This window comes from Lactuca virosa, chromosome 1 (assembly GCF_052849685.1).
Source record: "Lactuca virosa cultivar CGN04683 chromosome 1, Lactuca_virosa_CGN04683_v6, whole genome shotgun sequence".
Lineage (NCBI taxonomy): Eukaryota > Viridiplantae > Streptophyta > Magnoliopsida > Asterales > Asteraceae > Lactuca > Lactuca virosa.
In genome coordinates this window covers 78,899,837-78,971,333 of record NC_136426.1, presented here as the reverse complement: position 1 = coordinate 78,971,333, position 71,497 = coordinate 78,899,837, and the positions used below count along the sequence as shown (strand labels likewise).

Below are 71,497 nucleotides of genomic sequence, written 5' to 3'. Positions count from 1 at the left end.
AGCAAGCATTTGAGTCGAAGTTTATCCATTCCTTTTACCCAAAGTGGGATAAAAACGATATTTGTGGGCCCCTCGATGATTTAGTGATGACACCTAAGCGCTTGGCCAAGCCGGGACTAAGTTGATGTGTTCAATTGTAGTCTGTTGTCAGTCGTCATAAATCGGAAGTCGGGAAACAGTATAGAGAGAATGATCGAAATTCATGTCTTGTGTCTATACGATATCTTGAGAATGGAGAAATATATGATCCCTTATCTAAAGGACACGCGTATCTGATAAGATCAGAGTTGACAACGGTTTTTGAAAGCTACGATTGCTGATCAAGTTCTGAAGTTATGCAAAATAGTTATTAGACTTATCCAAGTGGGAGACTGTTGGATTGGTGTCTAAGTCCATAACTATTTTGGTATGCACTTGACCTGATTATAAGCATGGTCCTTTTGGGTTGCCTTCACCATAGCAATATGTAGGATAAATTAAGGAGAGAAAGGTTTAATTATGATTTATTAATATATTATGAGAATAATATATTAAAGGAGAAATCATATTGTTTAATTAATATTAGTCAAGAATTAATAAAGAATTAATTTTGTGACTAAAAGAGATTAATTAAACTTAAGGGACTTATTGTGTAATTATAAGATAATTACATAATTGGGCTATGGATCACCTTGGAATAATAGGTTGGACGAATTCTATGGGGAAGCCCATTAGAAATCGTCCAAGGCATGTTCCAGAAGGGGTCCATGGGCTGATTAGAGCATAAGCAGTCAAATTAGGGTTTCCTTGTTAGATAACCCTAACTGCCTACCTATTTAAGGAGCCCCTAAGCCCCAAAAACGTGAACAACTAATCCTTTAGGGTTTCCAGCCGTTTTTGGTGCCTCCTCTCTCCTCCCTCTTCGTCCAAGTTGCTTAGTGGTGTTTGTGACTACATTAGAGGTGCAACACTTGAGGCACTAAGCTTCCTGAAGCCAAGGATTGATTGTTATTGCTATATAACAATCAAAGGTAAGATCTAAACCCTAATTTCAGTTTATGTATGGTAGGAAGACCTGGGGGTTATCCCTAGGCATTGTATGATAGTATGTTATTCCGGACCAAGGTCCGATGTCGGGCGGTGCCCGAGGAAGGTTTATAAGTATGTTATTCCGGACTAAGGTCCGATGTAGGGCGGTGCCCGAGGAATGTTTGCATGTTAGATTATACTTTATGTATGTGTGATACTTGTATGTGCCTGGTAGGGAGGTGAGTGTGGGCGAGGTCCCGTGTCTCATCACTAGCTGAGTGTGGATGGGGTTCCATATCTCATTATTAGCAGAGTAGGGGCGGGGCCCGTGATAGGAGGGAAGTGAGTGTGGGCGGGGGCCCGTATCTCACTATCATCGAGAGTGTGGACGGGGTTCCATGTCTCATCAGTAGCAGGACATGGGCGGGGCCCAAGTTAGGCGAGGCCTTAGAACAGGAAATACGTTTAGAGTATGTTTGCTTTATGTACTAGCATGTTTATGTGATTGTATGTGTATAACGGGCGAGGCCCAGAGACAGGTGGGGCCTAAAAGAAACAGATCTGTATACCGAGCGGGGCTCGATGCCAGGTAGCGCCTGATGCCGGGCGGGGACCGATGCCAAAGCAAGTCCGATGTCGGGTAAGTCCCGATGTAGGGGCGGGGGCCCAGTGTTGTGTGCTTATGTGTATGGTATGTGGTAGTAAGGGGAACTCATTAAGTTTCGTTGTAACATCCCAAAATTTCAGAAGTTCAATGAAGGGCCAAAAGTGTAAATAAAAGAAGGGACTCGACGAGTAGGTATGCTTACTCGCCGAGTCGGAGCGGGATTCTGTCGCGGTTTAAGTGGCCAACTCGCCGAGTCGGCGGCTTGGACTCGACGAGTTGGTGCTGTAGAGAGAAAACCCTAATCCCGGGGGTTGTGCCCTATATAAAGAACATTATAACCCACCCTTAGCCTCTTTACTACCCTTTTGAGATACAGAAACCCTAAAATCGAGTGAGCCTCCATTAATAGAGAGAATAGAGCTTTGGAGGAGGAAATCTTGGAAAGGGGCTTGAAGATCAAGAGGCTTGCTGCAAAGGAGTGGTGTAGATCCGGGATCTACTTTAGTTGGAGCTTACATTGGAGGTAATAATCTGTTGCTTGGGCTCTTGTGCATCTAGATCTTTTATCATTTGATATTTGGGGCATTTTTGGTATGATTGAGAGCTATTTCGAGCTAGAGGCTTAGATCTGAGGTTGCTACCTCAGATCTAGGCTTGTGATGGTCCAAAATGTCATAAAGCTCCTGTCTAAGAGTTGTTGGTGAAGTCCCATAGTCCTTAACCCTAGCCGTAGAGTGTTTTGGGCCTATATCCCCTTGGTTTCACGTAAAGTTTGCCACTTTATGTGAAGGTTAGACTGTAGAAGAGTGGATCTATGGATTGGAGCCTCTGCATGGTTCGAAAGGCCACTGTATGGATTGAGAACTGGAGAGACTCGGTGAGTCACATGGGTGTACTCGACGAGTTGTATGAACATGTGCATGGACTCGGCGAGTTGGAAGAACAACTCGGCGAGTCTATTGAAGATTGCCTTGGACTCGGCGAGTCTGTTCTTGGACTCGGCGAGTCTGGTCGCAGAACCCCAATCTCTTCTGGTTAAACCTCGAAGCAGTGAGTCGGGAGGTGACTCGGTGAGTTGAGCAGGATGGGACTCGGAGATCGTTGGACTCGATGAGTCTTGGGGTGACTCGGTGAGTTGAGTCGTGTTCTAAGAGTTTTCAGAGTATAAGGATTCGACGAGTCAACGGGTTGACTCGGCGAGTAGAGTCAGTCATGAAGTTTGACTTTGGCCTGGACTTTGACTTTGACCTTCATGGGTGTTATGGTAATTGGTTATTTATGTCAATGGTCAATTGATGGCAATAGGTGTTGGGGTTTGGAGCAGTGCTTCGGGAGAGTGTTTTCGTGGTTCAGTTCTTCGTTTCAGGTGAGTTATCCTCACTATATCAACAGGGTCTAAGGCACCAAGGCCGGCCCTTTATCGGATGGGAATCCGGGTATTTATTTGATATGTATTGATTTGCTATGTCTGCATCCTGGTAATTAGGATGGTATTATGTTAGTGACCTGGTTAAGGTCGGTATCCTGGTATATAGGGTAATGCTATGCTAGTGACCGGTTAGGTCGGTATCCAGGTTAGGATGTTGTTATGCTGTTTGATCTGATAGATCGGTTTGTCTGGGAATTATTATGTGATTGACTATTTTATGTGCACATGGTTGTTTGACTGAGGTTGGGTTGAGGCGGGACCTGCTTTGTGCTGTAGGCCAACATACCCAGGGCGGACCGGATAGACCGTAGGCCCAGCGAGCGGTCCGGATATGCTGAAGGCCCAGCGAGCGGGCGGACCAGTCACACTGTAGACTCGATATGCATGGTTGTTCTGTATTATGATATGATTTGATATGTATGGTTATGTGGTTGGTATTTTGGGGGTAACTCACTAAGCTTTCGGGCTTACAGTTTCAGTGTATTGTTTCAGGTACTTCAGGAGATCGTGGCAAGGCGAAGGCGTGATCGTACCGCTCCTCATTTTTATGCTGATGTTTCTGGGATACTCTGATAATAAACTAATGGAAAACCTTTTTGTAATAATTAATGGATTTGGGTTGTTTTTGAAAAGTTTAAATTGGTTGGAAAATTTTGGTTGTTACAAGTTGGTATCAGAGCCTTGGTTTGAGTGAATTGGAGGAACATTCGTGTGAATCCAGTCTCAAATCAAGGAGGGATTTTCAAAATGGTTTTCAAAATGTTTTTGAAATAAGTAAAGGAGGATGCAGAGGGTACGATCAGCCAGAGCCAGTAAGTAGACCCCAAAATACCATACAAGTTATTTGATATTATGTGATATGTTAGAACAGCATGCTAGTAATAAGATAGGGATCCTCATGACTCATATGATAGAATTGCCTGATCTTTGATGCCTTATCTTATGTAGAGTACCTCAATTGATTGTTTGTGACTCTTTTGCGTGTGAACTAACTATTGGGTGAATACTCTAAGTCACATGCTACATGGGTTAAATGGTCTTAGGGTAAGGGATTTGGTCCTGCTGCACAACTCTTGTCTGAGTCCAACCGTTGTGGGATTAAATCTTTTAGTCTAAGATTGTTTAAGTCATGTCGTATGTGATTGTATTCATGCAATAGTTAACTGGCACCAATGGAGGGTCGTGTGGCAGTTGGTGGATGGGTGGGTAGTGAGAGGCCGGGAGGCCAGTTATGAGATATTTAGCATTCCTCTAGGAGTGAGGATTTATCGGTCGCTATGTATATGTATATTGTAGGGTGTTGTGGTGATACTTGAGACAAATATGGGTAGGTGTGGAAGGTAGTATGGGCCCGTACTACTGAAAGCACAGAACCCATACGCGTATCAAGGAAGTCACAACCCCTAGGGTTTGGTTGGGAGTAGGTTCCCCGTCATGTATGCGAATTATCTGATATCTTTATGGTATATGTTTAGTATGGCGATTACGAGAGGTTTCGGGGCGGGATCCGGATCAGGATCGGGAGAGGGTGGTCAGGATGGATCAGCACCACCCGAGGTTATTGGTCAGATGAGGACGGATGAGTTGGATGCTAGGATTCGGGAGATCCTGCATGAGGAGGTTGCTGCTATGTTCCGGGCCGAGTTACCGGAACTGTTTGGGTCGATCAAGACCTCCATGGTTGAGTATTTTGATGAGCGATATGCAGCTCTGGCAGAGACAGCGGCTGTGGGAGCGACATGGGGAGGATCCATTCGGGGATTTCAGTATCGGGATTTCGACAATACGAAGCCCCCTACTTTTGATGGAGTTCAGGATCCGATTGTAGCTATGAGATGGTTGTCAGATGTGGAGGGATGTTTCTACACATGTTCATGCCCTGCTGATCAGAGGGTGAGGTGTGCTCTGAACCTGTTGAGGCTCGGGGCAAAGGATTGGTGGAGGTTGACCACGGGATCGTATTCTGATGCGCAGAGAGCTGGGGTTACTTGGGACCAGTTCCGAGACATGTTCAGTACTCGTTATGTTCCGCGGGTGGAGCGAGAGAGATTGGCTCAGGAGTTTTTGGAGCTGAAGCAGGATTCTGAGTCGGTGACGGAGATCACCAAGATGTTCACGGAGAGGGCGATGTTTTGCCCTGAGTTTGCTTCGGAGCAGGCTCAGATGACTCGATATCTGAGCATGCTCAAGACGAACATCAGGCAATTCGTATCCACGCAGAGGTGTAGTACCTTGTTGGAGTTGCAGGAGGCCGCTAGGCAGCGCGAGTTAGAGATTGAGATCCAGTTGAGAGAGCAGAGGCAGGCCCCGGTGCAGTCGCAGCCTGCACCGAAGCGGATGAGGCCCGCTGATTATCGACAGGGAGGTCAGAGGAGTCGCACTTGCGGGAAGTGCGGCAAGGTGCACGAGGGGAGTTGTCGTTCTTCTTCGGGGTGCCACAAGTGTGGCAAGGAGGGCCACATAGCCAGAGATTGCAGGCAGTCGACTCCAGCTGCAGGAGTCCGACTTTGTTATCATTGTGATCAGGTGGGCCATATGAAGGCCCAGTGTCCTCTGCTGGCTGCCAGGTCAGTGCAGGCCCCAGCGCCAGCCACTTTGAGACTTACTGACGGGAGTCAGGGTCGAGTGGAGCCTCCGAGGGCTCAGGGACGCGTTTTCCAGCTTATAGCAGAGGAGGCCAGGGCGGAGCCAGATGCAGCTGTGGGTATGTTTCCATCTTGTTATCTTATTATTTGTGTGGTATTGCAAATCTGTCTGTTTTTTTTCCCGCATGATTCGTAGTATAATTGAGGATCTTAGTAGTTAGGAGTTGTAGTGGTTAGCGTCCAGGATGATTTATGGTCGGAAGATAAGATATATGATCTCGCTGCAAGGAATAAGTAACTGCGATGTGAGAGGTGTTCAGTTGAGATTCGAACTTCCTTAGAGTTCAGGATGTGCGATGACGGGAGAGTTGTTCTATGGAGGGTGCTCACTCCAGAGGGAATTAGTTCATGGAGAAGGGGTCGATACCAAGTGGGGTCGATCGAGTCATGCCGATTTTGCCATTGGTAATTAGTAGTTGGTGCACTAAGTGGGGAGAATTGGCAAATTCTCAGGTGAATCAGCAAGCATCCAAGGTGGGTTAGCTGTTTGGATTCAGCAGTGTCATTAGTCGAGAGTGTGGTATTGTTAGAGCAGGTGATAGACATATGGGGCAGGGAACAGACCATGGTTTCTGGAAAGGTGGTTGATCGACGGGAGGCCTGGGATTAGGCCGGGGTGAAAATTCATAGATCGGATTTAGAGTTTGGAACCCCTAGAGGGCTAGAACAGACTGCATGGGAGAGATTCTCGTGAAGAATGGTTCAGGGTGATGAACAACAGTTTTTGAGCGGTCCGGATAGACTGAAGGCCGGTGGGCGTACCAGTCAAGCCGAAGGCTCGGAGAACGGTCCAGACAGGCTGAAGGCCCAGTAGGGCGGTCCAGACATGCTGAAGGTTCTAAGAGTGGTCCAGATAGGCTCAAGGCCTGGTGAGGCGGTCCAGTCATGCTGAAGACTCTGTGTGTTAGTAGATCTGTATGCGGAGAATGAGTGAGTATGTCGTCGTGAAATAGCAATCGATAAGGTCTGGCCCCAAGTATTGATCATGATAATGGAGTTAGCTAAAGGCCGTGTATGGGCTTCGTTAGCTGTGTGATCGGATTCTGAGTATATGGGAGTTAGGGAGTAGCAGTTGCTTTGCATGGATGGTGTAAAGTGGAGTTTTAGCACCATGGCACTTGTTGATGGGGTAAAGGTCGTTGGGTAGACTTCCTTGAAGAATGGAAGGGAAAGGTATGTGGCCCCGGGAAGGAGTGTTGGTCATCTGAAGGGAAAGCAGTAGTGTAAATGGATGATCGAAAGTATTTCAGTTATTGATAGTGAGCACTGAGATTGTACCAGTTGTATGGAAGCACATCCGGGTTGGATGTTCGTTGAGGTTGTGGAATGGTTAGCGCTCATGTCGAATCAGAGGAGTTCGGAAGTGATGCAAGGGTGGATCCTTGGGATCCAAGTATGGATGTAGTCATGAGTTATGTATGTGGGGGTGTCCCATCTGAGGGATGACTGGAACCATTATATGCGTGCCTGGTATTCCAGCCCGAGGTTGATTGGGCCAGGTACGAGTGACTACGCGATATAGTTGGTTGTTGGGTTATGGGAGTTGAAGGATGCAGTATCCTGTCAGCGCGTAAGGGATAGAATAAAAAAGGGGAACAGGGTTCGTTCCAGGTTGCTAGTACCAGGGTTATCGCTAATCTTGGGCGAAGGAAGATGGATTAGTGTCTTAGCAGAGCTCAGTGGGTGTTTGTAGAATCTAGCGTTTGCAGGGCGCGGAAGTGTGCCCCTGATATGAAGGGTTAGTATTATCGGGTGATTCGTGATTGAAAGGTGGTGCTTTTGAGTTGAAAGGCCAATGGTCGGCTTGGAGTAGTGGCAAGGATGCCACGCGAGAATAAGCCATTTTAAGAGAGATGCAGAAGTAGGGTTTGTAAGAACCTGAGTCGACTGAGAAATTGGAGTCTGCAGTGCAAGGGGTTTGTTCTGAAGTGTATGCTGCAGTAGGCTTCGAGGACGAAGCCTAATTTAAGTGGGGGAGAGTTGTAACATCCCGAAATTTCAGAAGTTCAATGAAGGGCCAAAAGTGTAAATAAAAGAAGGGACTCGACGAGTAGGTCTGCTTACTCGCCGAGTCGGAGCGGGATTCTGTCGCGGTTTAAGTGGCCAACTCGCCGAGTCGGCGGCTTGGACTCGACGAGTTGGTGCTGTAGAGAGAAAACCCTAATCCCGGGGGTTGTGCCCTATATAAAGAACATTATAACCCACCCTTAGCCTCTTTACTACCCATTTTGAGATCCAGAAGCCCTAAAATCGAGTGAGCCTCCATTAATAGAGAGAATAGAGCTTTGGAGGAGGAAATATTGGAAAGGGGCTTGAAGATCAAGAGGCTTGCTGCAAAGGAGTGGTGTAGATCCGGGATCTACTTTAGTTGGAGCTTACATTGGAGGTAATAATTTGTTGCTTGGGCTCTTGTGCATCTAGATCTTTTATCATTTGAGATTTGGGGCATTTTTGGTATGATTGAGAGCTATTTCAAGCTAGAGGCTTAGATCTGAGGTTGCTACCTCAGATCTAGGCTTGTGATGGTCCAAAATGTCATAAAGCTCATGTCTAAGAGTTGTTGGTGAAGCCCCCTAGTCCTTAACCCTAGCCCTAGAGTGTTTTGGGCCTATAGCCCCTTGGTTTCACGTAAAGTTTGCCACTTTATGTGAAGGTTAGACTGCAGAAGAGTGGATCTATGGATTGGAGCCCCTGCATGGTTCGAAAAGCCACTATATGGATTGAGAACTGGAGAGACTCGGCGAGTCACATGGGTGTACTCGACGAGTTGTATGAACATGTGCATGGACTCGGCGAGTTGGAAGAACAACTCGGCGAGTCTGTTGAAGATTGCCTTGGACTCGGCGAGTCTGTTCTTGGACTCGGCGAGTCTGTTCTTGGACTCGGCGAGTCTGGTCGTAGAACCCCAATCTCTTATGGTTAAACCTCGAAGCAGTGAGTCGGGAGGTGACTCGGTGAGTTGAGCAGGATGGGACTCAGAGATCGTTGGACTCGACGAGTCTTGGGGTGAGTCGGCGAGTTGAGTCATGTTCTAAGAGTTTTCAGGGTATAAGGACTCGACGAGTCAGTCATGAAGTTTGACTTTGGCCTGGACTTTGACTTTGACCTTCATGGGTGTTATGGTAATTGGTTATTTATGTCAATGGTCCATTGATGGCAATAGGTGTTGGGGTTTGGAGCAGTGCTTCGGGAGAGTGTTTTCGTGGTTCAATTCTTCGTTTCAGGTGAGTTATCCTCACTATATCAACAGGGTCTAAGGCACCAAGGCCGGCCCTTTATCGGATGGGAATCCGGGTATTTATTTGATATGTATTGATTTGCTATGTCTGCATCCTGGTAATTAGGATGGTATTATGTTAGTGACCTGGTTAAGGTCGGTATCCTGGTATATAGGGTAATGCTATGCTAGTGACCGGTTAGGTCGGTATCCTGGTTAGGATGTTGTTATGCTGTTTGATCTGATAGATCGGTTTGTCTGGGAATTATTATGTGATTGACTGTTTTATGTGCACATGGTTGTTTGACTGAGGTTGGGTTGAGGCGAGACCTGCTTTGTGCTGTAGGTCAACATACCCAGGGCGGACCGGATAGACCGTAGGCCCAGCGAGCGGTCCGGATAGGCTGAAGGCCCAGGAGGGCGGTCCAGACGTGCCGAGGCTCGAGGAGTGGACCAGACCGAGTGAAGGCCCAGTGCGGGCGGACCAGTCATACTGTAGACTCAGAGAGTGGACCAGGTGGACTGAAGGCCGGTGCGGGCGGACCAGTCACACTGTAGACTCGATATGCATGGTTGTTCTGTATTATGATATGATTTGATATGTATGGTTATGTGGTTGGTATTTTGGGGGTAACTCACTATGCTTTCGGGCTTATAGTTTCAGTGTATTGTTTCAGGTACTTCAGGAGATCATGGCAAGGCGAAGGCGTGATCGTACCGCTCTTCATTTTTATGCTGATGTTTCTGGGATACTCTGATAATAAACTAATGGAAAACCTTTTTGTAATAATTAATGGATTTGGGTTATTTTTGAAAAGTTTAAATTGGTTGGAAAATTTTGGTTGTTACATTCGTGCTTACGGTTTTTAGTTTTGGTTTCAGGTACTTCCGGTAGCGGAGGGAGGAGCCAGGGATGATTGCATCGCACACACCATAATGTTTTAGCCTGGGATGTTTTACTCTGATGTTTTGTTACTCTGATTATAATGTTTTTAGATATTGACTACGTTTTAATGAAAATATTTGACAACTATGGTTTTACTTAATGATTTAAAATGAAATTTTTGTTCATGATTTTTGGGATGTTTCATTGGGCCTTGTGTCTGTTGGGCCATAGTTGGACCTTAGGTTGTGAGTTGGGCCATTTGTGGGCCTTGGGCCACTATAGGGTTATTGGGCCAAGCTAGTTGGGCCCAGTAAGGAAAAGGTAAAATAGTCTTTTACCCTAGAGGTTGAGGATGATGAGTAGGGGACCCGGTTATGGTTTATAACCTAATTATTAATTAGGGTATTATTTGATGATATTTAGTGCGGAGATTTCCCATATCAATATTCTGAGCATTTATCTGGTTGTTTCAACAGTTTGAGGTGAGTCTCCTCCTAGTGTTTAGCGGGTCGAAGGCACAAATTCCGACCCATGGATTCTGTGTAACGACCCAATTTTCAAAAGAATTTTTTCATTTTTAAATAGTCAAAAACATTTTCCATAAACCATAAAATCTCAAATACATCTGTTTTCAAATTTATAACAATAACAATATTTTTCCAATCATCAAAGTGTCCCATAAAAACGTCTGAGAGAGAGTGCATGCCACGTCATTAAGCTTTGCCCTTGCCCTTAGGCTCAGATGTACCTGAAACAAATCCACAAATTGTAAGCTAATGCTTAGTGAGTTCCCCAGAGCATACCCCATACAATCCACATAATCACATAAACATATTAGCTATAAAAGCTACATAAACCACATAAGCCATGCATACAACATACAAGGATGCCCTGGAAACCCTCCAGGGTCTTACTCCAGGTGTCATGGGAACCCCCACATGGTATTAGCCCACTACCATATAAACCAGACATACAAACATATCAGGATGCTCTGGAAACCCTCTAGGGTCTTACTCCGGGAGCCATGGGAACCCCCATATGGTCTTAGCCCAGGGATGCCATGGAAACCCTCCAAGGTCTTACACCCAAGTGTCTCGGGAACCCCCTGAGGTCTTTACTAAGGAGGCCATGGAAACCCTCCATGGTCTTATACCCAAGTGCCTCGGGAACCCCCAGAGGTCTTTCGTGCAAGTACTACAATCACAACTAGCAAACCACACATCACATAACCAACTAGCATGTCACATAACAAATAATGGGCTGGCCTTGGTGCCTTAGACCCATTGTTATGGTGAGGAGACTCACCTCTCGAGAATGTTAAACCGATAAGATAAGATCGGATAAGTCCCAACGCACAACTCCAACTCATTTGCCTATAATCATCATGTGATTAACGTGTCACAATCCCAAAATACCATAAATACCCTCAAGGTCAACCCCGGTCAAAGTCAAGGTCAACAGTCCATGTTGACCTTAACTCGTCGAGTGCATCCAACAACTCGTCGAGTTCCTTCAGAGTCCATACAACCGAAATCCCGAGTCAACTCGCTAAGTCACCTGAGTAACTCGTCGAGTTCCTTCAATGTCCAGAAGACCGAATGCAGACCAAAAACTCTAATCCTTCACTGAACTCACTCAGAATCTCGAAAACAGGTAAACTCTACCCGACTCGTCGAGTTGGTAAATCAACTCGTCGAGTCCCTTCAGTCCTTTTTGTGTTCAGTCCTTTCCAGTGGAATCCAAGGCTCCAAATTACAGATCTAGCCTCATAGGGCATGGTTTCCACGTAAAGTTGCAAACTTTACGTGCAACCAAGCTCTTAAATGCCAAAACCAAGCTAAGGGAGGGGTTAAAGCCAAAGAAAAGTACCAAAGCTTGATAAATTCAACAACTTTATAACTCTAAGGACTTAGAGGAGTCCAGATCTGAATTTACAACTTTAAATCATGCCCAACACCCGAAATGCTCCACAAATATACTAAAAATGGCCTTAAACCCAAGAAAAAGGGGATCTAATGCTAGAATGACCAAGGTAACAGCTTGTTACCTTCAAATGGAAGTCCAAACGATGTAGATGTTGGATCTACAAGCTCCTTCCCATTCCAAGCTTCTCAACCTTCAACTTCATCCACAAAACGCACCAAAAACACTCTCTTAGCCTCACAAGCACAAGAAAACAGCAAAGAACGGCTATGGTTTCTTCTCTGGGTAATGAAGTAGTAAGGAAGGCCACAAGAGGCGGATTAAGTCCTTTATATAGGGTGCAAACCCTAAAAATTAGGGTTTTCCTTTACAGCGCCTACTCGTCGAGTCGGGGCCTTCCGACTCGTCGAGTAGGATCTAAATCCCGCATCCTCATGAATGAACACTACTCGATGAGTTGGAGCTCCCCAACTCGTCGAGTTCCGGCACAAAACCCTAAAACTTAAGAAAATTAATGATACCTGGAACAGGTGTTACATTATGGTTACCTGTATGCTAGTTGTCTGTGTGACCTTGCATGTATGTATGTCGGGTGGGGCCTGATGAGTGAGTTGGGCGGGGCCCATCACATGGTACAGACAGATCTGTTCCGAACGGGGCTCGAAGCCGGATTGGGCCCGATGGTTGTGGGGCATGGCCCATTGTATGTTTGATATGTATGGTGTAACATTCCGACGTTGAGGTAATTTCAAATTTAACCCATAAGTATAAAGACTTATAGTATTTAGCCTGCCCTTGTGATTAAAAAAGTTAGCAAATTGGCCCATAGTGGCATTTTTGTAAATTCTAGGCGGGTCTTAGTACATTGGGCGTACATTGTGTACGATGAGCGTATATAGGCGGGTATTAGTACGTTGGGCATACACTTAGTACGTTGGGTGTATGTGAGAGATCCTCAAACCCTATTTTTTAGGGTTTGGTCCATATATAAACATCATTAACTCTTAATTTCTCATTCCCTCACCAGCCTCTAACCCCTCGTTTCATCCTTTGCAACCATAATCCCTTGGGTGTGTTCCTTTGAGCTCAAAAGTGTGTGTTTTTGGTGCCTCTGAAACAAGGTGAAGAAAGAAGCATCATCTTGGAAGATCAAGAACTTATAGATCCAGGAACTCCTCACCTCCAAGCTCCATTTTGAGGTGTTGAGTCGAGCCGGTTGTCAGACTAGATATTTATTCAACTAGCGTTTTCCTCACTATACTCGCGGGCCGAAGGAACCAATGCTAGCCTAGTAGATTTTGTATCCTAGTTAGGATGTTGTTAGGTTGTAGTGATCTGTTAAGATTTGTATGTTTATTTGATATGTATATGTCGACATAGTATGCTTGGGTTGAGGTACTGCTGCTTCGTGCGGTAGCCAACAAACCCGGGAGCAAGCCAGACATAAGCTATGGGCCTTAAGGGCAAGTCAGACTCATGATGTGGCCTCGGGAGCATGCTATATATAGGTTGTGGGCCTGGAAGGCAAGCCAGACTCATACTGTGGACTCAAGAGTAATTCGGTCTATTACTTGTGGACCCATTATATTATATGTTGTTATATGTTATGTGTGTTGGTACTTTGAGGGAACTCACTAATCTTTGGCTTACAGATTTAGTTTATTGTTTAAGGTACTTCAGATGACTGTGGCAAAGCGAAGGTGTGACCGTACACATCCTTGGGTTTTATGTTGATTGGATCCTGGGAAACTCTGATTTTAAATAATAATTTGGAAACAATGGTTTTTGTAATCACTTTATGAGTAAATGGGATGTTTTGAAAAGTTTAAATTTGTTGTGATTTTTCGAATGTTACAAGTGTTGGATTAATGTCTAAGTCCATAACTATAATTGGTAAGACTTGACCCGACCCGGCATGGTCCATTTGGGTTGCATGGCATCATGCATTTGGATAGACTATAATGTGAGAAATAACACTTAAGGTTAGTTAATATATTATAAGTTCTAATATATTAATAAGGTTATTTAATTAGTATTGATCAAGAATTAATTTGGAATTAATTAAGTGATCAAAAGGAGACTAATTAAATATATGGGTTGATTGTGTAAATCATTCATTCTTATATATGTGGGCTTGTGATCCAAGATTTCTTATGTTGGACTAAGTCCATGGGGTGACCCATGGATACTCCATGGAGGTTAAAATCCATGGAGCATAAGGAATGGGTAAAGTTATGAGTTACATGGTGTAACCCTAATAGCCACCATATAAAAGAATCCCATGGCTCAAGAAATCGTGGACTAATGTGTGAGTGTGAGGGCTAGACGATTTCAAGGAGTGTTCAAGTTTCTCTCAAGTTATTCCAAGTGTATTTGGTGTTGTGTGAACCATTTGAGGTGTCACACTTGGGGCACTAGGCACTCAAGCTTCATGAAGACATTCTACATCAAAGAGGTATGTATTCTATCTTGTTATATTTATTATTTTGTATGCTAGATTAGGATAATACCTTGGATGTTCATAATTGTATGTATAATAGAGAAAACATAGATCCAAAGTATTTAGGGTTGCATGTACACTTAGGAGTGTTAGAATGCTCATAACCCAACAGTGGTATCAGAGACTAGACTTGTTTTCTTGTTATACTTGCAAAAGTAGCTGAAAAAATCGAGTTGGATGCATATATTCGATTGTTTTGGCTGGAATTGGACTAGGAACATTACCCTAAGATGTTTTTGGACTTATAAACTTGTTTTTGATGTGGTAATGTTCATGCTAATCCAATTTCTAAGATAATTGTCATAATTTCAAGATTTGTATTAGTTTGTATGTTCATGCTAATTTCTTGAAGATTGATGATTTGAATTATCTTGTTCTTATGAGGTTCTTAGATTAATAAAAAAGTTGTGTGAAATAGTTGTTTTCAATCCATTTTAATCTAAGAGTTGATTCCAAAGTGTGTTTTTGTAACTTGTCCTCAAGTTATATGAAAAGTCACATTTAAGAATCATAAAACTCATAAAAGTTGGCAAAGGTTACAAAATGAAGAGTCTAGTTCTAATTAAATGGTTTTATGACTCCATAACTTGTCCTCAAGTTATGGAGGTTCAAGAGTCTCTTCATTAAATTAAAAAAAAAAAGTGTAACCTTAATTAGTTCCATAAGTTACAATAAAAAAAAGTTATTTTTTTTATTAATTAGTTTAAAGTCTTCCATAACTTGTCCTCAAGTTATGGAACTTGAAGGGTTTTTTTTTAATTAAAACTACTTTAAACTCATAAGTTATGGAATTAATTAGTTTTGAATAGTTTCAAAACTTGCCCTCAAGTTTTGGAATTTGAAAAGTTTTCACTTATGAATATTTTAATTCCAAGTTAGCCCTTAGAATTTTAAAAGTTAAAATTCAACCCTTATACTTATAATATTATAAGTTAATAATATTTATATATATGTATAAGAGTAAAGTCAGTCTTACCGTTAGTAGGCCTCATTCACGAAGCCGGTCTATAAGGGGGGTATAAGGTTACTGCCTATAAAATGGTAGTTTAATGGGTGTCCACTCTCACCCACCGCTTCCTTGACTGGTGGAGGGTCGTTAGTCGAACGGGTAGGACAAGGACTATAATTCTCCTTTCATTAAAAGTATTAATGATAAATACTAAGTAACTAAACTCTTATTAATACCCAATCTTAGTTACTTAGGAAAATGTGAATTTGGTGCTAACCCATGAAATTACACTTTGCACTTTGCTTAAGTCGTTAGTGGAGCGTGTGTGGTTAACCGGCACACTAACTTGGACTTAAAAAGGTAGGCAAAGGGTAACTTAATATTTATCATAGTATCGGTGGAGCGTGTGTGGTTAACCGGCACACTGATTAAGGGGTAAATATTAAGGGTACCAAGTATATTTGCATGGTTATTCACACCTTGTTTTGTGATCCCCGACATCCCAGTCACAAAACCTGAAGGGCACACTCGAGATTGAAACATGCCATTGAAAAGTTCAATGAATCTCAAAAGATCTAGGAGTTTCAAATCCAATTAAAACCTAATTACATTATTTCGTTTTTCATGGTGGAAATTGGTAAATCGTCATTTACCTACCTTCAACTATTTTATAACTCGGATTACGGCATCCCTCTTCCAGTTATAAGTAGGTTGTTGGATCCTAGCCTTAATATTTCATATTGGGTGTTATATTAAGGACTTTAGATCAACTATCTTGAATATCTCCCAAAAGATGTCTAGTTCAGACATCTATGATCTTCCCAAATCTCTTGGAACTTTACTTCCTCCACCTCCTCCAATTATTCTCCCTAACCCACAAGTTCAAGGTCACTCAAGCCCTAATGGCAAGCAAGGTCTATGTGTGATCACATCTTAGAGATGAAGTCACATATTGACAAGCTGGGAGAGTTGGGTGTCAAAGTCTTGAGAAAGTTGGATGTTCAATCACTTTCTAAGTCACATAGTGAGTTCCTTTGGGACTACTATGACACAGACTATGACATGAACCTTAATGATCATATCTATTTGCTTGGTGCTGCTGAATCAGCAATGATTTGGAACGATAGTAAAGCAAATTTGATTAGAAGATCAACTTCCCAAAAACTTTATGGACAGTGACAATGGTGACACTGGAAATCCAGAAAAAGCATTCTCTTCCCAATGGAAAGGGATTTGCCATAGTCAACCCGGTTGACCAAATGGTAAGGAGAAAGGCTAAGTCTGAGATAGTCCCATTACCAAAGGGTCCATATGTTTATTTTGCCAAAGGAAGGGGCGTTGATTGCAAAGCTGCCAAGTTTACCTAAGGATGTTAAAGTCAATAAGTCTGACTCTACTTCAGGTAGAGCCCATTATCTAACTCTGTTAAGTTTCTATTCTAAGATCCTCATTACATGATGTGACTGGGTCACATTTTGATGTTTTAAGAATCAAAGAATAGAGAGAAAGCTTAAAGGAAGTATATGCTGATTCTGATCGCGTAGGTGGATTTCGATCGCATCAGAATTTTGAAGCTGTTACTTAGGAGTTATGATATATTGCTTAGGAATAGATAACAACAAGTTTTTCCGTATGCATTTGCACTATAAGGATAAGTTTTTTCCGCAAAGTTTTGAAATAAAATAAAAGTTTTTAATTTTATATTTATTTTAAATATCCTTACAAGTGGCATTTGTGAAAAATGGTTGTTTATATGATTCCATTGATAGCAATATTTGAAAAAAAAATGGACTTGATTCTTTCGTTTGTGGTAGTGTCATAATTTACCAAATAAGGAAAGATTCTCATTCCCAAGGCTTCAGTTGGATAGAAACTTGGAATCATGCAAGTTGAATAGTATGATGAATGAGAACATTCAAGCATTGGAAAATTAAGACTTGTTCACATGGATGTGTGAGTCAAGTTAAGGACTAAAGGGATCGAGTACACATTCTTGTGCACTGGTCAAGTCCACCACAAAGCTCGTTAAGACTATTCGTCATGACTTACTAAATTTTAGTAAATATGGTTATACTTACAAGTTTAAGTATAATTCTGAAACATTGGAAAAGTCTCAATGTATGGCAGAACGAATGGGAATAATCAAATTAGGCAGACAGATAAAAGTTTCTCAAATCTTAAAAAATGGGAGAGTACTTTAGTATCATGTTTTGTGATCATCTTAATGATTAAAGAACCACATCACAATTGGTCTTCTAAGGACATCTTAGTGCATTCTTATGACTAAGAAGATGAGTCATGAATTGTTGAAATGGTTAAATCAAGAAGATGAGTCATACTTCGTTTCAAAACAAGTCTTAAAGTCATACTCCAAGACTATAAGTTGAGTGACATATCTTAAAGAAAGGTTTATAACACTTGTCAAATGTAAGAGTAAAAGTGTCTTACTCTTGTACATTTGAAGTTGGTAAGTTGTGATGTTTTGGATTAAACAAAGACCAACTAAGGCCAATTGTGTGAAGTGTTTGTCTTGATAAAGAATCCGCACTATCTCTTGAATATTTGGCAAGATAGTCTTATATGTCAAGAGGACAGTGGGAGTCTTAAAGATCCTAAAAAGAATTTCAAGAACTAATCAAGAATAAAACCTGAGGTTCTTCACTAGCACACGACTTGAGGTTTATAACCTATCATGTTGACATATTCTGTGCCCATTCCAGTTAAAGTTGGCTTTGCATAGGAGTTCTGAAAGTTCTCAATTGGTTGCATAACAACTTGGAAGCAATGGCAGGCCCTGTACTGCCAGGTGGCAAGAAGTTAAGATTGCATAAGTTCAGTCCATATGAGTTTGGATTTGTCATTATCCTTGTCTTGTGACTATGGTTTTGACGATTCACATGGATAAGAACACATACACCATAAAATCAAAGGATCATAAGGTTTCTCTCCGATTCATGAAAATGATGGTGAGGAAACACTTCCACCAAGTAGATTTGAAGCAGATGGAAAAAGGTATAAACAATTGAGACTATGATTACGGCATCCCTTTTCATAGTTCTGAAACTGTTTAGACACACATGCATGCTATCTAAGGAAAGGTGTATGATTTTGATAAAGTTTTATCAAAGCATATCGTATCAGAAATCTGAACTTAGGTAAGGAAGTCAATAAAGTATTGATTTCTAGAAGTCCAGCTGATTTCTGAGTACATGTCAAAGCTAGTGGGAGCATAAGTGTTATGCTAATAATCATCATGTTAGTGGGAGCATGATAATTATTGTTAGTGTTGCAAGTTAGCAATGTTAATTATAGAAAACAAAAGTTTCAATTCGTGAGGCTGCAGGGATTGAAAAAGTTGTTTCGCTATAATTAAGGGATAGGATATACTTCATTTTAGTTCTAAAGGCTTAGATTGACACCTTAATCATCTTTAGTCAAGAATATATATATGAATTTCATGTTGGAGTGGTTCAACTTAAGGAAATTCTATATATTGCGTTCTCAAAATTCGATTATGATTACGACATCCCTCTTCATAGTCAAATTTTGAAAACATGGCAAATAAAAATATTGTAGCAAAAGACTGGTCTAGAATCATGTCTTTATGTGAGACATCATTAATCGTGTACCATTTGCTTTGGGTACAGGATCGATTGCATGTGCTATAATATTTGTCATTTCTAAATTTTTCCAAATACCCAGAGGCATTAAGAAGGGAAAAGGTCTAGAATTGGATATGACTAAAATGATTAAGCAATTGTCGAGGACAATCTGAGATTTACCAAATATTGGTTGCTCAGGGACAGTTGGAAGTACAGTGCTAATTTTGGAAGGACCATATTGACATATTCTGAAAAGAGGCATCTTTTGTTCAGAAGTGATAGTCAAAATGAGAATATGGAGTTGTCTCCATAGGTGGAAGTTATCTGTGTAAGATTAGAAAACTTAATGCAAGAAGCATGTCCAAAGCAATGTACTTTGAATATGAGACGTAGTTTCCATGGAGTTGAACTCCATTGGAATACCTTATAATGATTGTTGACAAGTCTTTGTGACTTTTTACATATTCATTACAGGAGGGTCAGTGCATATAAGTTTAAAATCTAAACAGATTTCGATAAATGATAGGAATTTGAAATTCTCACATTTTTCGATAAGGATTTGGGAGTGTGAAATTAGAATCATTAAAATTATGTTCAATTGGTTTATTTCACAAAGTAAGGATCATAGACAAACATAGAGTGCATACTTGGTGTATGGCAAAGCTATTGTTTAAGAAAAACATAGTGTACATGCTTGGAGCATGGGAGAACTAGTGTTTTTAATTCAAGTATAAAGTTGATAAAACCGAAACAATGAATAATGAGTAATCAGTATGGTGATAAATAGAAGTGTTTATTTATATTCATAGGGTTTGATACCATATTTGATTCATTTATTCTTGTGTTTCACTTTGCATGTTTTGACTTCCAGAATAACTAAGTCGCTCTTCCTGAATGATTAAGTTATTCAAACCATCCACAGTCGGTCATATGTTGGAAGTAGATATGAATCAAGACTGTCATGGGTTGGTTTGTAGAGGTCCAAGTTGATGGACAAAGTGGTGCTACAACACTCATGAGTGCTCATAAGTTCTGAGTATTGGATTCAACCCGCGCTCATTTGAATCACTTCATGGATTTTATCACGAGTGATCATGAGACGATAATATCTTATATTCTTCAAACCTAGAGATATGAATTGTTACTATGAGTTGGTTATACATTGATTGCACGAAAACGCATTGGTAACTCGATGTTATAAAACGTGCCTTTGTGTATGATTCAACAAGTAGTAGAACAAGCCATATGAGTCGAAGTTTATCCATTCCTTTTACCTTCGGGATAAAAGCGATATCTGTGGGCCCCTCGATGATTTAAAGATGATACATGTGAGTGCTTGGCCAAGCCAGGACTGATTTGATTTGTTCAATCAGTCAGTCATCGTGAATCAGAAATCGGGAAACAACAAATGGACAGAGAGAATGATTGATAATCCATGTCTCAGTCCATATGATATCTAGAATGAAGGAATATATGATCCCTTATCTAATGGACAAGTCATTGCCAAAGGTCAGGGTTCATCGACAAGGTCAGAGTTCGACAGAAGCTTTTGAGAGCTACGATTGCTGATCGGTTCCTGAAGTCATACGCAATAATAGTTTTAGACTTATCCAAGTGGGAGACTGTTGGATTAATGTCTAAGTCCATAACTATAATTGGTAAGACTTGACCCGACCCGGCATGGTCCATTTGGGTTGCATGGCATCATGCATTTGGATAGACTATAATGAGAGAAATAACACTTAAGGTTGGTTAATATATTATAAGTTCTAATATATTAATAAGGTTATTTAATTAGTATTGATCAAGAATTAATTTGGAATTAATTAAGTGATCAAAAGGAGACTAATTAAATATATGGGTTGATTGTGTAAATCATTCATTCTTATATATGTAGGCTTGTGATCCAAGATTCCTTATGTTGGACTAAGTCCATGGGGTGACCCATGGATACTCCATGGAGGTTAAAATCCATGGAGCATAAGGAATGGGTAAAGTTATGAGTTACATGGTGTAACCCTAATAGCCACCATATAAAAGAATCCCATGGCTCAAGAAATCGTGGACTAATGTGTGAGTGTGAGGGCTAGACGATTTCAAGGAGTGTTCAAGTTTCTCTCAAGTTATTCTAAGTGTATTTGGTGTTGTGTGAACCATTTGAGGTGTCACACTTGGGGCACTAGGCACTCAAGCTTCATGAAGACATTCTACATCAAAGAGGTATGTATTCTATCTTGTTATATTTATTATTTTGTATGCTAGATTAGGATAATACCTTGGATGTTCATAATTGTATGTATAATAGAGAAAACATAGATCCAAGGTATTTAGGGTTGCATGTACACTTAGGAGTGTTAGAATGCTCATAACCCAACAACAAGTTGGTATCAGAGCCTTGGTTTGAGAGCATTGGAGAAGTATTCGTGTGAATCCAGACTCAAACTAAGGAACTGCAAAAATTGTAAAACGATATTCAAATTGTTTTCAAAAGTGACCAAGGAAGGATGTGATGTGTACGATCAGCCGGAGTCTGAAAGTATACCCAAAGTTACCATATTGTTATTTGATATAATGTTTATGATAGAACAACATGCTAGTGATAAACTAGGGATCTTCAGGAATTGCATTGTGACATCCCCATTTTCACAATCAGAAAAGACCGATTTGTTTGTGCTTTATTTGAAAATCAGAGTATCCTTTTAAAGAAAAATGTTGCGGAATTTGTTCCCAAAAGAAAATATGATAAAGATTTTATCAAAACATTTATGAAGAAATGTGTTTCATTATATTAAAACCTCGGGATGTCATTGTCAATACAGATCAAAAGCATAAACAGAACATCATAGGCCTTACAACATTTGTTTATATCTACTGGCCTATGATCCACAATCCCACATCAGGTCATCACAAACTATGCTCTTGTGTCACTACCTGAAATACAAGAAACTGAGTAGGTCAGGCTTGGGAGCCTGATGAGCACGTAGGGTTTTCAACCCACAATAAATAAGTTTATTATTTTCATCAAATCAAACAACCCGATTACCCATTCCCGTTATCCTCACTGTACGTCCCTAAAACATCTAATATAAGGGACCTAGCCTAAAGAATTTCATCGGGGTGACAACACTGCTTAGGGTATTCCTGAGCAATTTATGTCAAATAAGGCAACCGTGAGGGGGTGGAGTACAACTGGTGAACACGTAGTTCAAATAAACACCTACAGGTTACGAGCCTGCCAGCATTCCACTGGACTGTCTAGAATAGTGTGTGGTCGTCATCTATACTCCGCTAGATGACTGGATCATCATAAACATCGAGGCCTCTCATCATTTTATCACACATCAACTATTTCATCTACGCATGTTTTACCCAACATTTTCGTAGATATAAAATACATATACAGTTTAAATCATTTAAAACATGTATAAAATCGTTCATCCAACATAGATATCAAGAACACATATAATATGCACACGTAGCACGTAATTTATATTAAATACTTCATATATATGTGTAAGATGAAAATAACTATGCACTCACTTATTAAAGTGGTGATTCCAACTTGGACAACGTTTCGCTTCTTAACAATATAATTTCCTTCGTCTAAACATAATATTATTACCACTAGATTTTAGTCTAATATTTATCGCGACTAATTACGAGCGATTTTGTTTTATAAGTGTTATACAACACTTTTCAACCACTATGTACAGACATGAGCCAGACATAAAACACCGGAGGGCAGGACCATTTTGGCATATAGCACTTTTGAAATCCAACAACCCTATGGGGCCCTTTAAACCATATTTCCCGTACTACGATTAGTTAAAAAATATTATAATAGTTATAATAACACTTTATATATTATATTTTATAATATATATATATATATATATATATATATATATATATATAGTTTATAAGTTCATAATAACGATAATAAATTTAAACATAACCTATACTTAAAGTAGGGTAAGCATAACTTACTTACAAGGAGGTTTTAGCTAGGAGTCGGGCTCTGCAGGGGCAGAACTTCGTCGCTAAATTTTTCTAAAAAAGATTCTTGCAGCGCTTCGGCGCTCACGTTACTATACTAAAACTACAGAAAGAGAAGTCGAATCACGAGGGACCGAACTTCTTGAGGGATAAGAAGAGAAAGACTCTTGAATCAAGAGAATGGTGCAAAAATATGAGAGCCTAGAGGCTATTATTTATAGTAATTGAATTTTTAAAAACTACCATATATAGTTACTTAATGACCTTATAGTTATTTAAACGACAAAACACCCCTTTATAATACTATTTTAAATAGATTTAACCATATTTGTACTAAACTAATGTCGAAAGTACTCAACACTAGTCTTATAATGACCGCATCGTCGATACATTTGTAATGATATATATATATATATATATATATATATATATATATATATATATATATATATATATATATATATGTGTGTGTGTGTGTGTGTGTGTGTGTGTGTGTGTATGTATATGTATATATGATTTATACTTTATTTTAATACGTAAATATGCTATTAAAAATTATCACTCGTTCATACGAACTCCGTTTTTGACGTTCTTTATATCCACACGTCGGTATCGACAATATCTACAACTTTCGTTTAGACTCCGTCGGCTAATTTTGACTTTATTTTTAAAGTTATATTTTAACAGGCTTAGACAGTTAAAGTCCGTTAAAAATTCATAACTTTGTCATCCGACGTCCGTTTTCGTCTGTCTTTATATCGTTGAGTTCCTATTAATGAGATCTTCAATTCTCATTTAGGCCGTGTCGCTAAAAATCGATCGATCTAAAATTCGAATTTCGGGCTGTGCACTGCTATGCTAAATTTTAGAAAAAATATAACTTCCTCATACGGAGTCAGATTTGGACGTTCTTTTTATGTACATTCTCGATTTAACGTATACTACAACTTTTGTTTATATCGCTAAGGCTAAAAAGTAACTTATCAAAAAAATCACTTTTTACGTTACGCGGTGTCGTGCCGGTTTAGCCGTAAAACTTTGACATGTCATAACTTCTTCGTTATAATTCGGTTTCGAACTTCTTTATATCTCCGGAATTCTTGTCACGACCACTACGACTTTATTCATAGATATTGATTTTATCTGACATTTTTATTTTGACGCTTATTTTTATTCTTAACTTATTATATTTTTATAAATAAGTATAATGCACATAAAATCACATAATTCACATAATATTCAAGTAATTCGTTTTTATTACTTCAAAGTAGGTTAAAATTGTCGACCCTAACTATTACATCATCATACTAATGCTTAGCCTGAAAACACGGGCGTTACATACATGATAGAATTGACTGACGTGTGATGCCCGATAGCCTAGGGTTATTTCTTGCATGGAATTGACATCATTGTTGTAGTTGCTTAGTGTATGTGTCATAATTATACATAATTGTACCATCCGATTATCAGGTATTTCTATCTTAACCATTAACCTAATTGAAGTTTGCTTATTTGGTCCCTTGTTGTTTAAACTTCCGCAATTCAGCCGTACGCTGGGCGTAAGAAGGAGGTACGCGCAACGTACTCATGAGAAGTCTGGATCGGGGCCTACATGCCAGTACGTTGGGCGTACATGTGGTACGCTGGGCGTACTAGCCCAGTCTCAAAACCTTAATTTTTAGGGTTTCACCCCTATTTAAAGTCATTAACTCACCCTTGGACCTCCCATAGTCAGTCTCCACTCCTTCCAAACCCTAATCTCGAGTGCTTTCCTTGTGAGTGAAGATCTTGAAGCTTGGTGGTGATTTTTTTGGCTTTTGTTGAAGAAGAAACTAGTGAAGAAGGTGATGTTGCTTGCAAGCTCTTGGATCCAGAAATTACTCCTCATTGTGCATCTTTTTCAGGTATAAAGTTTATACCTTGATGAGTTTCCTTTTTGATCTCCATGGATGAGTTTTACGAGCTTTTTGTCCTAAAGTTTCGACCTTTATGCATTTGGAGCACTCCAGAGAATATTAGTTGTCCTTTAATGCATTTTAGGACTTGTAGATTCATAAAAATGGTTGCTTGATCATTCCACATGGCCCATGCTGATGGGTTTAATGCAAAACAAACAAACTTAAACTCTTAAGTGTGCATGCAACCCTAATAAAGATCTATGTGTTTCACTATTGAACCTATAACCATGAACATCAAAAGGAAACCCTAAGAACACTAGGCTATTTTCGAAAATACCAAATTAGGGTATAGGAGTACATACCTTGATTGTTATTGTATCAAATAACAAAGAACACCTTCTTGTTGATCTCTTGGAAGCAAGCACCACAATTGTCGTGCCTCTAATGGAATCACACCCAAGCTAGGAAGAGGATGAATATAGAGAGAGGAGAAGGGATAACCAAATTTGTCCAAGGCTTCTATAGGGAAGGAGTGTACGAAAATTTGAAGGGCTGGGTCCTTTATATAGTTGAGGTAGCTTGGTGCCAAAGTTACGGTTTAAGGGAGAAACCCTAAATTCCCTAGCTTGGTGACCAAGCAGCCCATTCCCCTTATTCAAGGGGCTTGAACGAAAACTCTTGGGCTTGCCCAAGTGATTTTCATCCACCTCATTCCATATGATCCTTGGTCCTTCCTTCTTTAACTTTCAATAAATAACCAAATAGTCCCTGCACTTTTAATTAATCCAATTAATTCCAATTAATTTCTGATTAATTATTAATTAAACAATGTGATTTCTAATTAATATATTATTTTCATAATATATTAATAAATCAATTATTTCAATTTATTACTCAAATAGTAAATCAACCTCTCTCTCTCCAAAATCATCATGTCTAGTTGTTAGGTTTGAGGGATGGTATGTATCTGGTTGAGTCGGTTTGAAGTGTGGTTTATCTACAACGTTAGTTGGTGGTAGTTTAAACCCAAGTGGGGGAGAAATGGGCATGCTACTTGAAATCTTGTCGATCTGTTGAGTTCGCGGTTTCAAAAGAATGGGTTATAGGGATTTGCGGTTCAGATATGCGAGACTTTGGTTCAAGATGTGGTTAAGACGAGGTGCAAATCAAGTTAACATTTGTTGTATATGCTTAGGAATGCACGAGTTGTCTTCGCAACATGAAGTTGTTGGTCAGGGAGCTTGTTGTAGCCAGTGGTCCCTTTCGGGGACGCCGATGAACTGGTCAAGAGGTGGTTAAGTTGCTCGGGTCGAGTTTCGGTTGTTAAAGAATTAGTCAGCTCAAGGTATAGATGTTGGTATTGTTGTTCTGCCAGTCAACTTCAAAATTTGGTTTGGGTAGTTCTGCATGGGTTAGTTCAGTAGAAGATTGGATTGTTGGGTAGTTACCAGTGCATCCTCGATCGTTGAATGTTCCCGTTTATCGTCAATGGGTGGGGATGCTTCGAAGGTTTTAAGTTGTATAATTGGAGGTCAATGATCGTGACAACCCATCATCATGTTTTGTTTATGGTATATCATGGCTTCTGGGTACGTTGCCCTTCATTGTTGGACTGTAAAATTATGGTCTATAGCAGACTCGGGTTTGTTTCGGTAGTAGGTAGAACATTTAAGTGATTATCTATTTGTTCCAATTGTAGGTCTTTTGGGTTCCTTGGCATCAATTTAGATTGTAGAAGGATGTGGAATTGTATCAATGGAAGGTACTTTGGATATAACAAACTTTATCCAGAGTAGTAAAGTGCTTCATCTGGTTTGGGATGTGAGCACCCGATAATGTTTGGTCATGTGATCTTAGTTCATCAAGCACAGTATAGTTGTGGTTGGATAGGGAGAGGGTGGGATGGCTTGGTAATCCAATGATCACGAGTTTATCAAGAATGTAGATGAATCAAAGTGATGGATGATCACTTGGGACCGTCGGGGATAGTTCCAAGTGCGAGCTATTTTAGAATTTGTGCCCATGTTAGAGTTTTGGATCAATATATCTAGAGGGAGAACCATGGTTCCTTGAGGTTGGGAAGAATCCAAGATAGGGCAAGATTAGGAGTGTGGAGCAGACTACCGTTTGGCCGGTGGGGCCTTGAACGGCTAATCAGGTGGTGTAGATAAGATATTGTTTGATTTATGGTTAGTTGGGAAGGTCAGTCGTCATGGTATCGTCCTAAGTCAACTAGAGAGCAAATTTTGGTTGCGAGAGGGTTCAAGGTTAAGCAAGGCATAAGGTTCATTGGTCAATGGTGAGCATCGGAGCAAATGATTTGGATTTATGGCTAGGATCGAGTTGAGGGTTGTGTTAGGACCTCTATGTCTATTCTTGTCTAATTAAGGATTTGGGATCTGAAGCATGACCCAAACACATAATAGAGTCTGGTAGGCGGGGTTTTTGACTCAGTGTTTTTGGTTAGTGTGTGGTTGTGGGAGTGATGTAAGATTGCGGAGCAACCGTAGCATTCATCAGGTTAGTGTGTGGTTGTGGAAGTGATGTAAGATTTCCGATCAGCCGTAGCATTCACCATGTTGGTGTGTGGTTGTGGAAGTGATGTAAGACCGCGGAGCAGCCGTAGCATTCACTAGGATATGATGCGGTTTGGAAGTGTTATAAGATTGCGGAGCAGCCGTAGCATTCACTAGGTTGGTAGGCGGTGGTAACAGTGATGGAAGTCTATGACTTGGCTCGTGATATTCTCTAGAATGATTTAGATCATCATAGGGTTGGGTTGTTGTAACACCTATAAAAACCACGAGAAATTTAAACTTTTTAAAACCAACCCGAATTCACAATTCATTTACAAGCATAGTTTTCAAAACATTTCAACATCAGAGTCTCCCAAAATTGACCGAGTCAACTCAGGGTGCGTACGCAGGGCGTACTCCGGAGGTACACTCGACGTACACACAACCTCACAGTTGACTACCATCGGGGTGGTTGACCTCGTACACATGGCGTACTCCGAGTACGTGGGGCGTACCCTCACAAGTCCAGAACTCCATTAAGAGCTTAATGGCTTAAGCACTTACGTCCATAATTCAGATCCATGGCTAAAATCCTCCTAGGAGTCATAAAGTCTCTAACTTTATGACCTAGCATGTCCAATAAGTGCTTAATACAAGGCCTTATTCCATTAAGACCTTCTGAATGACGCATGAAACTAAACTAACCATTTGGAACCCATTTTTATGACTTAAGACCCCTCATAGGGTCTGAAATGAAAACTCAAAGGTCAAGAACATGTCATATTCAAGATCTAACATTTTGGGACCAAAAAGCTCCATAAAGACACCCAAATCTAGATCTATATGCTAGAAGGATAAAGTTGCAAGCTTTTTACCTTAAAATGGTTGCAAGTGATGTAGAAATCCCAAATCCAAGTGCTCAACTCCTTAAAGATGAGCTCGGCTTCCTTCTTTCTTCTTCTAAGGTACCAAAAACACACTTCTAAGTTTGAAAAGGCTCCTCAAGGTGAAATTAGGGTTGCACAAACATATGAGAGGGATGGAGACAGTTAAGGTGAATGAAATGAGGCCATAAGAGTGCTTAAATACGAGTCACACCCTAAAAATTAGGGTTTCCCTAACTGGAAAGTATGCCCCGCGTACACTGATGTACGCCTTGCGTACTAGGGCGCGCCCTAGTATGCTCAGTGTACACCACGTACGCATGGCATACTCCGAAGGCCAAATTACAAAAATGCCATTAGGGCTCCATTGCACACTTTCTTGAACTTAGGGACCAAAATGCAACATGATTAAATTATAGGGTTGGATTTAAAAGTACTTTAATATCAGAATGTTAAAGTTGTGAGTGGACCCCAACATTTGTAATACTTGGTAAATCGTAGGCTGGGTCGGGGCCAAATGTGATGTGAGAACTCGATTCAGTTTATAGCCATCACTAAGGTTAAGCGGACTGGGTGATCATTCGAGCATTGGTTGGTTGAGTTGTACTTCATTGGGAGTGAATGACTGATGGAGTCATGTTGGCGGATACACCGGGACCACCTGTACCTGTTCAGTTTTTGAGTCTAGAGCTGATTTTGTTTTCGATGAGGAGTTTTCGGTACCAGTAAGTGGTCGGGGCGTATATGTTTCGAGTATCTATGAATTGACCAAGACTGATAGATTTGTGCGGTTCAGGTTGTGAAGTCAAGTCTTTATGGGAACAGTTTGGAATGGTTATGCCTGTCTGGGGGTCAAACGCTGATCAGGGTTTTTATATTTCAGGCATAACAGTTGGACTCTCATTGGGGATTGTGATTTCCGCTATTTTTGGGTTCGACAGTAGTAAGGGTGGGTGGTTATCGGAGTGAGGTGACTTTCTCAGTCATCTTTGTGATTCAGGGAGTTCATTCAGGATCGTTTGGTTCGACATAGGAGATATTAAGGAATGATTTCGAGGACGAAATCTAATTTAAGTGGGGGAGAGTTGTAACACCTGTTTTCTTGGACGAATCAAATTAGGGTTTCAAGGGTCAAAAGGTTGGATTTTTGAAGAAAAAGGAGTCTCACAACGCGAGGAATAAGAGGCTCACGACGTGAGATGAGTTAAGTTGAATTGTTATACGGGACTGGTCTCACGGCGTGAGACATAGAGTGCTTACGACGTGAGATCTGCTGCAGCCCAAGCCCACGAACTTTTCGGGGTTCCCACGTATTTAAGCCCCCTTAACTCGGTTTTAGGGTTCATTTCTCAGCCTCCACCTCCCTCCAACTCAGAAAACCCTAACCCTAATCCTTTTTGGTGGTTTTGGATCCATTTTGGTGTTTTGGTGGATAGAAGAAGGAGAGGAAGATGTTCTAGAGTGTTGGTTCAGCATGGAAGCTTCATCATCATCTTGTGCATACTCTTGACCTTTGTAAGTGTCCACGATTTAACCTTTATGAGTTTAAGTTACTAGATCTAGGTTTTTGTCCCTTTTCCTTCATGATTGTGGAGGTTTTCATGGATGAGATCCATAAAGTTGGCAACTTTATGGCCTCTAAGGGTCCCTTGAGCATCATATCTTATGGATATGAGGTTTAGTTGTGATTTACGAATCTTGTATGAGTTTGGGGCCATTTCTTGTCATTTTGATCTAAGTTGGGTTTAGGACATGTATGTCCATCAAGTATTCATTTTTATTGACCTTTAGAGTCCCCTTTAGCTTCTATAAGAGTTGGGGTTGAAGACTTAATGGATTAAGGACTCAAAACATTAGGATATGACATTAGACCATGCTCACGACGTGACACAGGGAGTGTCACAACGCGAGATTGATTTTTCCCCGAAAAACTTGATCATTTGAAGCTCACGATGTGAACAAGGAAGGCTCACATCGTGAGGACTGCTTTTGAGTCGATTCGTTCGAGTTGCTAAGTTGGTGTGAGTTCGATCTGGAATCTGTATGAGTGTATTCTCACGACGTGACCATGGGTTGGTCACGACGTGAAGGTCAACTGTTGGTATGTTGATCGTTGACTTTGACTTTGACTGTTGACTTGTTGACCAAGGTTGACCCTATTAGACCAAATGACTGGATTCAGGGTTTTATACTAAGGTTGGTCCTTGTATGATTTGATAGGTGAGTTTTAGCATCGATTGCGTGGTTGTGAGTTGTGGTTTAGTTGATCTCATGATTCAGGCGAGTCTTCTCCCAGTGTTTGTGAGTCAAAGGCACCAATGCCAACTCACTAAATTGTGTACCGTAGGATGCTAGCTGTCTTTGTGACTCTTGCATGTTTGTATGAGCTTGTGTGGTAATATATATATATATATATATATATATATATATATATATATATATATATATATATATATATATATATATATATATATCTGTGTGTGTGTGTGTGTGTGCTGACCAACTGGGTCTTGCTTGTTGTTACTGTGATATGTGTTACTGTGTACTGAGACTTCGGGTAGTCTCCATGGTTGCTGATAACCCACTAGGCGTACTGTTTGCCTATTGGGACTGCTGATAGTCCCCAAGGTTGCTGATAACCCACTGGGCGTGCTGTTTGCCCATTGGGACTGCTGATAATCCCCAAGGTTGCTGATAACCCATAGATGTTTATTTGTGCTGTACTGTGTGTGATATTTTGGGAAACTCACTAAGCTTTGTGATTACGAATTGTGGTTTAATCATGTTTTCTTATATTAAAGGAGGGACAAGGCTCGATTGCATCGCATCAATGAGGACTTGTGCACATGTTAACTTTTAATGATACTCTGATAAATGTTTTAAGATATTGTAGTTGTGATTTGAATAAACACTTAATGTTTTAATTGAAAATTTTGGGTTGAAATTTGGGGCGTTACAGACTTCATCCGCCATTTTTGTTTGATGAGATCTAAGGGAATGAAAGGAACCGAGGGAAAGAAAGGGGGATGTTGGAGGGATGAAATAAAGACGTTTATTATTATTACTTTTATAAATTAAAATTGATAACAAATAAAAGAAGAATAAAAAAAGAAATTATTAAGGGTAAAATAGTATTTTTATGTTCGGAGGGATGAAACGTACAAAATTAAATAAAAGAAGAGACAATCCGAATTAATTTTAAAAAATAAGGACTGGACGTGTCATTTGACACAGTCACAAGAGAGTATTTCTGTAATTTACTCTATTTATTTTATAATTTATGATCAAATAATTTGGTTTGAATATTTATTTACTGAACTTTTATATTATTAAAGCTTATATTAATAAGATTTAAATACATATCATAATTTTTCAGAATAAATGAAGTAATTATAATTCATTATTATTATTATTATTATTATTATTTAAAAAGACAGTAACATAACATGTGTGGTGGTGTGGACTGTGGAGGTGTGACGAAATTCAAAGTTAGGGTTTCAAAATTCAAAACCATTTTCAATAATCACGTGACTTGCACATGATCAACCAATCAACGGTACGCATAAAAGGCATTTGATCCAACGGTGAAGATGAACGCGTCAGCTCAAAGCTAACATTAAAGACCAAATTTCGGTGAATATTTATTTGTGCGTATTCTCTGAATTTAGGGTCTCTCACTCAACGCAGAATCCCAGCCTCTTATAACAACCCTCACACTCGCTCTACTCCGCCTCTCTTCCCCTCTTCTCGAACTATAAACACCATTTATAATGGTATGCTCTTTTTCTTCTTAGATCTGCTGTTATTCGGTTGTTTTAATCGATCTATTTCATAGTCGTTTTTATTTTCTCGATGAAAAAACGACGAATTTGTATTGGTTGATTGGAAACGTTTAATTTTATGGGTTTTGTGTTGTAGGCGTTGCCGAATCAGCAAACCGTTGATTACCCGAGTTTCAAGCTTGTAATTGTCGGCGATGGTGGAACTGGTAGAAGTTCTTGATTTATTTTTATTTTTGCTACTTATCTGAATTTGTTTTGTGAAAGTTAATTTGTTAAGGATTATGATATTGATCTTGTGTGTTAACAAGGTTTTGTGATTTTAGTACGATCCTCATTTTATGTTAGAGGTTAGGGTTATGGTTTATACAGCTTATATGTGAAAAATACATTTAGGACATAAATACCCCTGTTGTGTTGCTTTATAAAAACAGAACGTTTTAACTTTAGAAATAATGAATAAACCACTGTTCTTGAAAAAATGAAACATAAACTGCAGCACATTTGAGGAAGGAACATTTTTAACAGTTATTGCCATGTATTATGTTACTTATTGGATATTTTCTAGGTCTTTATTGCCTCACACATTGTTTTCTAGGTTTTATTTTCTACTGTTGGTTAATTTTCATAAAGAGTTTATACGCATTGTGTTTACATACAGTTTGATGTTAGAAATTAATTTGAATCTGTATGAAACTGACAACTAGCTCACATAGAGAACTCTCTATAGCAGTAGATGTTTTTTTTCTGTTGTCATGATCCTAAATCGTCATTGTTTGAATCATGTAGGAAAAACCACCTTCGTGAAGAGACATTTAACTGGAGAATTCGAGAAGAAATATGAACGTAAGTAATCATAAAAGTGCATTCTCTTATCTATCAAAGTTTTTCATTTCAACTCTAGTAATTAATAATTTTTTTTCTTTCATATAGCAACCATTGGTGTTGAAGTTCACCCCTTGGATTTCTTCACTAATTGTGGAAAGATTCGATTTTACTGCTGGGACACAGCCGGACAGGAGAAATTTGGTGGTCTTCGTGATGGTTATTAGTAAGTATCTAATCTGCCATTCTTTATGTATATCAAATGTCTAAAATGCCCTTTATTAACTATGACAATAAGCTTATTTACTAACATATTTGTATGATGTTTCAGCATTCATGGTCAATGTGCCATCATCATGTTTGATGTAACTGCAAGGTTAACTTACAAGAATGTTCCCACATGGCATCGTGATCTTTGCCGGTTAGTTTTGTGATAATTTTTTCTTGCATCTTTATTGTTTCTTGATGTATTGTTATATGGATGTTTATAGTGTTTGTGAGAATATCCCAATTGTGCTATGTGGAAACAAAGTTGATGTGAAGAATCGTCAAGTGAAAGCAAAACAAGTTACTTTTCACAGAAAGAAAAACTTGCAGTATTATGAAATCTCAGCCAAGAGTAATTACAACTTTGAGAAGCCTTTCCTTTACCTGGCTAGGAAACTTGCTGGGTAATGCATACTCATTTGCTACTTTGAATCTGTTTGACTATATTTTTAAGTAAAAAATGTTGCATGTTTTGATATAATCTTAAAATGTTGTTTTTAGTGACCCCAACTTGCATTTTGTTGAGTCTCCTGCTCTAGCTCCACCAGAAGTGCAAATTGACATTGCTGCTCAACAACAGTAAGACTTTGTTTCTTATTTATTTATTTATTAAGTTCTTTCTGAATAAGTTGTGTTTGGTGTGGAATGAGTGAGGAATGATGTTTTGAAACTTGGTTTTTGCAGGCATGAGGCAGAGCTTGCTGCAGCTGCAAGCCAGCCACTTCCAGATGATGATGATGATGCTTTTGAATAGAGAAGAGAGTCTATAAAATTCGAATGCTTTTGTTGAATTTGAAAAGGGTTTTGTGTTGTGGATTTTTGGATTATTGAGTATTATGATATGATGATATGATGATGTCTGAATGGTTTAAACAACTTTTGGTAGGAGATGATTTGTTTGTGAGAAGAATATGAATATTTTCTGTTGTGAAGCAATGTGCGGGTGTTGAGTTTTTTTCGGCTCCCAATTACTTCAAAATGTGTGGTATTGTTTGATTTGTTCATGCCATTAGTTTTTCTGTGTTCGTAGGACCTTGTTCAATCTGGTCAGCACTTGTTTTTGGAATGACAGACCCCAAGTCTTCTGTCATCAAACTACTTTTAAAGAAGTCAAAATTTCATTGTTTATGGTGTAACAGTTGGATGTTCAGATTTTTACTAAAAACCGCACAACAGAGTTTGTAGCACATTGAACGTGTGAGTATTATAGGGAAAATGACTTAAAAAGGCAATGAAGTTTCAAAAATGTACAAAAAAGACCATTGTTTTTTTTTTTAGTAAACAAAATACCATAAAGTATATTTTTTATACATAAAATACCAATGAAGTATACATGTGTTCAAATAAAGTCTTGTGGGTAACCTGTTACTGCAGGTAACAGAAAAATGTCTTAAAAAGGTAACAAAGTTTCAAATTTGTTCATAAAATACAATTATTTTTTTAGTATAAAAAATACCATTGAAATTTTCAAAATGTTAAAAAAAAAACATTGTTGTTTTTCAGAGCATCTTTTGTTAACTTCGTTGTTTCTGGATTATATAGAACATAGTCGTCGGAGATTAGTCATCGTCGTACCAGTTCACACCAGTTGTGTACTATCTTTCATCCCATCACTCAATCAGTTTGTATTTAAATCCATATTTAGGAATTCTCATGACATAACGTCACACTCGTTTCTCCTTTGTGTCTCTCTTGTGCCGCAACACTAATGAACGGCTAACCTTGATGTATAATATGTGCATCTATATAACGTATATATGTTTTAGGTTTGAGTCATATAATGTGATCGGGAAGCAAGAATGTTTAACTAATGTTATTACCCATTTACTTCTCTTGTTACCACAAGAACGATCGAGTGAAGGAATGAAAGAGATTTGTACAATTGTTGTGAACTGATATGACGGTTCATGATCCCATGTAATTGTGTTCTATATAATCCGACAACAACACAGTTAATAAAAAGTGTGATATTTTTTAAACATTTTGGAACTTCGTTACACTTTTAAGTCGTTTTCTCATTTACCCGAAGTACCTGGTTACTACAATGTTTTAGTTGAATATATGTGTACTTCGTTGGTATTCTGTGTACAAATAGTAACATTAATGATATTTTTTGTACTAAAAAAACAACAATGATATTTTTTGAACACTTGGAAACCGGGTAACCTACAATAGCCGGTAAAATGGTATTTTGTGTACTAAAAAAACAATGGTCTTTTTTGTACATTTTTAAAACTTCGTTACCTTTTTAAGTCATTTTCCCAGTATTATATTGTTTATGTGTATGACATTCTGGAGTAACCAAGTAGTAGGGTTAAGGGCATCACTAACATATTATTATTCACTTTTAGAACCAAAGTTTACACAAATGCTTTAACCCCATATTAAACCTAACTATTATGTAATGTTATTGAATAGTACAATATTAAATATAATATAATATTCATCAACATTATATTTTATATTATAAAAATTGGATAAAATAGGATATACCTAGAATATTAATGAGCTGGAGAGAATTAAGTGTTTGCATTGTCTTTTACGCTAAGTTCAATGTAAAAAATAATGTTAAGGTTGAAGATGGTCTAAGATAAATGTAAAAGATAATACTAAAGATTGAAGATGGTCTAACGGCATGATACATGAGGTTGAATATTTTGATTTGTTACAACAAAAGCAAGTCATTTTCTGAAGAGTGCAAGTAAGGTAGGATGTAAGGGTTGATGGTGTCCGTCCCTCCCAACCCGCTTAGCCTATCACATCATTCATCACTCTTTTGTCATTTCCTTCTAATATGGTACAAATGGCTAAGAAGAAAATAATAGAGGGGAAAGATTGAGGAATGACAATTTACATTTTGATATAAGGCTGATGGGAGTGGAGTTGCTACGCACCATCGCTAGAAGCTCGTTAGGAAAAGGAACACCGCCCCCTAGCTATCACTAGGGGGCTTGCTACGAAAGACTCGCTAAGCCCTTAACGAGAGGAGAGAGAGAGATCGTGGAAGACTTGAATGTGATTAGTTAGTTTACATTTGACCGGATCCTGATTGGTTGTGACTATTTTTTTTTTTCAAAATAGAATTTATTAAACTCCTTCCACTACCACTCCCTATAGTTTTCAATCTATACATGCTAAGATTATGTAACAATAAAAAAACCTGTGTCAATGTGTTAGGATAGCTACCACTTCTTCCGGCCTAAATGAATATGCATATGTCACAAGTGGGTAAGAAGAAAAGAAAGGTTGAGAAACTGCTTACTTAACAAGTGAACTTACCCATTTAAGCGGTGCCGATGCCGGTCGGAACGGTGTAGCCGACGCTATCGTTGCGACCCTAGCTGGCTAGCTCATACTTATAATTTGTCACATTTTCTGGTTTAACCACCAATTTTTGTCACATTTTCTGGTTTAACTACCAATTTTTCATAAGTTCCGAAGAAACCACCAATTTTTAGTAAAATGTTTCAGCACGACCACTTTATCTAATAGAACCTATTTTAGATACGAAAAAAACACTATATTTTTCTAAAAGTTCGGTTTAACCACCAATTTATGGGTGGTTAAACCGAACTTTTGATAAAATATAGTGTTTTTTTCGTACTTAAAATAGGTTTTAATAGGTAATAGTGGCCACGCTGAAACATTTTATCAAAAATTGGTGGTTTTTTCGTAATTTTTTAAAAATTGATGGTTAAACCGAACTTTTGAAAAAATATAAGCTTTTTTCGTCATTTTCCCTAATTTTAACTGTATTTGCGTGTTTTTTCTATTATTTTTTTTAAGCACAACATGTTTAAATTAATAGAACAAAAGATACCACACTTTAAGCACAAAATACAATTCCTCTTAAAAAACTCGAAACACCCCCTTCTGCTGCTCCCCCACCAGTCCACGACCTAACACAACCGTTACTGCAACTCTCCCTCCGCCGTTCTACACAAGGAACTAACTAACCACCACCTCCCAGAGTATAAATCCAGACCGCTCACGCCACCACCGGCATAGAGAACCCATCATCTCCCTCCCTCTCTCTCTCTCTATCTCTCTCTCTCTCTCTCATTGTGTCGAGATATAGAAACAGTAAAGCGCACCACCATCGCAACTTCTCTCTCTGTTCAGATACTACCGCCGCTGTCACCAGACGATTGAAGCTTGGTTTGCAATGAAAACCCAGATCGACTGAAGCTTGGAAAGGAACGAAAATCCAGACCTTTTTAACGGAAATGGACAATATATACTGATGAATGCCTAACGGTCACCGCGCTAAAGAATTACTTCATATGTTCAAGCCACTCAACATCTCTCAGCTTTGCTTTGCAAGTTTCGTTGTCCCGTTTTTCCCCAAACAATACTCTACCCATACACACACCGTTGCCAAACCCTTGACTACTTCTGTGAAAAGAACATTCTCCCACATATACCAACAATGTTCAGATCGAAAGGACCTTCGTCATGGAAAAGAAGCGCATGCTCATATGATTGTATCTGGGTTCGAACCCACTGTCTTCGTTACGAATTGTTTAATCCAAATGTACTTAAAGTGTTCCAACATGGAGTATGCTCACAGAGTGTTCGATAGAATGCCTCAAGGAGACACGGTTTCTTGGAACGCTATGATTTTCGGGTATGCAGGTATCGGGCTATTAAATATTGCTCAAGAGATGTTTGATTTAATGCCCGAGAGAGATGTGGTTTCGTGGAATACATTAATTTCAGGGTACTTACATAATGGAAGTTATTGGAAATCCCTTGAAATTTTCACGCGTATCCGAAGGGAGGGTGTGGGGTTGGATGCGACTACATTTGCTGTGGTTCTGAAGGCCAGTTTGGGTTTGGAGGATTATAGTTTAGGTGTTCAGATTCATGGACTTTTAATTCGTACGGGATTTGTTCATGATGTGGTGGCTGCAAGTGCAACTGTAGATATGTATGCAAAATGTAAGAAACTGAAGGAATCCATAACCTTTTTCGAAGAAATGCCTGTGAAAAATTGGGTTTCATGGAGTGCTTTGATTGCTGGTTGTGTTCAAAACGATGAGTTTTTAAGTGGCTTAAAACTATTCAAGAATATGCAAAAAGAAGGATTAGGAATTAGCCAATCAACTTATGCAAGCCTTTTCAGATCATGTGCATGCTTATCTGCTTTACAGTTTGGTTCTCAATTGCATGCTCATTCATTAAAGATGGACTTTGGTTCTGATACCATAGTAGGAACTGCAACTTTAGACATGTATGCAAAATGTGGCCAATTATCTGATTCCAAAAAACTATTTCACACCTTATCAACCCATAATTTACAATCATACAACGCGATTATCACAGGTTGTGTTCGTGTTAATCAAGGATTTGAAGCATTGCAGCTGTTTCATACTCTGAGAAACACTGATCTTGGTTTTGATGACATTAGTTTATCTGGTGCTTTTAGCGCATGTGCTGTAATCAAAGCGTATACTTTCGGACTACAATTACACGGGTTAACAATCAAAAGCAAGTTCCTATCAAACGTTTGTGTACAAAATGCGATTCTTGACATGTATGGAAAGTGTGGAGCTTTAGCTGATGCACGCCAAGTGTTTGATGAAATGCCAACACGAGATGCAGTCTCATGGAACACAATCATTGCTGCTTATGAACAAAACGGAAACGTACATGAAACTCTTCAACTTCTTGTTCAAATGCTAAGTTCACGTTTTGAACCCGATGAATTCACTTTTGGTAGTGTCTTAAAAGGTTGTTCTAGTCTGAAAACTTTAAACCATGGAATGGAAGTTCATTGTAGAATTGTAAAATCAGGAATGAGTTTTGAATCTTTTGTTGGAAGTGCTCTAGTGGACATGTATTCCAAATGTGGAAACATTGAAGATGCAAAGAAACTCCATGAAAGAATGGAAGAACAAACTATGGTGTCATGGAATGCAATAATTTCAGGGTTCTCAACACAAGAACAAAGCGAAGAATCCCAAAGATTCTTTTCAAAAATGTTGGAATCGGGAACCAAACCTGACAACTTCACATTCGCGACAGTTCTCGACACGTGTGCGAATCTTGCAACCATCAATCTAGGAACACAAATACACGCACAAATCATCAAACAAGAAATGCAATCCGATGTGTTCATTTCAAGCACTCTTGTGGACATGTACTCAAAATGTGGCAACATGCAAGATTCAAGGTTGATGTTTGAGAAAACCCTAAATAAAGATTTTGTCACATGGAACGCGATGATTTGTGGGTATTCTCAACACGGGCTTGGAGAGGAAGCTTTAAGTGTTTTCGAGTCAATGAAAGTCAACAATGTGAAGCCAAACCATGCGACTTTTGTTTCGGTTCTTCGTGCGTGTGCTCATGTGGGGTTAGTTGAAAAGGGGTTGAGTTACTTTAACTCGATGGCTACTAACTACGGTTTGGAACCTCAGTTAGAACATTACTCATGTATGGTTGATATATTGGGGAGGGCGGGGAAAGTGAAGGAGGCGTTGAAGGTTATAAATGATATGCCTATGGAGGCGGATGATGTTATTTGGAGGACTTTACTTGGAATTTGTAAGTTACAAAGGAATGTGGAGGTGGGTGAGTTGGCGGCGAGTTGGCTTGTGAAGTGGGACCCGCAAGATTCGAGTGCGTATGTACTTTTAGGGAATATTTATGCGGATGTTGGGATGTGGGAAGAGGTGTCGAAGGTAAGGAAAAAGATGAGGTGTGGTGGATTAAAGAAAGAACCGGGGTGTAGTTGGATTGAGGTGAAGTCGGAGTTGCATATGTTTGTTATTGGGGATAATGCTCATCCTAGATGTAAACAGATTTATGAGAAGTTGGATGGTTTAATAAGCGAGATGAGATGGTTAGATGATGATGATCCCTTTGAGGGGTGGATGGGAGTATAAAAGTTTGGAGGAAACGCCGAATGAATGAAAAGAGTGTATGGGTTGGGTAAGAAGAAAGGAGCATCTGACGTGGAGATGATGAAGATGAATACATTATTTAGGGGTATTTACAGATTTTGTTTTTTAATTCCATTTTATGTTATATCCCTGACTGAGTTGATTGAGAAACACAACACAAAATGATAGTGGTGAAGATGAATTCTATGATCCAACAAGAAAGAATTGAAACCATCATAATAGAAAGGCAATCAATCAATTGAAACAGCTGATTCTTTTTTAGATAAAAAAAGGATGCAATTGATGAACAAATCGAAGAACAAAAGAAGCTAGTTGAGTTCTTGATGAAAAGAACGGAGTGATTGCTGAAGTTTGATGTTAAAAATCTTGATTACGGGATGAAAAATGTTTAAGAAATTTAGGTTAGAACCCAATCCGTAATTTTTATATAAGCATAGGGACGAAAAAAATGTACTTTACCAAAGCTTATGAAATACAAGCTTTTGTCTTATTTCTCATTATAAATCCAAAATTTGAATAATATAATAAGATTAACATATATTAAGTACAAAATTATGTGATTGGTCTGCCAAAAGATGTAGATTCACACAACAAACATGATGTTGTCTATCAAAGTCTTATTCACTCGGAAGATAGGAGACTCAACAACTGAATGAATAAGTAGAGATTAGACCTAAATTAGCAAGGGAAGCTCTGTACTAGTCAAAGAACAACAGATGAAGATGATTAACAGAAAATACAGAATGTAATAGTAAATATACTTGTTACAATAGTAGTTGGAGCATGGTGGAAGAGACCCACACCACACTGTTATTAATTTACACCTCTACGTAGCAGTAGAATCCACATCCTGAGGTTTGTATCTCGGATGTAAAGCCACACAACTGAAGAAGCTCTCTTGACCCATAAATGCGCACACCTTTCAACAAAAGAATGCTCTGTGGAAGATAACTTATGGATGTACCTTCTATATCCAACTCTTTTAGACATTCTAAATGTCCAATTCCCTCGGGCAATTTTGCAACTTGAATACAATAGCGGAGATTGAGATATTTTAGACGTTTCATCTTACAGATTTTGTTGGGGAGATTTCGTAAATGTTTACACTTGGTGACTAATAAATCGTGTAAACATTCTAATCGGTCAATATCCTCAGGTAACTTCTCAAGCTCACAAGATATAAGTTGGAGAATTTTCAGATGTTTCAATGTGTAGATGCTATCTGGAAAATGCTTAATCTTTGTATCTAACAAAGTTAGCCTCTCAAGCAAAGAACAATGATTAAGGTTTAAATACTGCAGATTTGGAGTAAGCCAGAGGCAAAGGGACCTCATCTTTGAATGACTGATGGTAAGGGATGCAAGCTTTTGACATCCATCATCGGCCATGTGAAGTTGTTCCAAATCATAACAGAATGTGAGACATAAATCCTTGAGATTGGGAGTCAACCCAAGGTCAAGGGTCCTCAACTTTGAATTAGTGAGTTGGAGGGATCTGAGATTAACACATCTATCTGGCATATGAACTTCTACCAAATCCTTGCAAATATCAAGATCTAACACCTCAAGATTTGGAGTCGACCGAAAGTCAAGGGTCCTCAACTTTGAATCACTGAGGTAGAAGGATCTCAGCTTTAGACATGCAACAGACATGTGAAGTTCTACCAAAATATGACATCCTTCAAGAGTCAATTTCTCTAGATTTGGAGTCAGTTCAAGGTCAAGGGTCTTTAGGTCTGAATAATCAAGGTTAAGGAATCTGAGCTTGTTCAGAACCTAACATAAACAAAGAACAAAGATAATTAACAACAAAGTAAAGCAATGGATGCATGTCATTATAATGAATTAATCATGTGAAAAAAAAAATCAATGAACATTAATTAGTACCTTTCTTTCTCCCCCTTCCCAAAGTTGTACGATTCTGCTGTAAGGCATACTTAGTGCAACAAGATTATTTGGTTGAAATGTTTTGGGTAAAGACTTAAAAGGGTACAAGCTCCAACGCAAATATCGCAAAGCATCCGGAAGGTATAGTATGATATCTTTAAACTCCCAGAAAAAAATTCCCAAAAACATGTCAAGAAATCCAAGTGCCTGCATCTTTCTAAGACCTTTAATCATACGAATTTCCGGATTGATTTTATGTGTGGAGTATCGTATGCATCTTGTTGCTTTGGTACCCTGTAATCCAAAACCAGTTACCATGAAAATTGTGTTAATTATAACAAATAAAAATGTGTTCGTTTTTTAGTTTTCTCCAACTTACAAATAAATTTTATCCTTACCAAGTCATTAGCCAATATATCTTCAATTTCTTCTTCAATCCACAATCGGCTGTGTTTTTTGGGCTTATCGGGGTGCAAACGACGAACAATATTCCTACCCAGTTCTCTAATATGGTCATGCATGCCCACATGCTTATCACCAATGGTTATGAGAGATCTTTGCTCAAGAACTCTTAAACCATTTCTAGCGTAAAATCCACAGCTTTCAAGTGCTTCTAGTGCCAAATATTTTGGCTCACCTTGCAGCAAGCATGCAACATCCAAGAATATTTGTTTGTAATCCTCCTCTAGACCAATATAGCTTAATTCCAACTTTTTCATAGTTTTCATTAATGGAATTGTTTTTAGCCTTTCTATGGCATCCATCCATTCAAGCTCATTTTTACCACAAAGAAACGAACCCAAAACTCTTATTGTTAAGGGAAGACCACCAGCATAACGTATGACTTGTTTTGATAGTCGTGTATACCTTTCAATTGGAATCACTCTCCCAAATGCATACCTATTGAAGAGGCAAATTCCTTCTGTATCGGATAACAGTTTGACATTACAAATCAACTTCACTCCGTGTGCTACAAGCACTTGCTCATCTCTTGTTGTAAAGATAACTGCACTTCCCGGTTTAAACCAATTCGACTCACCGGCTAATGCCTCAAGCTGGTCTATATGGTCCACATCATCTAGAACAACAAGAACCTTTCTACTACGCATCACCCTCTTGATCATGTTTTTCCCATCATGAACACTACTTACCCTGACACCTTTTTCATTTAAGACATCTGACAGGAATTGATTTTGTAACGATTTCAAGCCCGACATGGATGCCTTTGAAACTTCCCTAACATTCTCAACGAAGCTTTTACCTTGAAACTGATTAGATATTTGATCAAAAACCGCTCTGGCCAAAGTCGTCTTCCCACCACCTCCCATCCCCTTGATACCGATCATGCCAACATCATCATCAAAACCACTTCTTAGGCTGGTGGGTATGGGTGCCACATCATCTTCTTCTCTTCATAACATATCAATAAACATCAAAAGGAAATGGTGTTTCTTATTTGAAACGACGTTGAGAAGAAGCAAATCAGGAAAAAAGCAGAGGAATAACATGCGATTCATCCCGTTACCACCATCACGCCCGGTGGCATAACACCCGATAACGGCTGGCTGGGGCTGTGTTCCTGCCGCCATGGCGCCGTTAAGGGCCTGCCACATAAGCATAACGGCCGGTGGCGTTGCCCGCTCCGTATGGTCTTAAAGATGATACCACATAATTGACCCGTGTCTCCATGCCTACTAATTTTTCGTCAATGTCAGAATTGATGGACCGTAGTTCTAATGAAAGCTCTTCAACAATTTTTTGGATAAATTTAGCTTCATGCCTGTATTTTAAAGAAACCCCAGTCATTAAATTAATCACTTTCCATGTTCAATCTTTCGCAAGCGAGAGTTTGAGTTAGAATTTGATGATAATAGATACAATATGAGATTCCATTGATGAAGGAATTACCCATCAGCAGTGTTCTTCAACTCCCACCCGGCCAGATCCGCAGCTTCTTTAAGAGCCTCTCTCCATTTTCCAGCAGCCTCTTCGTTTCCATGTTTGGCAAAGGCTTCTCCAACTGCTCCACTCTGTTTGCGGACTTCTGAGGGTTCCACGTCATAGAAGACAGGGTAAGCTGTATGCTCGGTTGTCTTCTGACACTCTATTATCTTCAACAGCTCATCCAAGCACCAAGACGAAGATGCATAGTTCTTGGAGAATACAATGCTGTAGAATTTTGAGTCTTCAATAGATCCCAAGAGCTCATCACTGATCCTTTCCCCTTTCTTGATTCTCTCGTCGTCCTTGTAAGTGTAAATGCTTTTCTGCTGAAGAGCATAATAAAGATGATCGATGAAGTTGCTGCGTGTGTCTTCACCTCTGAAGTTCAAAAACACATCATACTTAAAGCTCTTGTGAATCGATGAATTTGAAGAAGACGCCATATATTGAAGTTATGCTTGAAGGATCTTAAATATCAAACCATTGTTGGGGAAAATTTACACACTGATCAATTGCTAAGAAACTTGATGAAATGGATCAACTATCAACCCTCAAGACTCAAGAGTGACCGATCATGTGATGCGCTTGCATGGAAAAACTTTGGAGTTTGGTGAAAAACAAAAGCGGCTTGTTTGGTCAAAGGAGAAGATAAGATTCTTATTTGGAAAAAAAAATGCAATTAAGATGCCTTTTCTTTTATATGCTGTACTGTGTTTCACTTCATTGACTCCTGATTAAGTGTGTGTGTGTGTTTTTTTTTTCTTTTTTTTTTTTTGACATTTTTCAGGAATGATGTTCACTTACGACGGAAAGCTTATTACCGTGGTTAAAAAGTCATCCACTAATTTTTCAAACCATTTGTACTCCAAGAACAAGCATTTGTACTCATTTCATGGTCTTTTGTTATTAAAAATTTCATTCTCTATTAATGATTGTTAGCAGAGTCATAAAAAAAACTGACATTTTGTATTTTTTTTTCTTTTTTTGCGCTGGCGTGCGTGTGTGTGTGTGTGTATATATATATATATATATATATATATATATATATATATATATTATTGAGTTAAAAGTTTTCAATTTTAGCCATTCTCACAACGTGAGGAATGCTTGTCACGTTGTGAGGAGTAGTTTGGACCCGCGCATCATTTTGAGGCTCACGACGTGAGAGCAGTCTGAGGACCAAAAACCCTAATTTTCGGTATTTAAAGGAAAAAGGGGGCTAGGGTTGTCCACCCTATGCCTCCCTCACACTCTAAGGCCTAGAGAACCTTGAGTTTTATCATCCTTGAAGTTCTTAGCCAATTTGGTGCCAATTCTAGCTTGAAGAAGGAGAGAAGAAGAGGAAAGGAGTAATCTAGTGGTGGAGTGGACAAAGTAGCAACATTATCATCACCTCTTCTTGCTTTTGGACCTTTGTAAGTATCAAAGATCCAAACTTTATTACATTTCATGGATAAATCTAGGATTTTGTCCACCTTTCTTCATGTTTAGCATGCTTGAGTGAAGTAAATCCATGAAGTTAACAACTTTATGGATTCTAAGAGTTCCTTGACCATTATATTGTTTAGATCTGGAAGTTGGTGAGGTATAAGAGGCATGCATGAGAGTTTGAAGCATATTTCTTCACTTTTGACCTAGAATGGGTTGGGTCATGCATGGTGCAAGCATGACCATAAAGGAAACATTTTATGGACTTTAGGAGTCCCCTTTAACTTTTGGATGAGATGGATTCGAGGACTTAAAGGAATAAGGACTTAAAATGGTGACTTTTAGCTTCAGACGGTGCTCACTACGTGAGACATAAGATCTCACAACGTGAGATTTGAATAACCCCCGTTTTCTGTTAAGATCCTTGGAGCTCACGACGTAAGAGTGGGTGCTCATGTCGTGATGTCAGCTCAGATGATTTCTTTGACTGAGTTGGCTAGATTGGGTCGATTCGAGTTGGAATCGGACCGAGTGGACTATCACGACGTGACCAAGGTTTGGTCTCAACGTGAGGATGGATATTTGACATTAAGGGCTGTTGACTTTGACCATGATTTTGACTAAGTTTGACCTAAGGGTATTTTGGATTGTGTTTGAGAATTGGTAACTTTTGATGGATAGGTGACGGGTAGAGCTGAGATTCGGAGCTGAGACCTTATCAACTATCGTTCAGACTGTGAGGTGAGTTTCCTCACTGTTCTTGTGGGTCGAAGGCACCAATGCCGACCCATTTAATTATGTATCCTGGTATACAGGATGTTGCTATACAATAGTGATTTGTAAATCTGTCTGCTAGTCTGTTAACTGGTTATATGATTATCTGTTGCTAGATATATCTTATTTGTTATGTATATGTTGACATGGTATGGTGGGGTTGAGACTATACTGATGGGTTTTGAGCAAATCATCAATCCTATGGTGCACATGCAAAACCCTAAAGCCTTGGATCTAGGTTTCTCTATTGTACATGCAAATTATCCAAGGCTTACAAACCCTAATTCTAGCATATGAAAAACGAAAATGCTATCTAGACAAGTTTAGATGATTACCTTTCAAGAGTAGCAAGAATCTTCAATCTTCAAGAGCTTAGTATCACAAATGTAATACCTCTTATGGCTCACAAACACCAAAGCAAAAAGAATGATCTTGGAGAGAGAGGAGATGGAGGCACAAAATCGGCTCTAAGAACTCTAGGGTTTTCATTGGTAGCCGATTTCTGATGCCCTAGGGTTCCTTTTATAGGTGTGCTGCTAGGGTTTCAGTCAAAACCCTAATTGGATAGCTTATGCCTTAAGCAGTCCAAAGAACCTTCTGGAATAAGGCCTTGGACGAATTCAAGGTGGGCTTCCACCCTAATTTCGTCCACTCCTTGATCCATAGGGATCCACAGCCCAAAATCCAATTATCTTATAATTGCAATTCTAGTCCCCTAAGTTCAATTAATATCTTTTGATCACAAAATTAATTCTTAATTAATTCTTGACCAATATTAATTAATCAATATGATTTCTCTTTTAATATATTATTCTTATAATATATTAATAAACCATATTATCCTCTCTCTCCACTAATTATTTAATCAAGTTGCTCTGGTGAAGGCAACCCAAAAGGACCATGCTACTATCGGGTCAAGTACATACCAAATATAGTTATGGGATTAGACACATAATCCAACATATACTGCTTTGTGCTGTAAGTCAACAGATCGGGGCATTCCAACCGAAAGGTTGTGGGCCAGGGCATTCCAACTGGAAGGTTGTGGGCCGGGGTAATCCAACCAGGAGGTTGTGGACCCGTTATGTATTGGGCAAGCCAACCGAAAGGTTGTGGGCCGCATCATTCCAACCGAAAGGTTGTGGACCAGGGGTAATCCAACCAGGAGGTTATGGACCCGTTATCTGTTTGATTATATGTTTGTGTGGTGATACTTTGGGGGAACTCACTAATCTCTCTGGCTTACAATTTTAGTTTATGGTTTCAGGTTCCGAGGATCGTGGGAAGGCGAATGCGTGATCGAACACAACTTCCTGTTTTATGTATCTGGGTCTTGGGGAAAACTCTGATTTGAAATAACACTTTTGAAACAATGACTATTTTGTAAATAATGTTGATGAGTGGTTGATTTTGAAAATTTTAAATATATGGTGATTTGTGGAGTGTTACAATATATCCCTTCCATTTTGTGGTTGATGTGCACAAATCAATATGAGGATGTGGACCATGTTTTCTGTGCTTATGGGGTGTCATTGCAAACTTAGGATGTGGCGATGCTTTCCTTGCTTATGTCATGTCGTTACAAACTTGCACTCGGGTTGTCAAGTGGTGTGATGTGACGGCCCTGGCGTTTTCTTTCGATCATACAAGTTATTAGGTGGGTAGATGTGTTACCTATGGCTAAGTTAAAAAAAAGCGGTGGTAGAAACGATCATTGTCACAATGTGGGGAGCCATTTGGAACTATTAAGTGGCTTAAAGAAAGTTTGAAAACAACATATTTTTTTATAGCATAGTCACAAACTATTTTATTTTGTTTTCTTATAGATTTCGAAAATTTAAAACCATCGGTGTTTTTTGGTCACACAAAATCATCTTGGTTATTACTTCAAAATGTTTGTTGCTTCTTAGTTATTTGTTAGTTATAAAATTCAACCAATAAAAAATGATATGATATGGCATCTTGCTTTGATATTCAAACCTACCATTATCTTTTTAGTTCGTTAATAAGGTTGTTCATGAGGCTGGTGGGAGTGGTGGTAGTTTGGTAGATGATGCCGATATCCATATCATTTTGCCATAGAAAATGGATGGTGTACCACTTTGTCATGAGAGAGAGAGAGATGTCAAATGTGTCCGAAGAAGAAGAATAAAGCAAATGAAGCATGTCCAAAAGTAAACCAATCCCTCAGGCTGCTAAATAAAACACCATCGAATTTCAAAGTAACACGATCTAATGAGAGAGAGAAAAAGATTGACTAATTCCAACTCAACCAAACACCTTATGATGTCCTTATTCCCTTTATAAAGAGTGAGGTGTTTGCCATGCCAAATATGTTCAACCTTTGCTTTGCTGTGTCCGCTCCGTACAATATAAACAAATGAGATACATTTGTAAAAGTTAATTATTTCTATAACCGAGTAACTGGAATCATGATTAAAAAAAGGTTTTGCAAAAGGAATATATGCATAAAAGCACAACCAATTATACATGTATATGCAGAAAAACCCTTATATTATTTTTATGTTTAGAAAAACACTTATATTATTATTTACGTTTCAAATAAACAAAATTGCAAATTTTTAAAAGAAATGACCGATTAAAAATATGATAAGACATATATATCCTTTATATTTCTTTGATTGTATGCGAAAACATGTCAAAACTTACATTTATTTCCATTATTTTTGCTCGATTATATTATCCATAAGAAATTATACGATTAATTTTTTTCTCCTTAACTAATCGTCTTTTATCATAATTAACATCAATGTCATAATAAAAAACAAGAATATAAGCAACAAAAGATTTGTAGTCGTCAATTTCTCTTAAAAATTCATATTTTTGTCCTTTTTAAAATTTTAACCATTAATTTAAAGGTTTTCTAAACATAAAATAAAATTATATTAGAGTTTTTCTTGCTTATAAATATATATAAATAATTATGTTTTTGTGACTATATCTCTTTGCAAAATCCAAAAACATGTCTATAAATAACAAAATATACAAATCAAATGTAACGATCGGTCAATATCTCAAAGAAAAATAACGAAATGGGTGTTGTCTATCATCTACCAATCACAATGTTTTTTAGTCTAAATCCAAAGAAAATCAGCCAAATAGGATTACTCATCAACCAACATTCATCTATTTAACTTCTTATTCCCTTAAAAAAATATTATTATTTTGTTTTGGTTCATAGATCGATAACTTCTTAGGAGACATGAACATTGTTTGCTCACTTATGTGGTGTCATTAACTATATTATAGCAATCTATCTCGTTATCATTTAACCACGGCCTGCAAATCTTTAACACCATCTTCTTGACTTCTTCCAATTTGTCCATTTTCGAAAACCCTAGATTCTTCAAGATCCATTTTCTATAAGAACCCAACCCCATGATTCATCACAAAACTAGACTCCAACGACCCAACCACAGATCATGGCTAACTCAACATCACCTGTGCCGCCAGTCAGCGGTGGTGCTAAGGGAAGACGAAAGATGCCCAACTCAAGGGGCCACCCTAAATACGTAGGGGTACGACAGCGGCCGTCGGGGCGGTGGGTGGCGGAGATCAAGGACTCGTTACAGAAGGTCCGTTTATGGTTAGGGACATTCGACACTGCCGAGGACGCTGCCCGGGCGTATGACCAAGCTGCCCGAACTTTACGTGGAGATAACGCGCGTACCAATTTTGAGCTACCGAATTCAAACGATGTTCCGTGTGTGTCACTTGACACTGAGCCGTTTTCTTTTGAGGAGGCGTGTAGTTCAGACGGTGGCGATGAAGGTCTTCTTGGTGTGCTCAAGGCGAAGCTTAGCTCAAAACATACAAAAACGACTAATGTGATGTGTTTTAACACTACAAAAAAGAGAAAAGCATCGCCACCACCACCATCACCGCCTGATCAGGCGGTGAAGTGTGGCGGAGGCAAGGTGGTGGTTGATATTTTGCCGCCTGATCCAGATCGTGTTTGTGATGCAATTGAGGTCGCGGGTCCTAACCACTACGACGGGTTGATCCAACAATGCTATGAGCCGCTACCTCCAGCAACGGAGCCATGGTCTAGTGAAATTTCATGGGTGGCGAGTAACCAATCAAGTGGCTTGTTTGAGTCTAGTCTCATGGATTCCATGTGGCCGGTGGTTTCAACCGAGGCTAACCAGTTAATTGGAGCCGGGGTTTGGCCATTGGATCAACCGGTGGTGCAGTGTGAGTATGGATGGGATGGTGGTGGTTTGAGTCAATATTCCACTAATAGTGTTGCAATCAATGCTTCTAATTGGGATCCTTTCGTTTATGTAAATTCAGTTCTAGGTTGACACTTGACATGATATATATAGTTCTTTAATTAGATTAACAATTCTTTATCCTTGTATATTCTTCCAAATAGGATTGTGGGATATATAAGCAACAACTTGGATATATCAAAATTAATCCAATAAAAACGACAACTTCTAGTTTAGACAAAGACGACTTCACCTGCCTTCCTTAAAGCTAAAATAACATGAGATAAAAAAAAAAAAAAAAAAAGGCTCTAACATATGTAGAATGCTTATCATTTCCAAAACCTTCACCTTCTTGGTTGTCTCTAGTTCTTGTCAAAACCTGTTTTCTCATTTTCCCTCTCAATTTGCTTCATGGATGACGTGTACTTCATTTTCCATTGTAGATGAGACCAACTTATCACAACAAGTTGTCCAGCAATGAATCATAAGTCGACTGATCATATCATTCTAGGCTTGTGAGTCGCTATCCGGATGGTGAACCTGAAACGACTTTACAATTTCACCATTTTTAAGTTTTTTTTTTTTTTTTTGGATTTTTGTAACACAGAAAGAGAAAAATGAGAGATTATTATTTACTAACATGAAACTGTTTATCGTTAAAGCTCGATCTTAGCTTCAACTCGCCTCTGTGAGTAATCATTTCATCCAATATCTCCGTGGAAGACAAATCATATTCACTATCATCCGAGTGTTCCTCATCAAACCCTTCAATTCTCTGTTCAAACACCTTCAAATAAATACTTATCCAACTTTCAAAAATTAATCATATTCCATTATAATTTACTTATTTTTTAAGTTTTTCATCCAAAATAACATAAAAAGAAAAAGGCAAATTGCAGGAAAAGATAACGGCGGTGTTCGTAGTTCTTACCTTGCGTGAAAGACTGCCATTGTTAGCGTGGGGCCCGATATATTCTTCATAAGCAGACGCGTCTAGTTCTTGAAGATGTTGATGAGGGAACAATTTGGGAAGAAGATGTTCTCTTATTGGAATCAGAAAAAAGAAGGGTAATGGAAACAATATACCACCTATTGGTATCCATGTGATCAGATAACAAATCAAGAAATACACAAGCTGGAGGAATGTGAACATCATTATGTATTTAAATGGCACTGATTCCACATATGAAGCATGAGGCCCTTCGTAAACCCTGACCCAAATACACCACAACACAATAAGTCGCAAATTAAATCAAATTTATAAAAAAACATTTATAATTGTTTTTAACTTACTTGAAACGGCGTCCAGAAGGGATGAAAAGGAGCAATAGTCTTTCCCAAAATTGGTTTCCGGGAAGGCTATCGATTGACATGTAGGCGAAGTATCCCCATAAAACAGAGGTAGGGATCTTCCGTATTGCAGGCATAGCGAAGACTGCGGACCCCACTAACAGGGATTGTAATAGATTTGTTACTCTTTGCTCATTCACACGAACTGGTATGTGATCTTCAATATGTTTATCAGGGTCGAATTTGACCTTGTTTTCGCCTCCATCTTCTTGATTCAGCACAACTTCCTTCAAGTCTTCCAACTCCTTCACTGCAGGACTCTGTAATGGAGAAATTTTTTTAAAATACGATGATTTTGAAAATTTGAAATTTAAAAATTGTAACTAAAGTACTTGTGGATGAGGATCCATTTGAACAAAAGCAGCATGCATTTTTCCATAGATTTCTAAGCTGCTTGCTTCCATTTTCATGCCTTCCTTTGCACACTTTACCATCTTCTTTTGCATAATCTGAAAAAACCAAACCATAAAGTACAACATTTTATTATTAATGAAAAAAAAAAAAACTTATAATTTGTTGAAAAAAGTTGTTTTATAATTGCATGGGTAACCTGTCTCTCAAGAGTTGCAAGACTCCTTGTGTGCATGGGTGATTGTGGAAGGACACCGTTTGATGGAGGGATACCAACCAGACCACAAATCAAAGTCTAATTTCACACATGTAATGGTTGTTGAAATGTAAATAATAATAATATATAAAATGAAGAAAAGGGAAAAAGGCATTAAGGGGATTAATATTTAATACCATGAATCCAAGTAACAATATGTCATAATGGTAAGCAGAAGGGTTTTTGAGATTGAATTCTTTCTGTTGTGCCATTTGTGCAGCTACACTATGGTCAAAAAAGTACAAGGCTGCTATCATCAGTGCTGGTATTATAGCAGTGAAAATATGAACTGCTGGAACCTTCACCATATCCTGAAATAACATTAATCTTTACTTTCTAATAAAGGTACAATCTACCTTCATTTCCTCACCCATAACAGCAACATATTTACATTTCTTTACCAATAATAGAAATGTACTTGTAATAATAGCAATATGTAACAAATAAAGTACAATTCCCATATTGGTAATGGAATATAAGTATGTTACTACTATGGTAGAAAACAAAGTTATTACCGGCAGTAAAAATTAAAAAATTACCTTAATGACTGTCCAATGGGACAAAGATCCAGGTTCCCAAGGAAGGGGACAAAAAAGGCGTCTAGGAACACCAGGAGGAACATCTCTAGGCTTGATATAAGATATTGCAGTCCACACTAACACCATTAGAGGAACCCCATAGTCTGCTATAAGACCACGTACCCACCCTGTTCTTACCAAAAATAAATTATAAAACATATTAAATAAAAAAGTAAATGCATCTAAAATAAAAAAATCACATGACTTCCTCAATTACCTACACCATAAGGCCAAGCCCTAGCACCTCTACTCTTCATGGAAGTCATGAGGGTACCAAATGCCAAAATAATTGCAAGCAACCCGTTTGTATATAGCCAATGAAATTGGTACTCCTCTATTCTTTCATTTTCTCCTTTTGGTACATGGAACTCACTAATAACTCCCTAAAATAAATTATCCAACATTTATGGATAAAAAATAACATATATATTATTAGTCAAAACATTAACAAGTGCATCTGCATATACCTTAATAGCCTCTTGCATAAAGAGCACTGAAATCAACATGCCAAAAAGTTCACCAGCAACCCTTGTGAATCTTGTGATGAGTGTGCAAGCATTGAGTATAGCAAGAACACACAACATCACAGCAGTCCAGACACAAACCCTAAAAACAAGAAGAATATGTATATTATCATATGCTTGATAGGAAAGAATAAGATAACACATGATAATTATACTTGAGACATTTCTAGAAGGTTCTATAATACCATCCAGCCCAAGCTAGAAACAGTTTCTTCCCCAATTCTGGTCTTTCTTTAGCAAAAGCATACAAGTAATTGTACATTATAACAGTAGGTTCAGCAACGCCTAAAATCAAAAGAGGTTGTCCACCGAATATTGCATGAATAACTCCACATATAGCAGTAGAGGTCAGAGTTTCCACTGCACTCAAGGTATCATCTGTCCTCAAAACATATAACTTTTTAAGCCAAATAAGCATAATGATTTGTGAATTACACATATTGTATCTATCTGTACCTGTCTCTTTATTCAGCTGCTCACCGAATGCAATGACTGGAAGGGTGGAGGCAAAGAAGATGTATGCTGTTGGAGCTAATATTCTAAAATAAATATATGATTATTAGTATCACTGAACTAAATAGTTAACTTTTCAATATAGGTTATAATTTATAGCTAAATGATATATAATTATATATACCTTGCACCTGAATCTAAAGCCCTGACCCAATCTTGCTTGTAACACTGCAATCTTCCTCGAAGATCTTTCTTAATCCCACTTAAGGGAGTTTTAGGGGTATCCATTGCAGATACGATCAAGCAACTCTACCACTAAAAAATGAGAAGAAGAAATAAATTATCTAGAGCTTAGGTTTGCCTATCTTTTCATTAGAATAACCAGAAATCGTTGATGTAGTTTGTTAATTAGTCAGGTTAATATTACAAGAAGAAATTAAATGTTTTTTACGTGTAAAAAGTTAAAGAAAAGTATAATTTTAGATCAATTGAAACTCTGCTAGTATCTGTGGTGCTATAATAGAAACAAATAAAAAACACTTTGGAGAAACTGAAGATTGCAATTCATTATGCATGAAGATGAAGATGCTTTCACTCCTATTTCTCAACCACCAATGTCATGATATTTAACAATCTTAATATGCTGAAAACATTCGATACACTTGAAGATGTCCTGATTCAGACAAATAAAAATACACAAATGATGAAAACCCACCAAGTTATGCTAAAACAATATCCTTTAGATAGAAAATGCAAGGGGAAAAAGGAAGATTTAATGGAGATAGAGTTCCTGTTTAAAAAAAATATTGTCACATCACACTCCCGATCTTCCCCCAAGTTTTCTACGAAAAAGAGAATCCTGAAGGAAATCGGTTTGGATTCTCTGTTACTTTATTTCTGAAATCGGTGCATGTCCATGGTTTCCTCTGCAAAAACTAATAGGAGAAATACATTTGTATACATTGTAGAACACACTAGAGCAATGCAGACAACTATAGAGATTTTGAAAAAGGGCACTCATAATTTGATTTTGAAAAATAAAACCTAAATATTCCTTAAATTCAAAATTTACGTAACGGAATTAATTCGTGATAAAAAGAAAGAGATATATGAGGCATTGTACGTAACAATAACAAAGTAGGACGATTACCGGGGATAGATGAAGATCCAGGAAAGAAATAAGCGTTCCCGCATGCGAATGGCCGGAGGAGACGATTATAGAAGAGATTAGAGATGATTACCTCTTGCACAAAGTTGTTCAATTATTTCTGTATACTTTTTTTATTTACATTTAGATGAATCGTTCAATCGTTTCCATCTTGCTCCTCCATTTTCATTTGATTCTAGAGAGTTAGAGAAAAAGAAGATAGATAGCTGCCGAGGACGGTGGTTGTGTGTAATGTTGAGCGACGGAACCGTCGTTGTGCGGCAATGTGGCATGCAGACCCGTTGGATCCTGTAGCGGCTTTGCTTAAAATAAATTTACAATAAATAAAATAGTTAATGCATTATGCATGACAACTAATAACAACCGTTTTCGGATCATTTAACTTTTGATCTTACTCTATAGACCAATAACCAAATTTTAGGTTATGGTTACGTTATTAGAGTGAATTTTAACGGGAAAAACTAGTACCACATTCTATATGTCAGTGTTACCCATTGTGACATTCAGTATGAGAGATTTCGTTCACTTATGTCTATTTGACACCGGCATTACAACCAATTCGGATAAGAGTGGTTCCGAAACAAGAACCGAAAAAACCAAAAATAAAAAATGGAAATTCAAGGAACGGAGAACCGAACCAAATACCCCTATGTGGTTCCAATCGGTTTCGGTTCCGGTTCGTTCTATGTTTAATTTTCTTTGTATTGGGATGAGATCAATTTTGGATCAAGGTCGAAACGACCCGGAACTGAAACCGAAAAAGGGAAATTCAAGGAACCGGAAACCGAATACTCCTATGTGGTTTCAAGCGGTTTTGGTCGGGTTCGTACATCCCTAACGTCTATTTGTTTGGCCTCCAATGGCTTCCATTAACAACATATAAGTATATAATGACCACTAGATGTATAAGTTGAGTTGTGTACCCTTATTGGGGGTATTTTGGTCAATATGTAACTTTTGATCATATCTATAGGTGAATCTTGAAAATCTTGGAGCATAAGAAGCAATGTTGACTAGTTAAGAAAGCAACTCATGTGAGTTTACCGGAAGTACAAGTCCTATATTGATTTCTTATTTTAAGATGTTTTCTATGCTACTATATGTTTTCTATGCTTTGAGGAAGGGTTGTTTGGAATCATTTATCATGAAGGAAGGTTTGAATAACGTTAGAAATTGTAGAAAGTTGTGTGAAATGATGAGTAAAAGTTGTATATTTATAGTGGTAAAAGAGCCCCGGAAAAAGATAAGGGAGAAAGAGGCGGGAGTTCACACCACACCACATGGCCCAAGAATGCAATGGACAAATCAAAATGTGTTAAATCTTCAAACTTGTTTGACTTCTATTAATCTGCAAATGGGTTAAATACTGAAAGTTGTTTTGAAATGGATATTTGCCCAAACGGCTTGTGAAGTTTTGCATCATAAATTAGATAATCAAAAAATCAAACAACTGATCGCTGATTATGTTTATCAGAATAATGGATTAATCAAACAACTGATCATTTTGTCTATTGTATGTACATCATCAAGGGCTTGATGCGTTGTTTACCTCATATCTAATTGGAAAAAGTGGAGTGTGCCACAATTCATCGGAGAAGACGAACCAGCACTGTGGAGAGATTACTTGGTATGGAAGGGGGGTAAAGATTGATGGAACCCATTTAAAATAATAATATACTAATGACAAATTAAACTACATCAAAAAAACTATTTTTGCAAGTTAAAAGGTTATTAGACTGTACCCACAAAAAACGAGCAGTATTTTCCTCAAAATGTTGTGTTTCACATGATATTTTTATGTTCTATTCAAACATAATAATAACATCAATCCTAGAATTCATCATTAGTGATATGGAATCAACACAAATATTCAGTAATATGCTTCATCTATTCTTATAACCTTGAGCTTGTATTAGCTTTTGGGAACTTCTGCTTGTATAAGTTGATATTCTAGATACAGATATTTTTTGAATTTTCAATATGCTCGGAGTGAACAATTTTTGGGGAAGTTGGGACGATCATCTACCTCTTACAATAACATAACAGCTATCATGCTCTTATATAAAATAGAGTAAAAGTTAGCATAGCATCACTGTTATGGATTTGATAACCACAGCAAAACAGCTAATATGTCATTTGCAATTAATCATTCCTATTGCTTAAAAAGTCACAACAAGAATGTATAAATAGAGTTTTTGGCACTGTAGCACAACGAAGTTTGGTCAGTTTACACATTTAGTCACTCAAGTATTTTTTGTGCACAATAGATCATTTACGTTGCATTTCACCTGTTAATTAGGTGATGGAACCTAAAATTAGCCGGTTACCAAGTTAACCAGACTTAGCTGGCATAGTGATGTGGCAATAAGTAGTCCACCTCATATAGATATTGATATTTTAATTCTTTTTATTTTCTTTAAAATTGAAAAAACAAAAAAGCCCTAGATTGTTCATCCTCTTTCACCCACCTCTGGCTCTTCTTCTTCGCACCTCATTCTCATCTTCTTATGAAACCTAAAAAACCATGGCTTCCACCTCCTTCTCATCCTGTTCTTATGAACCTTAAAAATCATGGCTTCCATTGAAGGTCGTGATATACCCTCCTAGAGAAATCCTAGCCGTGGAAACTCTGAACTGCGCCTTACTCCAAACACGTACTCACGGAACAAACCCCTCACAATCGTCGAACAATATCTGAGCCACAACTGTAATTTTCTAGGGCGGAAATTGAGAACCCAAGTTCTGATCATCGGTTATTATGGATGTTCTCATCAAAGACGAGGTAGTACACGTTGAGACCCTGGACGGTGCTGTCTCTTCATCTCCGTCGTCCTTTAAGGCCTCACATCACCTCCGATTTCGTATCAAAAATGGGTTCTGATTTTGCTTATACCTTCCAATCATAAAACCTTATTTTTCCATTGGATTTACCAGGTGAAGCAAATTTCAATTTCGGTATGGCAGTTGGAATCGCAGGGGATGTTTCTCGTGAAACCCTATAAAAAGTGCTTGATATTTGTGACGTTTTTCTCTTGGACATACAAGCCCTAATTATATATTCCAATGAAATCGACAGAAGTGTGAAGCAAATCCACCTAAAAGAATCAAGTTTTTCTCACTTACTTCCTCGAATCGTGTTCTTTTGTTCTTCTGGGATTATGAGAACGCCAAATATTGGGTTTGAACTTCTGGGTTTGTGATGAACAGTCTTCTTCAACTCAGATTACTATTAACTTTTATGGTTTTTGGTTCTTTTGTTCATTAACTTCTGGGTGGTGATATGTAGATGTGAGTTTGGAACGGGTACATGGAAGTTAAGAACAAAGGAGTGTCTGGTGAGTTTGCACCCATAAATGGATCTATCCTCTTTTCTTGATGTTTTTACAGTCTGGTGGTAGAAGGAGATGGAAGGTGGTTGTCATGGTGATGATAGGAGTGGAGTGGATGATCGTTGTGATGGTGGGGGTAGGGTGGTTGATGGTGGTGGTGATTGGTGAGAGGTTGTGGTTGCGGCAACTATCTTGGCAACATTTACCCTGGATGGTGGTGGTAGGAGGTGGATTGTGGCGGTATTGGTGAAAGAAGATCAAATTATATATAAATCAAATGGTTTTCCACCATGGATATTATGTGGCCCTTAAACAATGTATAAAAATCTAGTTTAAACTGCCAAATCACTAAAGTCACCTGCTTTTCCGGTATATGGTCTTATAATGATGTAATTGACAGGTAAAAAATAACTTTAATGGTTTGTTATGCAAAAAAATAACTTGAGTGACTAAATGTGTAAATTGACCAAACTTTGTTGTGCTACAGTGCCAAAAACCCGTATAAATATACACATTAACCTAACCTTTACTTGTCAAATCAGCCCACGAAAACATATTTTAGGTGAGAATTACATTCCAAAGATACTTGTATTTTAGGCTTTAGCAAAACACAAATCCTCTTTGTTATCATTGTAGGATCTTCCCGTATAGCCTCATTCTTGCAAACTGATATAATCAAACAAGAATCCATCAAAAAGTTAATTATCATCCGTATATATGGAAAAGATCATCTATACACTGATATGAAGCCTAAAGAAAGTATGTCTATTGGCTTTTGAACTAGAAGAGTTAAAAAGCCTAATTTACAGACAAAAGACAATAATGTCACTAACATAAAAGGAAGAGTAAAAGATACATACCTAAACATCTTGTGATGTTTCATCATTCACATCTTTATTGAAAGCCAACTCAGCAACCAATGCAACATGATCACTTCCCCATCTCTGTCAAGACATAAAATTTATTTTGACATATATATATATATATATATATATATATATATATATATATATATATATATATATATAACATATTATCATAAGAATAAATACAAGTAAAACATACCTTTGTAGGAAATCCAGGAGTCCACTGCATTGCATGTTTTGGTATAGGAGCAAGGATCCTCACAGTCTGGAGACCCTCAGATCGCCTTAATGTAAACAAATATGAGTCAAACCTTGTTTTTTTTATAATTATATATATATATATATATATATATATATATATATATATATATATATATATATATGAAAGGGAGATAATGAGTCACCAGATGTAATCAACTGTCCCCTGGAAAGTCCTATGGTAGCTAGTCACCTGGGGCTCCCCATTCGAGTCTCTTGTTCCTGAATAATCCTACAATACAAAGTTACAAACACAAATACAAAACACATGAACTCTTAAAATAAATAAATTGGATGCAAACAAGAAGAGAAAGATGGGCACCTCAACTTCTGAATATGTGCTTCTTAATCTCAAAGGATGTTCCATAGTTGTGCATTCTGAACTTCCTGTTGCAGCCTCTATTTCCATTGGGGTCCACCCTGATGGGTCATAACCATAACCAGACTTCTCAGGAGTTCCTCCTGAATCCAGCTCACCCTCAAAGCTCATGTTCACTCCCACAAAGTCAGATCCATCAGCCCCGTGTAACTCAGACAAAAATGAAGTGGAATCCTCACTCACACTTACAGATACATCTTCCATGCCTTCAAATATTTCTTCTGTTGATAATGTCACAGTAGTGTTTCCAGCATTGCCCTCAACTTTTTCATGTTCATGTGTTTTATCAGGAAGCAAACTAGTGGTTTTTTCGTCTTCCTGCTGGACTTCCTTGTTATCAGGAGATTGAGTTGCATTATCAGTTGGCTGAGTTCTACAAAAATATGCAACCTATTTATTTTTAGTCATCATTATATAATTTCTAAATAGATTATGATATGATGATACATACCTGAAAGTATTAGTAAACTGTCTTTTGGGTCGAATTTCACCAGAATCTTGACCTGATATCTTATTTCTAGGAAGTTCAGACACATTTAACTGCATGGAGAGGTAAATTTAGCAAAGAATAACAAATTTAACCAACTTTTAGTATTTGGAACGTTATTTAAATTTTAACCTTTTGATCTGATATGAAGTTGTACAATGAACTCTGAAGTAAAAAAGAGGAAAGAGTTATTGGGATATAAATACAGTCAAAATTTGAGGTTTAGATATGTACAATGGAAGAGTTAAGATACATACCTTAGGGGTAGAGTTAAAATCTCCACAAAGAACAACAGGAGCATTATCCCAAAGTTTTGATGTAGCATAAGCTCTTTCTAGAAGAACCCTAACCTGTTTGTGAAATGTGAAGGAGAAGTAAATTTACAAGGTTCAAAAATCATGACATCTTTGCATAAACAGATATATACCTGTCCAAGCTTAATCTCTCCCCTTTTAGGATTGAAAAGCACATGAATATTACATATGACGACTTTATTAGAGCTGCAGTCACATAAAATGTGTTCAATGTAAGAATAGAAGAATTTATAAAAATAGAAGAATCTGCTAAACATAAACTTACCATGCTGGTGTAGGTGATTCAGTGGAACTTTTTCCATTTAGTGACTGTTCAGTGTAAGAATAACATTTAGTGAAATAATGAACACAAATATGCATTTTGTAAGTTTTTAACACTTCATTTAAGCACAAACACACCTCTAGAACACATATCTGAGCCACATTATCCCTCAGTCCAAGCTTATTGTACTCAATGGCTTCCTCATGTAGAAGCTTGAATCTAGGATAAAAGCCTAAATCTCACAACTGATTTCATAGTTAAAGCATATGATGAAAATGAAGGGATACCTTGATGAACGCCAAAATATTGCACAACCATCAACTGCCTCACCACTTCTCATCTGATAGACAGAAAAAGGAGAAAAATTAGAAATAAACAAACAAATTTGAAAATTCCCACACAGAGACATTGACACGACTAACAGCATTTACCTTCCAAATACCACTGTAGCCCCGGATCTTTAAGTCTTCCTCAAAATCCTCAAATCTATCGACCTCCTGCATAAACGAATAAACTACTGTAAAACAGGGTTACTTTCAAATCAAATACCAAAACAGAAAGCAAACAACTATTGAAAGCTAAGGCTTTTATTTACTTCAAACTCTATTTTATAGGGTATGGACACTCAGACTGTAAAAGGAAATAGAAAGAAAGCTTAACAGAACATGTGACAGAGGAGAAACCTGAAAGCATAATATATCAGCCGACCACAATCCCAGCTCAAACATGATATTTCTTTTCCGAAACTCCCAATCCAAAATATGGCGAGGTATGTGAAAGTAAAGTTTGTTTCGATGATTAATAGCAAGGTAATCAGCAAGAATATTGTAAGAAAGGATTGTAAATCGCTCTGCACAAATGTTCTCCAATATGTCAATGCCAACTTGAAGAAAGTTAAAGAATTTTACACGGACATTACTTACCGCATCCAGGAGGAGGCCCTGGTTTTGCTTGCTCCCAATTACGATAGTCCAATGGCTTCGACGGATGCTGCCGGAACCGCTGTTGCGGGCGAAACTGTCCATAAGGCTGTGGTGGCTGTCCTTGCGGCCGAAACTGTTTCTGATCAAAATTCGGCTGCTGTTGGCCTTGATTGTAAAATGGAGGTGGCGTGAACTGTTGATTTGGATTAAAATGCGGGCGCGGTTGTCCTTGCTGTTGAAACTGTTGATTCTGATAGTATAGAGGTGGTGGTGCGAACTGTTGGTATGGATTTGAATGTGGTGGAGGTGGCTGTCCCCGTGGCTGAGCATATTGGCTCTGATTAAAACGTGGATCGGCATTAGGTCGAAAATGGGAACGCGGCGGCGGAGGATTATAATCCGGCCGGAATTCACCATTATCGTCATTATTACCGCTGATAATGTTGTCGGTTGCGTGCGTACGATTGGAGAATCCTCTGCCTCGCCATTGATTCCGGCCGCCTCTGTACTGCCATGTACAACAACAAGGAAAACTCAATTAGTATGAAGTGGAAATTGGATCAAGTGTCGTTAGTATGTGGGCGAGTGAGTGAATGCGTGTGTGAGATTTGAAGGGGATAGATAGGGTGATTACAGAGGGGGAAGGACGGAGAGACATGACGGCTGCGGCGGTAGGGAGGAACTGCAGGGAAGGGCAGGAGCGCTTCTTCAACATTGAGCTGCTGGCGACGGTGTCCCAGGGATCTAGCGCGTTATCCACGCTCCTCTAACACACGTGTCATACACCTGCACGGGCAAACACGTTGTTTTAATTCGACAAAATTGCAAAATAAAATACATAGAAATATAGAATTATCTATTTATGTTCGAAAACTTTTTAATTAATTTTTTTTAGATAAACTCTTATACTTTAAAATAAAATACATAGAAATATAGAATTATCTATTTATGTTCGAAAAACTCTTTAATTATTTTTATATTTAGATAAATTTAGACAAAATATAGAAAAGCTCAACTAATTATTCACTTGTATTGAAAAGGTACAATCAATTATACATCTATATGCGCAAAAATAATGTGTAATCAAATTTTGAAGATATGAATAATTGTTTGTATTTTTCTTGTATTTTATATTATAATATAAAGTTTTGTGTAAACATAAAGATAATTGAGGCTTTTACAAAAATATTTTATGTAGTTTACGGACTATTTTGGTCGTCCAAAAGTTCTAAATTTATAGATTTTGCTCTTCTGAGTAGCAATGTTTTAAAACCCGGGTCGACCCGGCTGGTTCAACCGGTTGGACCGTGATCCGGGTAGAAGACGGGTCAATTAAGAACGGTCTTTTGTAAAAATACGGACCGGATCGAACCGGTCGAGTTTCTCCTAAACCGCGGTTCGACCGCTTATGTTGAACCGGTTAAAACCGGATTGACCCGTTTTAATAAGGTTTGGATAGTTGGATACAAGTAGCGAACGCCAAAACAACGAGCCGTTTGCGATTTCTTCAATGTTTTTCAATGTTTAAACTTTGTGGACATTAAATTATTGGTTTTATATGTTTGTGCATTATGCAGAAAAGTAAAAAATATATAAAAATAGAAAAAGACCATAAACCGGATTGACCCAGCGGTTCAACCGGTTGACCCGTGAACCGGTCATCACACCGGGTCAACTAAAAACCCGGGTTTTAAAACATTGCTGAGCAGTGACGGAGCTTGAAGTTTTGATTTGGGGGCCCGAAAATAGAATATGTATAAAAATTGAAGAACAGGGGAGGCCAAAGTCAAAATTTATAGTTTTGGACATAATATGTAACTTTTTTAATAGTGAAAGACTAAATATTAAAAACAAATAGGGGGGCACAGCCCCCGACCCTATATAAGCTCCGCGAATGCTTCTGAGCCAATTTATTTGTGTATTTATTCATCATCAAACTTAAAACTACTCTTCTTTTATTAATTTGATTTAATTTTTATAGTATTTTACCATGTATTACTTTGAGAGTAAATTATATTGATGTATTTTGTGTGTTTAGTCGATATTTTTTTTCCTCATACGGTCTGTATCATTCGGTTTTATATCGGATTTAGTCCCTGGTCAAGCTAAAAAGACTATTATACATTTACTATTATTATTCAATTTCTTTTTAATATATATATATATATATATATATATATATATATATATATATATATATATATATATATATATATATATATATATATAAAAGACTATGTTCAAATGTAGATGGATATTTATTGTGCGGACGTGTGGACGGTGCTATTATGTGAGAATGACAAATAAAATATGTTGTTTGGTAATGTGAATACGTTCAACCCTACATAACTATTGTCATTATCACGCATTCTCACTAATTAAATCGTCTATAAGGTTATTATTGATTTTTTTTATGATTCTCATTCTGTCAGAATGTTTATTGAATCGTATTCTGTAAGAATGAAAATGAATAAAAAAACGACGTGTGAGAACAAAAATGAATAAGAATTAGTAAAAATGCATCATAATGACGATAGTTGTGTGAGGTTGAAAGTATTAATATTAGTAAACAACATATTATTGTAGTCATTTTCATAGAATAACATTGACCACACGTCCGCACAATAGATGTCCATGCACATTATAACTTAGTCATATATATATATATATATATATATATATATATATATATATATATATATATATATATATATATAACTTGAGGGAGCACCTTATGAACATTATTTGGTTCCTATTGGTTGTTTTTTTTTAAATTAATTCTGACATCAATTGTTATGTGTGATCGCCTCCGGTTATAAAAGACTGCAACACCGCCTCCCTCAATTTTCATCCTTCCATCACCATTGTATCCAATCAACTTTTTATTTCCACCGCCTCATATCTCTGGATTCTTCTTCTTTAATTCTATCCTCTGTTCCTTCTTCTCTCTAAACAAACCTCCTCAATTCCTTCCGATGCTATCTCTTGGATTAGCTTCTCAATCTAATCGGCACCCATTTCACAAATCGTTATATATATATATATATATATATATAATATAAACTTATAATATCGATACGAGCCCTTTTTATGGCTCGTATTAGGCATTAGAGAATATTTAAATCTTTAGGACCGGCCCTGAGATCGTCGATGTTGCACTAACACCCACAACTGAAGGAACTCTTAATATCGCCCTCTCTACTGGTTTATCAGCTTGTCACTGAAAAACATATAAGTAACCAAACCTTAGCCTCTCATTCCTCTCTTTTTCTCACCGAAAACATCTCAAAAAACTCGTCGGTTTCCTCTCGTCCAATCCCTCTCTTCTCTTGCCATAACCCTAGTCGATGCCTTGTTTGAGTTGTGGTTCGATTTTTGAAAATCAATCGACACTCTAAAGCTTATATATAAGATTGGTTTTTAAAAATTGATTTCCACATGTCACTGAAGATTTTTGAAATTCGTTTACTGTTTCAACTCCGATGAAAACCGGACACCGCCATCGCCTACCACAAGCAAATTGAAATGTACACAACTCTGCTTAATTGAAAAATGAAGGTGAAGACATGTCGTTGAAGTCAATGTTGTTAAATCATGCGAAAGCAATGTATCATTCTAATTCATTGAATTTTTGTTCCCCCAAAACAATGCACACAAAAAAAACTTAATCCTGTTGCGAAACATGGGCATATCTTCTGGTTATAACAGTTATTAACCATTTTTGAATGGCACATAACAATTATTAGCTCTTGATTAATAATTATAATAATATTTTTATCACAGTCTTATTAATTTATATAAGTATTGTGTTTTGTGTCGCTTTGTAAATTGTAAAAGATCTTGTCAACCGAGTACGACTCCCTTCTTACAGATAAATTCTTATGTTTTTTTTTATTACTGACTTCTTACTTTTTATCTATCACCTGGGGGATGGAGACCCAAATTCAGTTCATTTTACTCCAATGAAATCTCTTGTTATCTATTACTTGAGAGACCCATATTAAGTTCCTTTTGCTCTAATGAAATTTGTATTTTTTTTGTTTTATTCAAAGTTGTCAAGATCGGGATCTTTTATATATATATATATATATATATATATATATATATATATATATATATATATATATATATATATTATCTATACTATCTTATTATACAAACCTTACTATTTCTAAAAATAGATTTAAGACGTCCAAACCTTTAAGCTGAATGTACAAACATTTATCAACAAATTACAAAATACAATGCATTAAGTACAAATGTAAAATTAATATTGAAACATTCAAACCTACATCCTTATCTTACCCAATATAGATGATTTAAATTTAAAAAAAATCATATTAAGAGGTACAAGGCCATAATGCTACTTGTACAATGAATTTATGCATTAAAAATCTTGATCTGATTTTGGTCAACTATGGAAAAAGTCAAGAATTGATGGATGATGGCTTTGAAGTTTGAATTAGTATCCCTCAGCCACTTAGAATCGGTCAAACCTCACTTTCACCCGCTTGAATCGGTCACCACTCACGCTCTCCCTCATCAAAACCCTAACCCCTCACAATTGCTATCACTCCTTATCTTCATCTACGACTATGTATGCGATTTCAAGATAGGAAACGATGAGCTCCCAAACTGTTGTCATCACCATTATCGTACACCCACCGTCGCTCACTGATGCCGCCACCACCTTCCACAATTGACACGGTCACTGAGCTTCTCCTTCCTCTATGTTTTCAGCTGCAACCCTCACCACCGTCTAAAATTATAACGCCACCCAAAAGCCACCATATCACCGCCGTATTTCTTTAAAAACCAACACCACCGCTCAACCTTTATCTCTCTGTCTCTCTCATAGAAAGCCTACAACACCACTATTTACATCCATTGATCACCGCCATTGTGTCGTTCTTGCTTCAAACCTCGATATATACCAGATCTTCTCTTTATCCCGTCGATTTGTCGGTCACGATCTTTGATTGGCTGGGTCATACAAATGACAGCGCAGCCATGAGGCCTCAGGCAAGCATCAATCCTCGAACCCACATCACAAGGCCAAGCGATAAACACATAAGGTTTGCTATAATTTGATGAAGATGGGAAAAATGGTTTATTCTCACAATCGAGCCCTAAGTCTATATGGATTCAAGCTTATGTTTTTATTTTGTCGTTTGCATTTCCATCCGCCTCCCTCCTAGATTACAGTAAAGTACGTTATCCTTACAAATTCATCGATAAGTCTTTCAATAACCCATAATGACAGAAGCCTGGTAAGGAACGAAAACCCAAATTGTAACATGGTCGATTTAGATGGATATGTTGTGTATGATTTTTTATTTTCGTCAATTTTTCTTTGTGTTTTTTTTTCCCAATTTATCTATACTATCTTATTATACAAACCTTACTATTTCTAAAAATAGATTTAAGACGTCCAAACCTTTAAGCTGAATGTACAAACATTTATCAACAAATTACAAAATACAATGCATTAAGTACAAATGTAAAATTAATATTGAAACATTCAAACCTACATCCTTATCTTACCCAATATAGAGGATTTAAATTTAAAAAAAATCATATTAAGAGGTACAAGGCCATAATGCTACTTGTACAATGAATTTATGCATTAAAAAATCTTGATCTGATTTTGGTCAACTATGGAAAAAGTCAAGAATTGATGGATGATGGCTTTGAAGTTTGAATTAGTATCCCTCAGCCACTTAGAATCGGTCAAACCTCACTTTTACCCGCTTGAATCGGTCACCACTCACGCTCTCCCTCATCAAAACCCTAACCCCTCACAATTGCTATCACTCTTTATCTTCATCTACGACTATGTATGCGATTTCAAGATAGGAAACGATGAGCTCCCAAGCTGTTGTCATCACCATTATCGTACACCCACCGTCGCTCACTGATGCCGCCACCACCTTCCACAATTGACACGGTCACTGAGCTTCTCCTTCCTCTATGTTTTTAGCTGCAACCCTCACCACCGTCTAAAATTATAACGCCACCCAAAAGCCACCATATCACCGTCGTATTTCTTTAAAAACCAACACTACCGCTCAACCTTTATCTCTCTGTCTCTCTCATAGAAAGCCTACAACACCACTATTTACATCCATTGATCACCGCCATTGTGTCGTTCTTGCTTCAAACCTCGATATATACCAGATCTTCTCTTTATCCCGTCGATTTGTCGGTCACGATCTTTGATTGGCTGGGTCATACAAATGACAGCGCAGCCATGAGGCCTCAGGCAAGCATCAATCCTCGAACCCACATCACAAGGCCAAGCGATAAACACATAAGGTTTGCTATAATTTGATGAAGATGGGAAAAATGGTTTATTCTCACAATCGAGCCCTAAGTCTATATGGATTCAAGCTTATGTTTTTATTTTGTCGTTTGCATTTCCATCCGCCTCCCTCCTAGATTACAGTAAAGTACGTTATCCTTACAAATTCATCGATGAGTCTTTCAATAACCCATAATGACAGAAGCCTGGTAAGGAACGAAAACCCAAATTGTAACATGGTCGATTTAGATGGATATGTTGTGTATGATTTTTTATTTTCGTCAATTTTTCTTTGTGTTTTTTTTCCCAATTTATAACTGATGTTTTGTTTTTGTTTGTCATTTTCTTTCGTATCACACTTTCTATGAAAGATTCATATTATATGTCTATTTTTTGCTCGATTTTAGATGGATCAGGTTCGATTTTGATCAAGAAATCTCTATCTCAGTCGACTTCCATCTCCATGCACACTAATAATTGTTATTTAACTTGGTTTGACAAATTTTGTTTTCTATTTGTACTTTCAGCCATCAAGTCAAATACAAATAGAGGAAACTTCTTGCTAAGTTTCATGGAAGTTAGGAGGGTAACCATCTTTGCTATAATTCAATTAAAGTTTCAAATTATTAAACTTTTTGAGAATTACGATGTTATTTTTAGGTAGATTTATAAAGTACAGTTCTTTAATCTAATAATGGCTCTGTTTTCTTTAAGGAATTGAAAGCATATATGGTTTCTCCCAGATAGAGAATGACAGCTCTGGTTGCATCCAGTCTTGGATCATTGTCTTATTTCACTAAAATTCTGACCGTAAATAACTTTAGTTTTTTTTTTCTGCATTGAACCACGAAATGCACTAAAATCTTGACTGGATTTGGGTATCAACACCAACTGGTGCGAGGTATGCATCCAAGTGGTGCTCCAATGCCAAATTTCTTTATGCCAATGGTCCAGCAAAGTCAACGTGTAGGTCAGCAAAACGAGCAGCCTGTTCCCCTTATGCAGCAACATGTTTTAATTCTAATCTCAACTTGCTCCATATTTTTTTATAATATTTTAGTGAAAGTAATAATTAATTAATTAATTAATTAACGAGTAATAGATGATCCCACGTAGGAGGATGTATCATTACCCCCTGGTCCCAACGTTCCGGATGGTTCCATGAGCGGAATTGGAACTAGAGGTGGCGGAATGGCATTGAGAGAGACTGGAATCATACAACCCATTTCGATTGGTGCTTTGTCTTCTGCACTTCTTCACCCATCGAACATAGGACAATATGTTGCATTTCTTTTTAGTTAATTTTTTTAGATTAAATTACAATTTTGGTCCCTCTGTTTGGATTTATTTCCAGTTGTAGTCCCAAAACAAAACCGGTTCATAATTTTGGTCCTTATAGTAATATTTTAGAAAAATGAATCATTAAGTTTGTCTAAAGAGTAAATTACAAGAATTGTCCCTTTGTTATACCCAAAGTTCCAGTTTAGTGTTGTTTTAAATAGGTACCTATTGTTTTTGTTAAAATGACTTTTTGACCCTTATATAACACAATTAATCTAATATCAATATGGGCAGTGTAGTCATTTTACATGACGAAAACAAAACCTAGGTGCTAATTTTTTGATTATATGACACATGGACCATTCTTGCAACTTACTATTAAATCAAAAAAGTATATGCTGCTAAAATTTTTAAAATGACCATCTTGCCCTTGGAACCACAACTGAAAAAAAAAAGCAGCAACATACTACAGACACCAAATATGTAAATTTTCCATAAGCATACTATTATTAAACTATATTTTTGTAATGCATATATTAAAAAGTATCCAATTTTTTTGTTGAGCTTTATTAGATGAGAAAAAAATGACAATTTTGTCCTCTATTATGATTATGATTATGTGATATGATAGGTGTTGGGAGAGGGTCTGCAACTCTTCTTGAACGTTAAAAGAGGCATCAACTTGGAACTAGATCTTGCAGGGAAAGAGGCATCAGTTTGGTTCCTTAAGCGTTGAAAATCCAAATGGATTTGAGCTTCATGTTTTCATTAAAAAAAATGATACATGGATTCGAGGTGTTCTAACAGTTGAGGCTTGACTTTAATCTTTGAATTCTTGATCCAGTGGACCTATTGGCCTTACATTCGACCTCATTTTACATCAATGTCGCACCAAATGGCCTTTTATGCTTCCTTTGGTGTTTATTGATGGTATATGGTTATGGGGTGTGTTTGGAATGTAAATGTCATTTTAGTCTTTAAATTTTGTTTTATCACTTATAGCGTGTGTATATTTATATTTATGAATATGTATCTGCCATTTGTTTTTATCTAATCATTATTATTATTATTATTATTATTATTATTAACTTGGTATCCGACAGGTTCAGAAACATATCTTATCTTCATAAGACGTAGCTGCATTCGATGATGCCAAGAAAAAAATGAAAATTGTTTCACCACTTCTGACCTAGCTTTTTGGTATATGACTTATGTTAGTTTGATTATTCGTATAGTGCGCATGCATAATTTAACTGATATGTGTTGTAAAGATGGTTTAACCAATTCCAATAAAACCTGCATTCTATTCAAATTTTGATATTCACATTTCTACCTCACATTCATATGTATCTTTATTTAATTGAAATGATTACTTGGAGAATTCAGTCATTTTCGAAATCAAATATCCTTTTTAAGAGTCCCAACTTAATATATGTAAGGAAAATATAATGTGGCTTAGAGTTTAGGGAGTTTGATCATGGAAGGGGAGCAGTACACTCCTTAAGTGTTCCTCACATTGTGAAAAAAGATGGTGGACCATGCTTATAAAATAACAAGATTGCATTAAATTCATAAAATTAGATAAAGATGAAACGGTAAGATATGGAACCCGATGGCATAAGAATTATTTTGGCGAACTTCATAGAGGTTACAAATTTTAAATAGTCGTGTAATTGGTTGCAACATTTTAGGAATTGTCACTTCTGGTTCCATGACCGATTCAATGTAATTTAGGAGAGTATCTGCCATTATGTTCTCCTAATGGACACACTTTCATTTTAGTCATTTATTTCTGATTAACTTATTTGATAAGAAAAAAAAGTATTTCACGGCTCAAAGATCCATTGATTGCCTTTTGCCAATTTATGTACCTACATATAAGATATCTACAGACCATTAAGATCCTTTTGACATAAAAGAAAATTATAATATAAAAAATTACGGATGGAAATTCGTTTCCACCTAACTATACTAAAATGAATCAACAAAACCAAATCTCTCTTAGATTCCCACATGACCAACTTTATGTGGCATTATCCAAAGGAATATCATGTGTCAATACAAACGTATTAGTGAATCATGGCGAACAATTCAATGGCATTGAAGTTTATACATCAAATGTGATGTACAAAAAAGTGTTGCACGATTAATAATACACAATCAATCACGTGTTCATCTACATTTGTAAATAATATCAACTTTTCATTTTTAATTCTTATTGATTTCGTTTCTACTAGCATGACTCTTATCGATAATTGTTTTGATGTAGTAAATTATTTGCACAAAAAAAAACTAATCGAAATCTAGAAACTAATTT

At 37.8% G+C, this 71,497-nt stretch overlaps 6 protein-coding genes across 7 annotated transcripts; 3 read left to right on the top strand and 3 right to left on the bottom strand.

Annotated features, from left to right (window-relative positions):
• The first annotated feature begins 31,709 nt into the window (after positions 1-31,709).
• LOC145148092 (GTP-binding nuclear protein Ran-3) lies at positions 31,710-33,910 on the top strand. The gene is made up of 8 exons (XM_079075116.1): positions 31,710-31,833; positions 31,979-32,048; positions 32,629-32,685; positions 32,773-32,890; positions 32,996-33,085; positions 33,156-33,335; positions 33,433-33,510; positions 33,616-33,910. The coding sequence occupies exons 1-8, from the start codon at positions 31,831-31,833 to the stop codon at positions 33,683-33,685; spliced, it is 666 nt and encodes a 221-aa protein (XP_078931242.1). The 5' UTR covers positions 31,710-31,830; the 3' UTR covers positions 33,686-33,910.
• A 2,867-nt stretch (positions 33,911-36,777) lies between these two features.
• Positions 36,778-40,324, top strand: LOC145148076 (Pentatricopeptide repeat (PPR) superfamily protein). The gene has a single exon (XM_079075114.1). The coding sequence runs from the start codon at positions 37,179-37,181 to the stop codon at positions 39,816-39,818; it is 2,640 nt and encodes an 879-aa protein (XP_078931240.1). The 5' UTR covers positions 36,778-37,178; the 3' UTR covers positions 39,819-40,324.
• Positions 40,325-40,654: 330 nt separating this feature from the next.
• On the bottom strand, positions 40,655-44,169 carry LOC145115665 (disease resistance protein RPV1-like). The gene is made up of 5 exons (XM_079052016.1): positions 43,631-44,169; positions 43,449-43,502; positions 42,121-43,132; positions 41,723-42,016; positions 40,655-41,611 (listed from the first exon to the last, which is right to left on the bottom strand). The coding sequence occupies exons 1-5, from the start codon at positions 44,107-44,109 to the stop codon at positions 40,655-40,657; spliced, it is 2,796 nt and encodes a 931-aa protein (XP_078908142.1). The 5' UTR covers positions 44,110-44,169.
• A 4,929-nt stretch (positions 44,170-49,098) lies between these two features.
• Positions 49,099-50,234, top strand: LOC145148060 (uncharacterized). Its single transcript, XM_079075113.1, has one exon. The coding sequence runs from the start codon at positions 49,312-49,314 to the stop codon at positions 50,191-50,193; it is 882 nt and encodes a 293-aa protein (XP_078931239.1). The 5' UTR covers positions 49,099-49,311; the 3' UTR covers positions 50,194-50,234.
• A 66-nt stretch (positions 50,235-50,300) lies between these two features.
• On the bottom strand, positions 50,301-55,074 carry LOC145105326 (putative boron transporter 6). Of its 2 annotated transcripts, XM_079042451.1 has the most exons (14): positions 54,763-55,074; positions 53,797-53,927; positions 53,616-53,698; positions 53,345-53,537; positions 53,103-53,241; positions 52,853-53,018; positions 52,597-52,763; positions 52,195-52,368; positions 52,001-52,096; positions 51,783-51,899; positions 51,394-51,710; positions 51,032-51,311; positions 50,741-50,875; positions 50,348-50,649 (listed from the first exon to the last, which is right to left on the bottom strand). In XM_079042451.1, exons 2-14 carry the CDS (start codon positions 53,898-53,900, stop codon positions 50,608-50,610), a joined length of 2,013 nt encoding a protein of 670 aa, XP_078898577.1. In that variant the 5' UTR covers positions 53,901-53,927; positions 54,763-55,074; the 3' UTR covers positions 50,348-50,607. The 2 variants fall into 2 exon arrangements, with proteins under 2 accessions (XP_078898574.1, XP_078898577.1); XM_079042448.1 differs by having other exon boundaries at positions 50,301-50,649; positions 53,345-53,698.
• Positions 55,075-58,550: 3,476 nt separating this feature from the next.
• On the bottom strand, positions 58,551-62,387 carry LOC145148044 (DNAse I-like superfamily protein). Its single transcript, XM_079075112.1, has 16 exons — positions 62,233-62,387; positions 61,599-62,106; positions 61,359-61,525; positions 61,107-61,172; positions 60,963-61,015; positions 60,813-60,894; positions 60,679-60,722; positions 60,527-60,599; positions 60,357-60,449; positions 60,232-60,264; positions 60,064-60,152; positions 59,556-59,985; positions 59,380-59,465; positions 59,175-59,259; positions 58,970-59,053; positions 58,551-58,775 (listed from the first exon to the last, which is right to left on the bottom strand). Exons 1-15 carry the CDS (start codon positions 62,311-62,313, stop codon positions 58,970-58,972), a joined length of 1,974 nt encoding a protein of 657 aa, XP_078931238.1. The 5' UTR covers positions 62,314-62,387; the 3' UTR covers positions 58,551-58,775.
• Between the last annotated feature and the right edge of the window lie 9,110 nt (positions 62,388-71,497).

Coding starts and splice junctions, on each gene's coding strand:
- LOC145105326 (XM_079042448.1), bottom strand. CDS start 53,900: ATGGATACCCCTAAAACTCCCTTAAGTGGGATTAAGAAAGATCTTCGA. Junction 53,242..53,344: donor TTTCTAGCTTGGGCTGGATG/GTATTATAGAAC, acceptor TCTTGTTTTTAG/GGTTTGTGTCTGGACTGCTG. Junction 52,369..52,596: donor CCCATTGGACAGTCATTAAG/GTAATTTTTTAA, acceptor ATGTTATTTCAG/GATATGGTGAAGGTTCCAGC.
- LOC145148076 (XM_079075114.1), top strand. CDS start 37,179: ATGCCTAACGGTCACCGCGCTAAAGAATTACTTCATATGTTCAAGCCA.
- LOC145115665 (XM_079052016.1), bottom strand. CDS start 44,109: ATGGCGTCTTCTTCAAATTCATCGATTCACAAGAGCTTTAAGTATGAT. Junction 43,503..43,630: donor TTGAAGAACACTGCTGATGG/GTAATTCCTTCA, acceptor TTTAAAATACAG/GCATGAAGCTAAATTTATCC. Junction 42,017..42,120: donor ATATATTGGCTAATGACTTG/GTAAGGATAAAA, acceptor TTTGGATTACAG/GGTACCAAAGCAACAAGATG.
- LOC145148044 (XM_079075112.1), bottom strand. CDS start 62,313: ATGTTGAAGAAGCGCTCCTGCCCTTCCCTGCAGTTCCTCCCTACCGCC. Junction 60,450..60,526: donor GAGAGATTAAGCTTGGACAG/GTATATATCTGT, acceptor TTTCACAAACAG/GTTAGGGTTCTTCTAGAAAG. Junction 59,986..60,063: donor CAGTTTACTAATACTTTCAG/GTATGTATCATC, acceptor ATATTTTTGTAG/AACTCAGCCAACTGATAATG.
- LOC145148060 (XM_079075113.1), top strand. CDS start 49,312: ATGGCTAACTCAACATCACCTGTGCCGCCAGTCAGCGGTGGTGCTAAG.
- LOC145148092 (XM_079075116.1), top strand. Junction 32,049..32,628: donor TGTCGGCGATGGTGGAACTG/GTAGAAGTTCTT, acceptor TGAATCATGTAG/GAAAAACCACCTTCGTGAAG. Junction 33,336..33,432: donor CTGGCTAGGAAACTTGCTGG/GTAATGCATACT, acceptor TGTTGTTTTTAG/TGACCCCAACTTGCATTTTG.